The 71,791-nt window shown below is 42.4% G+C and overlaps 4 protein-coding genes across 8 annotated transcripts in view; 3 read left to right on the top strand and 1 right to left on the bottom strand.

Annotated features, from left to right (window-relative positions):
* lcat (lecithin-cholesterol acyltransferase) overlaps positions 1–4,035 on the bottom strand; it is a 12,465-nt gene extending 8,430 nt beyond the window's left edge. Inside the window, exon 1 of the mRNA XM_023985235.3 lies at positions 3,639–4,035. Within this exon, the coding sequence (XP_023841003.1) occupies positions 3,639–3,789 (151 nt within the window). The 5' untranslated portion in view covers positions 3,790–4,035. The remainder of the gene's footprint in view (positions 1–3,638) is intronic.
* A 3,911-nt stretch (positions 4,036–7,946) lies between these two features.
* Positions 7,947–14,602, top strand: ccdc135 (coiled-coil domain containing 135). 2 transcript variants are annotated; one of them, XM_023985233.2, is made up of 18 exons: positions 7,949–8,567; positions 9,239–9,384; positions 9,620–9,794; positions 9,954–10,079; positions 10,196–10,390; positions 10,567–10,725; positions 10,839–11,057; positions 11,188–11,310; positions 11,485–11,557; positions 11,718–11,846; positions 12,081–12,209; positions 12,433–12,662; positions 12,829–13,038; positions 13,260–13,370; positions 13,505–13,615; positions 13,703–13,894; positions 14,101–14,240; positions 14,389–14,602. In XM_023985233.2, the coding sequence occupies exons 2-18, from the start codon at positions 9,239–9,241 to the stop codon at positions 14,471–14,473; spliced, it is 2,553 nt and encodes an 850-aa protein (XP_023841001.1). In that variant the 5' UTR covers positions 7,949–8,567; the 3' UTR covers positions 14,474–14,602. The 2 variants fall into 2 exon arrangements, with proteins under 2 accessions (XP_023841002.1, XP_023841001.1); XM_023985234.2 differs by lacking the exon at positions 13,260–13,370 and having other exon boundaries at positions 7,947–8,567.
* A 3,168-nt stretch (positions 14,603–17,770) lies between these two features.
* Positions 17,771–31,639, top strand: LOC111960973 (SUMO-activating enzyme subunit 2). Of its 4 annotated transcripts, none has more exons than XM_070442991.1 (17): positions 17,771–17,922; positions 20,044–20,127; positions 20,610–20,680; positions 20,811–20,875; positions 21,682–21,782; positions 21,970–22,091; positions 22,279–22,346; positions 22,492–22,613; positions 22,767–22,866; positions 23,068–23,216; positions 23,392–23,485; positions 24,125–24,237; positions 26,797–26,952; positions 27,396–27,492; positions 29,807–29,912; positions 29,992–30,134; positions 30,347–31,639. In XM_070442991.1, the coding sequence occupies exons 3-17, from the start codon at positions 20,676–20,678 to the stop codon at positions 30,544–30,546; spliced, it is 1,641 nt and encodes a 546-aa protein (XP_070299092.1). In that variant the 5' UTR covers positions 17,771–17,922; positions 20,044–20,127; positions 20,610–20,675; the 3' UTR covers positions 30,547–31,639. The 4 variants fall into 4 exon arrangements, with proteins under 4 accessions (XP_070299092.1, XP_023838890.2, XP_070299093.1 ...); XM_023983122.2 differs by having other exon boundaries at positions 17,771–17,972; XM_070442992.1 differs by lacking the exons at positions 17,771–17,922; positions 20,044–20,127; positions 20,610–20,680 and adding an exon at positions 21,445–21,506.
* A 2,857-nt stretch (positions 31,640–34,496) lies between these two features.
* ca5a (carbonic anhydrase Va) lies at positions 34,497–58,920 on the top strand. The gene is made up of 8 exons (XM_023985232.2): positions 34,497–35,241; positions 49,296–49,493; positions 49,883–50,001; positions 50,998–51,093; positions 52,940–53,002; positions 53,484–53,642; positions 53,778–53,951; positions 58,480–58,920. Exons 1-7 carry the CDS (start codon positions 35,100–35,102, stop codon positions 53,946–53,948), a joined length of 948 nt encoding a protein of 315 aa, XP_023841000.1. The 5' UTR covers positions 34,497–35,099; the 3' UTR covers positions 53,949–53,951; positions 58,480–58,920.
* Positions 58,921–71,791: the final 12,871 nt, after the last annotated feature.

The following is a 71,791-nucleotide window of genomic DNA, read 5'->3' as shown; positions in this document are numbered from 1 at the left end:
AGCTAGCTAGTTTTCTAACCTTGACTAGCTAACTAGCTAACTAAAGCTGGCAAATATACTATGATTGCTACTCACTAGCTAACGTTAGCTAGGCTCGATGGTCTTATCTTCCCACTTGACTTTTTCCACATTTGGTTACGTTACAGCCTTATTCTAAAATGGATTAAATAGATATTTTTTCTCATCAATCTACACACAATAATACCTCATAATGACGAAGAAAAAAAATGCATTTTTGCAGATGTATATAACAAACTGAAATATCACATTTAGATAAGTATTCAGACCCTTTACTCAGTACTTTGTTGAAGCACCTTTGGCAGCGATTACAGCCTCGAGGCTTCTTGGGTATGACGCTACAAGCTTGGCACACCTGTATTTGGGGAGTTTCTCCCATTTTTCTCTGCAGAACCTCTCAAGCTCTGTCAGGTTGGATGGGGAGCGTCGCTGCACAGATATTTTCAGGTCTCTAGAGATGTTCAATAGAGTTCAAATCCGGGCTATGACTGGGACACTCAAGGACATTCATAGACTTTTCTCGAAGCCACACCTGCGTTGTCTTGGCTGTGTGCTTAGGGTCATTATCCTGTTTGAAGGTGAAGGTCCTGAGCATTCTGGAGCTGGTTTTCATCAAGGATCTCTCTGTACTTTGCTCCGTTCATCTTTCCCTCGATCCTGACTAATGTCCCAGTCCCTGTCGCTGAAAAATATCCCCACAGCATGATGCTGCCACCACCATGCTTCACCGTAGGGATGGTTCCAGGTTTCTTCCAGACGTGACACTCAGGCCAAAGAATTCAATCTTAGTTTCATTAGACCAGAAAATCTTGTTTCTCATGGTCTCAGTGTCTTTAGGTGCATTTTAGCAAACTCCAAGCGGGTTGTCATGTGCCTTTTACTAAGGAGTGGATTCTGTCTGGCCACTCTACAATAAAGGCCTAATTGGTGGAGTGCTGCAGAGATGGTTGTCCTTCTGGAAGGTTCTCCCATCCCCACAGAGGAACTCTGGAGCTCTGTCAGAGTGACCATCGTGTTCTTGGTCACCTCCCTGACCAAGGCCCTTCTCCCCTGATTGCTCAGTTTGGCTGGGCGGCCAGCTCTAGGAAGTGTCTTGGTGGTTCCAAACGTCTTCCATTTCAGAATGATGGAGGCCACTGTGTTCTTGAGGACCTTCAATGCTGCAGAAATGTTTTGGTACCCTTCCCCAGATCTGTGCCTCGACACATACCTGTCTTGGAGCTCTATGGACAATTCCTTCAAAATGCACTGTCAACTGTGGGACCTTATATAGACAGGTGTGTGCCTCTACAAATCATGTCCAATCAATTGAATTTACCACAGGTGGACTACCATAGGTGATGAGGAAAATGTTTTATTTAATCCATTTTAGAATAGGGCTGTAACGTAACAAAATGTGGAAAAAGTCAAGGGGTCTGAATACTTTACGAATGCACTGTATTACGTGAGACACCCAGCATGTTAACATTATCTAGCTAGTTAGCTACTTGTGTCAACACAAGCACATTATTGCTAGCTGGATAACACAACTAGCTAAGCTTAGCTGGCTATATGCCTAGAAATCATGATGATGAGAAATAGGGGTAATATATAGTGCCTATGCTAAGTTGTTATACATTATTCTTCTCTACCACTGATTCCCACAAGATCTCAGACTCCAGGATCGGAAAATGTTTACAAGAAATAAACGGATGAAGTCAGAGACAGAGTTGTCAATTTCCATTGTTACTTGTAATGTTAAAAAGGGTATAAAAAGACAATCCCATTTTTTGTATTAGCTAGATATCTAGGCTACTCACCACACTATAGGCTACAGATTTGAGTCACCACTAGAATAGTTATTTTTATGTTATTGAGTAGGTCTGTATATCTTAGATTAATAATTTGACTAATTAGATTAAACAAACAATACAAGTTATTATTTGTGTGAAATGTAATGTATTTTTGCAATAAAGTTGACTAAAGTAGAAGCTCATCTTTTGTTTGTAGGTATTTTCATTTGGTAAAAGTAATAAGTAATTATATAGAAATTGCTCATGGGTAACTATAAAGTTACACTTCACTCCCTTACGAAAATAGATTGCAGTTAGAGTGCAGTATAACTCCAGTATTCTGCAAATACTGCATCCCCCCCTAAAAAAAATTGTGCTGCAGTAATTTTGCAGTGTAACTAGCGACAACCGTGTCCTTATGCAGCTATTACAGATACTCTGTTGTGTACTAGTGTGTTTATTTTCCCACTTGGATGGTGCTTCCAGAAGCCTTGAAATAAGGGCCAGGTTGTCAGGATAAGTAATTTACTATATAAAAGTACACATTCATTACAAGTAAGTAACCCTCAAGTTACACTTCATTTTAACTATCTAAATTCTGTATTACACCTAGTAGTTACATTTTACTTATGCATATATTACATGTACTCTGTGGGTACTAGTGTGTTTAACCTCCCAATTGGATGGCGCTCTCGGAAGCCTTAAAATATGGGCCAGATTGTCAGGATAAGTAATTTACTAAATAAGTATACAATAATTACAATAAGTACCCCTCAGGATACACAAGCTATATCCTGTGTAACACCTAGTAATTACATTGTACTTATACAGATATGACATGTACTCTGTGGTGTACTTGTGGGTTTATCCTCTCACTTGGATGGCAAGGAGGTTCAGGTTGTCATCATGGATTATGTGCACATACATTACAAGTTATTTTTGTATTATAATGTGGAATGACACCCGTATGGTAGACTCCAGTCAGTGAGGTTGGCCTATATCTGATCTGTTATTGTAAAGTAAATAAAGTTAACCCAGATGCTACACTTTTGGGGGGCAAGCAGCAACTAGCAGCAACAACATTGAGTGGAAATTTTGAAGAGTGCACATTCACAGGAGGTAATTAGAGCCTATTGAGCCTCCAACCTTTGTAATCTCGGACACCCATTTGTCCACAAGAGACTACAACCCTGTGACAGTTATTACTGAATCAGATGCAACTCAGAAGAAACAAAACACTACATTTGGTGAATTTAGTGGAAACTTGCCCATTAGTAACAAGCATGGTAACAAGCATTTGTTGTTACACCTCTGTAATTACAGACTACAATTCCCACCAGTTACATTTTGTTATTACAGTGTAACTATGAGTTATTACAATTAACTACAAGACTTGTTACAGTGTAATTACACATATAATTACACTGTAATAATGACTCCTTAAAATGAAGTATTACCAGAACTATTCCTGAACCCCAAGGCCCCAAATTATTTAATCTCCAGACAGATATAGGCTGGCTGTCCTCCCATTATGCTGAATTAGGGTATGCTTCTTCACCCCAGCCAATGCCATTAGGAATCAAATATATATCCCTGGCCCAGGACCATAGGATTCACTTAGCATTCACACCAACACCTGCAGATACCATAGAAAACGGCCTGGAGCTGGCGTCAAGTTCCAGACAGAAAATCGACCAGTCTTGTGAAATACATTTTGGACTTTCAGTATGCAAGAAAGCCAACTGATATTACAATCACATAAAACATAAATCGAATTCCATGACAAATAACACGGTGCAATAGGCCTATCACATCACAGCAAACTAATCAAGAAATAAAAACGCTTACCTATAAGAACCGGCGGAGTGCTATTGTTTGCCATTTTGTTTTGAGGTTTGGCACTTGGTGGGAACACCACATCGAAGAGCCAAAATCCAGCAGATTGCTGTAGCGCAATGAATACTATAAGGAGCACGGTACAGCAGTGTGCATATCCCATTCTGTCCAAATCTTGACAGTGTTGTCTTGTCTCTCACTAGGTCAGGGGGAGGAGAACTGGCCTATTAATGCTGTGCGTGAAAGAGGTGGGGCGCGAAATCAGAGGGAAAATGTGAGGTCAGTTACTCGACCATCGTTAGACCGCACTTTCAAAGCGCTTCTCACAACAGGTATAAATAACATCAACATGATGCGCATCTGTCCTTCTATAAGAGCAGCTGTGTGCTTCTACCGTGTAGTAAACGTAAAAGGCCGACGGGTTATAGTTTAACTGAATTTATATGGAAATGTAAGCACACACACACACACACACACACACACACACACAACACACACACACACACACACACACACACACACACACACACAAGGACAAACACAACGTGTAGCCTACCACATACCCAATGCCCTATTGATTGTTGTACAAGTCCCATTCCGTCAAGGCTGTTTGCACTATGGTACCAAAGTAAATTATTAATTACAATCCGGCATTTAGAGATTTCTATTGATTATACCAAACGAAAAATGTAGAAGAAAAAAAAGTTAGATTGTTTTCTGAATATCATATTTTCATTATCATGCAATACATGTTTTGGCTTTTTACAATGTTATATCAAATATTGGCCTGTTGATATAGCCAATGCATTTTTATAGAGGCTACGTCTACAATTAGCCCTTATTATAACCTACACACAGAGGTTAAATTGGGACGGGTCCCCCTGGGCCCAAGACCTATATGACCCAAATGATAGCCATGTAGGCTGAGCTGAGACCCGGAATCTGCTTTGGTTCTTTGAATTATATATTGAAAAATTATTGTCCACATTAAACATTTCCACAGTCAAAAAAACGAGTAAACAACATCACAATTAGACAACCCCATGGTGGAATAGTTTAACTATTCAATTGTTCCGCCTGTCGCGTTCAATCCGAGAAAATAATATTAATCTCGAGGGGCATTCAAATTGCGAGTGCCGCACAGGGGAGAAATATGCATACCCAGTCATCATTGTACATTCTTAATGCAGTCGCAGGGAAACACACTTTTCAAAGCAGTTGTGAAGGCCACTGTTAAAAGAGGAGGATCACGGAGCTTTCTAGTGTTACTCGGCTACACTTATTTCTTAAATCCAATAAATTAGTTGGCTAAAATGCACCATTTTAGAACCTGAGTTTTCAGCAGCAGCATGGTTTATTCGCTCCCCGATGGCGTTGAATGCATATGGAAGACCAGGGCTAAATGTAACACGGGTCAGCTGTAACAGGTCGGCCTAAATGATATTCACAGTACATGATCCTTGGTTGGCTGAGTGCCAGTGGAACGTTATTTTTTGGGGGGACATTCAAGTAATCAATATGTTGCTAACTAGCAACAAGATAGCCTAAGGTTTAGACTTTAGAGTTCTTATCTAGCTAATGATTAGCCTAATAGGGTAAATGCAGATGGGAAACCCTCAAGTCTATTTATTTATAACCACGATGCTTCATCAGGTGACAATGAGTATTGTTAAATAGCACACCTGCCTGGTAATATGGACCAATATGTTAATGGCCTCATTTCTGGAGGTGAAATTATATTTTAGATGTCAGCATCATTTGTATTTTTATTCATTTTGGAGTAGAATGTCCTTCAGAAAAGTAACCTGAACTGATCTTCTCACAGTCATTCACCCCCCAAAANAAAATTGTAGTAAGGCTATGCCCTTTCTTGTGGAGATGAGTGGTTTGGTTACTTATTATTTTACTTTTTAAATTGTTGGCCCATTTTTTTGTTACATGTACATTCTACACACATTTTACATACATTGCATTTTTTGCACAGTAGTTCCATAGCAAGAATAGAGTTATTTGATATACATTACATCTGGATAGATAGTACTTAAACACATTGGGTAACTTGTGGTAAAACGCCACCCTCTTAAGGGAAATGTCTATTTTCTGACAGAAAAAAAGCAACATTTGGTAAGATTTACAGTGCATTCGGAATGTATTCAGACCCGTTGACTTTTTCCAAATTTTGTTACGTTACAGCCTTATTCTAAAATTGATTAAATAACTTTTTTCCCTCATCAATCTACACACAATGCCCCATCATGACGAAACATCATTATGGGGTATTTACATAAGTATTCAGACCCTGTTTCTATTGATCATCCTTGAGATGTTTCTACAACTTGATTGGAGTCCACCAGTGGTACATTCAATTGATTGGACATGATTTGGAAAGGCACACGCCTGTCTATATAAGGTTCCACAGTTGACAGAGCATGTCAGAGCAAAAACCAAGCCATGAGGTTGAAGGAATTGTTTGTAGAGCTCCGAGATAGGATTGTGTCGAGGCACAGATCTGGGGAAAGGTACAAAAAAATGTCTGCAGCATTGAAGGTCCCCAAGAACACAGTGGCCTCCATCATTTTTAAATGGAAGAAGTTTGGAACAACCAAGACTCTCCCTAGAACTGGCCGCCCAGCCAAACTGAGCAAACGGGGGAGAAGGGCCTTCATCAGGGAGGTGACCAAGAACCCGATGGTCACTGACAGAGCTCTAGTGTTCCTCTTTGGAGATGGGACAACCTTCCAGAAGGACAACCATCTTTGCAGCACTCCACCAATTAGGCCTTTATGTTAGAGTGGCCAGACGGAACCACTCTTCAGTAAAAGGCACGTCAGCCCGCTTGGAGTTTGCCAAAAGGCACCTAAAGGACTCTCAGACCATGAGAAACAGGATTCACTGGTCGGACGAAGCCTGAATGCCAAGCACCACGTTTTGAGGAAACCTGGCACCATCCCTACGTTAAAGCATGGTGGTGGCAGCATCATGCTGTGGGGATGTTTTTCAGCGGCAGGGACTGGGAGATTAGTCAGGATCAAGGGAAAGATGAACGAAACAAAGTACTGAGAAGATCCTTGATGAAAACCTAATCCAGAGCGCTCAGGACCTCAGACTGGGGCGAAGGTTGACCTTTCAACAGGACAACGCAGGAGTGGCTTCGGGACAAGTCTCAATGTCATTGAGTGGCCCAGCCAGAGCCTGGACTTGAACCTGATCGAACATCTCTGGAGAGACCTGAAAATAGCTGTGCATTGATGCTCCCCACCCAACCTGACAGAGCTTGAAATGATCTGCAGAGAAGAATGGGATGAACTCCCCAAATACAGGTGCACCAAGCTTGAAGCGTCATACCCAAGAAGCCTCAAGGCTGTAATCGCTGCCAAAGGTGTGTCACGTCTACTCCTGCTCCTCCCCTCCGGTGTTCGATGTCGCCGGTTTACTAACCACCAGTCCTGGCATTCATCATTACGCGCACCTGCGCTTCATCATTAGGCACACCTAAACTCCATCACTTCACTGATTACCTCCCCTATATCTGTCACTCCCTTAGTTCAAATCCCCAGGCAGGATTGACTCTGTCTTTCATGTCTGTACGCTACTCGTGTGTCTTGTTTTGTTGCATGTTCCGTTTATTATTAAACTCACCACCTGTACTTGCTTCCCGACTCCCAGCATCTATGTTACAAGATTCTTCAACAAAGTACTGGGTTAAATGGTCTGAATACTTATGTAAATATAATATTTCATTTTTTTAATTTTTTTATACATTTGCAAACATTTCTAGAAACCTGTTTTTGCATTGACATTATGGGGTATTGTGTGTAGATTGATGAGGGGGAAAAACAGTTTGATCCATTTTAGAATAAGGCTGTAACATAACATAATGTGGAACAAGTCAAAGGGTCTGAATACATAGGGGCAATACCAGAATAAGTTATCTAAATTATATGACCAAAAGTATGTGGACACCTGCTCGTTCGAACATCTAATTCCAAAATCATGGGCATTAATACGGAGTTGGTCCCCCTTTGCTGCTATAACAAACTCCACTCTTCTGGGAAGGATTTCCACTAGATGTTGGAACATTGTTGCGCAACTTCTTTCTATTCAGCATTAGTAAGGTCAGACACTGATGTTGGGTGATTAGGTCTGGCTCGCAGTCGGTGTTACAATTTGTCCCAAAGGTGTTCGATGGGATTGAGGTCAGGGCTCTGTACAGGCAAGTCAAGTTCTTCCACACCGATCTTGACAAATTCTGTATGGACCTTGCTTTGTGCACGGGGCAATTGTCATGCTGAAAGAGGAAAGGGCCTTCCCCAAACTGTTGCCACAAAGTTGGAAGCACAGAATTGTCTAGAATGTCATTGTATGCTGTAGCGTTAAGATTTCCCTTCACTGGAACTAAGAGGCCTAGCCCGAACCATGAAAAACAGCCCTAGACAATTATTCCTTATCCACCAAACTTTACAGTTGGCACTATGTATTGGGGCAGGTAACGTTCTCCTGGCATCTGCCAAACCCAGATTCTACCGTTGGACTGCGAGATGGTGAAAGCGTTGTTCATCACTCTAGAGAACGTGTTTCCACTGCTCCAGAGTACAATGGCAGCGAGCTTTACACCACTCCAGCCAACGCATTGTTGCTCCTAGACGTTTCCACTTCACAATAATAGCACTTACAGTTCACCGGGGCAGCTCTAGCAGGGCAGAAATGTGATATAACTCCACATTTCCTATTAATAATATCATTAACAAATATAATTAATTAAATGTTTGGCTACTTGGTTACTTTATTTCATCGACCATGATTCCGAGAATTACATCTCTAGCTGCGCGAAGTCTTGGGTAGGAACCCAGAATTGAACACGTCAAACAATTTCCGTTACTATGGAGATAGACAGTAAACTACAGGCAGACGACAACAAACATATTGTCTAATCCAAGCAAGGTAACCGGCATAAAGAAACGTTTATCGTTCTCAATAAACTGTTTAATCTTGTAATAGTTTCTATGTACAATATTTCTTCATAGAAGTTTGGAAATGTGTTATTCTCTGGATTGCGGATGTCTGTCACCTGTTTGGTAGCTAACGTTAAACGCTGCTAGCTTTGCAAGCTAGCTCTCGTTAGCTCACATGGATGTTGACGTCAACTAAACTTCAAAATAGGGTGCGTTCGTAAATTGCGTCCAGTGTGTCAGAGTGCGCTCTGGGCCGTTCGTAAATATAGAGCGTTTTCAGATTGTCGTTCATAAATTTCCCCCAGTTTCGCTCTCGGAGCGCACACTGGACCAAGGAGTAGGGTTGATCCAAGCGTTCAGAACTCTCTGACGTTTTATTTTTAATGTTATCTAGAGCGTTAGTGACTGTAACTGCTGCTAGCAACAATTTAATTAATTGTTTTTGCAAACCTTTACGAACACCTGTCATATTCAACGGCCGTTGCGTGTTCGTAAATTCATCAGTTATTCTGCGCTCTGGCACACTCAAACGAGTGCTCTGAAATCGGATTAGATAGCCAAAATTAATTTACGAACGCACCCATAAACAGCCCACTATATTAGTTATGAGAAAATGTGAATGTTAGTTATTGATATGCCTAAATAAATAGCTGTTTCTAGATGGAGGTATTGCCTAAAGTGGAGTCTGACAAAGAGGTTGCCATTGATGAAGCTGAAGAGGATCGACAGGATGAGGTTAACGAGGACCTGCTTAAACTAGAGGAGACCCTCTGCAACATACAAATCACCCCAACACCGTGTTCCCTGTGAGTTTACTTTTGTTACACTTTTGGTCATGTTTAACTAGGGCACATGGTTATTGATTCATATGGCTTTCTACCAAAATTTATAAACATACAGGATGTTTACGTTCAATGTCATGATTACTTGCACAATGACTTAGAGTGCTCTCACATACATACATCATTTTATTGTATTCACATACTTACTACATGCTTAGACAGCTGCATCAACACTCATGCTAAAATCCAATCCTAACAGGCCAGAACGGGCACAGGAGGTTGACCTGTCCCAATACCCAACCTCTTATAAAGAAAACTCCCCACAGGAAAAGCTGCTGCTTGCCATCGCTGACAACTTCTGCTGCCAGTATGTGCACCTTTACCCTGACCGAAAACCCCTTCTGCTGAGCCCATTCAATGAGTGTGGAGTCCAGGTAAACTCCACAGCATTCACAATTACACTCACCTTTGACTTTGTTTTCTCTGTGACATGTTTGTTGTGCACACTGACACCCATACTTCCTATGTTCCTCCAACATCCCATCTTTGAATGGGCATTTTTGTCACTCTTAACTTTCTAACGGCCAAAATAGAAATTTGTGAGTACAACCTTGAGGCCCACCTTGCTCTCATACCCGGAGCTGTACAGCTGGGAGGGATGTGCAAGCTTTGTGTCAGAGTTCTTGTCTTTAGAGCCACTGGATCCTCCCATTGACCCGGTAAGGGAGAGAGACATCTCTTCGCTTGTCCTAAAAATGATATAATACTAATAGAAGATTTGGTGCATTTACTTTTGTATATAAGAGACGCAAGGAGTAATGTTCTTTATCTCTAGCCAAGACACCTCTACTCTCCAACCTGGTTGGTGCAGACTCAGAGAGGCTCCTGCTTTGATTTCTCTACTCTGCTGTGTAGCCTGTTGTTGGGTGCAGGCTACAACGCCTACTGTGTTAGTGGATACGCTGTGAAGGAAATGTGTCTCCTCAACCAGTCCCTCCAGGAATGTCCCCTACTGGTTACACATGTTAAGGTGAGTGACCTATAGCAACCTGGCTACACGGCCTGTACATTGCCCTCCAGTACCACTGAACCGGTATATCTGCTTTCATTTCATGTTCAAATTACAGTATGTAATTTCACTGCATCCGTCCCTTCTAGCACAATTGCATCACTCTTGTGGTTTTCCTGCGGGTTTGTGTGTTTCAGGGAAAGGCTACTGAGCAGAAGCTGCAGGTGAAGAAGTACTCGGTGAAACCACCACGGGACCTTCGCAGTGGCTTTGAGCAGCGTCAGGAGGAACGCAGACAGGCTGATGCACAGGCTAACCTCCTGAAGAAACAGCAGGAGGCAGAGAGACTCCAAGAGGTATGGAGGCAACTCCAGAAACACTCTCTGAGAAACAAATTAATTGTCAATGTATTGTCCCTGTTTGAGCACAGGTTATATGTCTGTGACTGTCCCTTTTTTATGTGCCTAAGGAGCGAGAGCGCCTACCCCCAGATCCCCTCTTGGGCCTGCGGGTCCACTGCTGGGTTCTCATTCTGTCTGGCAACCGGGAGGTTCCAGAGAACTTCTTCATTAACCCACTCACAGGGAAGAGTTTATCCACCACAAACAAATGCTTCCTGGGCATAGAGAGCATCTGGAACCATCAGAACTACTGGGTCAACATGCAGGACTGCCGGTTCGGCTGTGCGGTTAGTAATGCCCTTTTGTCTGTGGCAATGTGATTTGTACTGTATGCATGTACTACATGTATTATATCTTGCTCACAGAGTTAGTGACAAGGTGTTTTTGAAATTGGGGAATGACTGGATGTTTTTGCAGGAGATGAATTTCGACCTGGGGGATGCAGTGAAGTGGGAGTATCTGCTCTATGGCACAACTGGCCAATCTCTGCTTCTCATCCCTGACATGAAAAAACAGCAGGAGGCAGAGGATGATGAAGAGGTGCATCCCAATCTCGCACTCTCTTGCTCAACTCTGCTCTGGTGCCCTTTACCCTTGATTCTGCACACCCTCTATGGCATTGACCGTGTGGGAATAAATAGTGAAATTCATGCATGGGTGTATATTTGTGCTATGATTTACTATGAGCATGTGTACTTTGTTGTTTTTCTGAAGGAAGAAGTGGATGAGCCCAAGTTGTTTGAAATGCCTCCATCCTGGGTGAAACAAATCAACATCTCACAACAAGGTAAGTCATTCATTGCTTTACTCAGCCTCATAATCTTACAGAACTAACTGGACCTTCTGGCATGGATTAACCAGCCTAACCCAATCTCATGTCTCCTATCCTTATCAAATGTTACATGCTCCATCTGTCTGGCCTGAGTGACCTTTGTGACTTTGTGCAGACATGGAGACACGCTGCCCTGGGGGCATGAAAGTTATCCAGTATCGGAAGGCCAAGCTGGAAAAGTTTGCACCCTACCTCCTCCCGGATGGTCTTGTGACACGCTTGACCTCTTACTCAGACCTCGACTGTGAGTTGCATATTATTGACATATTGAGTCATGGTGCTGTGATTGCCTAATATGTGTTATAGTAAAAGTCCTAAATGTGGACTGATAAAGCCAGCACACTGATAAATGATCAGCAATAATGTCTCCTCTCTCTGGTGTCTGAACTCTGACTTGAGTCTGTCTCTGATTAATCTATCTCCTACCTCAGACACTGACTCCCGTTCCCTCCTGTCCCCCTCTGGTGTATTTCTGTAGGTACCCAGCCCAGCACTGTGAAGGAGTGGTACCAACACAGGCATGACCACCTAGAGGAACGGGAACTGAAGAAGACTAGCAATGTCACTACTGAGCATTTCAGACCTGGACGGAGCTACGCTTTAAAATGTAACTGTTAGAAAATGGGACAAAGTGGAAAAACAGTAACTGTAACTTGAACCCACTCCCATAAGGGCTACATGACTCTGCCATAATCATGACATAACAGCTAGTGTCAGCTTATGACAACTGCCTTAACCGTGTTACAACATTTACATCAGATAATGTATCTAAACATGTAGACAAAAGTGACAAGAGTGCATACATGACAAATGTGTGTTTTGCTGTCAAGCCCACAGGTATATTACTATGACTACAGAGACGGAGCGTCAGATGGACTTCTACAGCCATGCCCGAGCAGACGGGCTGGCCAGACGGGTCGAGATGCCCTTTGAGATGACAGAGACCTTCGAGGATCGACCAGACTTCATGTACCATCGTCATGTCGTTTTTGGCAAACGTGTCAAAGTGTTCGGCCCCAGTAATACTGAGGCACCTGACCACGGGCAACGCCCTTTACAGGTAATACTGCTTACATTACATGATAATAATTGGTTGCACTACAATTCAAACATAACTCCGTTTGGGTAAACTTAACACCACCATTATGTGTCATATACATGTCTGTATCACTGGGAAATATATGGTTAAACATTTGAACATCTTTGATGATATGGTCTATGAGAAGAAGGTGGTGGAACGATTCAATCGAGACCGGTCCAAGCCAGCCGGGGAGGACGTAGCAGAGCGTATCTTTCTAGTGTCTGAGGACAGGATCCAAGTGACATACCACCGGGAGGACGACCGGATTATTCCTGCTTGGAGAAACTTCATAAAGCCCAGAGATTCAGGCGATTCCCAGAACCCACACTCCCCTCAAATGGCCTCCACTTTCCAGGTCAGACATCACTCGGGACAATAAACAGTATCTAAACAACAACCAATTCACATTCATTTACAACTGGCGCCACCATCAATTTGAGATAACATATTCTTCTGTTATTTGTTTTTTTATTTTTTTATTTCACCTTTATTTAACCAGGTAGGCAAGTTGAGAACAAGTTCTCATTTGAGTGAACTAGGGTGTTTTTCCAATTGTTTTTATGTATGTGCATTCAGGTAGATCCATTTGAGAAGCCCAGTAAGAATCTCTTTCTGTATGAAATGCTAGTCCATATGATGAAGGAGGAGGAAAGCGTTGCTCTCAGAGTCAAGGAGTCTGAAAAAGAGGTATGCATTTGTTGTGTAGGTACTCTGGCATGAATTGATAGACCTTTTCCAGTACGTCTTAAAATTAGAGAATTAGAAAAGTAATACCCAGTATGTAGTTGGTAGTGCTAATATGCATTTGTATTTTTGCTTAGGTGAGGGCGATACTGGGTGTTAGGGAACAAGAAGAGAGCAGTATTGAGCTCCACATCTCCATCTACAAAACAGTGAGAAATGAGAGAGCACGCTGCCACCGAGAGGCATTGGTGAGCATCACACTCTCTTATCATAGAAGACTGACTGACCCTCAGGAACCTCCTTAACCTAATTCCTCTCTAACTTATGTTCGGTAGCGGACGGCCAAAGAGGAGCGTCTCCGACAGGAGGAGAAGGAGCTGGACTTCTTAGCACCGCTTCTGGCCCAGCTGGGTGACCCAGAGAACCTGACCAGACAGGCTGCTCTACAGCTGAGGAATGACTGCCTGGCTGACCTGAAGCAGCGGCTCATTGATAAGGCCAACCTCATACAGGCTCGTTTTGAGAGGGTATGTCAAAGCACAGGATAAGTGGAATAAAAATAACAAATAGTTTTGTAAATATCTGTACAATAATGTTAAAATAAACAAAAGAAGCAAAGGTTCAAGGTTTGGGAATACTCCTGGTAGAAAAATAATGGTTTAATTTTGATGGGTATCTCTATATTTTGTAATGTTTCTCTATTCATGTATTGTAATGCATACTGTGTGTTTAGGAGACGCAGGAGCTTCAGCAGAAACAGCAGTGGTACCAGAAGAACCAGCTCACTATGACCAAGGAGGATGAAGATGAATACCTTGCCTACTGCTCTGATGCCATGTTCAGGATCCATATTCTCAAACTGCGTCTGAGCAGGTAAGCACTGAAAAGTTTCAGTTTCAAAGCCTTGATTTACGATTGATATAGAAATTATTTCACGACTGGGCTTTAGTATAGACGTTTACATACTTCAATAGTTCTTTTGATGGATTATTTGTGAAGGATGACTTGGGTTGTGTTTCAGGCATAAGGACAAAGCCCCCCAGAAATACCTGGCTCTGGATGAAAGACTGAGACGAGACCCCAGACTGGCCAATCACCTGTGGTGATAAACATGGTCACGTACAGCTCCCTAATCACATCCTTCCCCCACTCCATAATCTGACACTCCTCAATTTCTCTGTTTTGATTAGGTATACCACCACTCAAAGCAATAAACTAGTTTTATATTAGTGATATTCTGTCTCTTAATCATTTTCATCATGACTATTCGTTTGAGCTTGACAACGCGATTGACTGGATGTTTTTGTTAATCTGGATTGAGTTCATTTGCCATGGCTCTATCTTGAACTTTTCAATAAAAAATGGTATCCAGCAATATCTTCCCACCCACCTAGTGAGAAAGCCAACCAAGGCTGTTTTGGTCATGGTTTTGATGTGCAGTTGTGAACTGCACTATCGGAGACGTAAACAAAACCTCGCCTCTCCAGCAGGCGGCACTAGTTGGATCACGCTGTGTGCTTTTGTTAGAACACCCCCTATTGGAGTGAGGAGGTGGTGCCTGCTACCAGCCAGCTTGTCATCAACAACAGAGAGGAAGAAGAAGAGCGAGGCCCAACAGGTGGCGTCTTTTCGTTGTTTCGTCCACAAAGCAAGGACTTTTTGTAGGTCAATGAGTGTCAAATTTCGGTCTACAACAAAAATGTATGGCTTATTTGCTACGTGAGATTTATTTGATCGAATAGAAGATTCGTAATGCTTAAGTTGTTACGGGTGTACTGATATAAGTAGGACATGTGACATCCCGGTAACTTTAAGAAAATAACACTATATGACATGATGCTAGTAGCATAGCATCTCTTTCCATTGAATACAGGTGGTTGACGTCAACAACCTTTATTGAATATTCAAAACCTAATTTGAATAATGAAATGTATCCACCAATCCAAAGAAAGGATAGGCGGGAGCTATTCAGCCTGCCGGGCCGCTTTATGGACAACGACTCCCATTGTTAGGGTTGAGAGGCATGTAATCTTGTCAGTATATCCATAGTCTTTGGCCACTGCTACTCTGGGGGTCTGGTTTGACATGAATGACATGGGTGGAGTATATTAACAGAGTAGTTGTCAAAGGAAAGAAAATATTGAATGTGATGCGTTGCTTGTCAGGAATGAAGTGGGGGTCAGATAGAATGGCGTTGAAAATGATATACATAGCGGTGTTAAGGTCATCAATGGATTATGGAAGTATAGCATATGGATCAGCAGGATGTATTGTTTGATGTTTTGCAGTGTCTGTATAGGGTGAAGTAAGTAAGCATTTCACGGTAAGGTCTACACCTGTTGTATTCGGAGCATGTGACAAATACAATTTAATTTGAAACAGGTGGGGGTATTTGTAATGTTTCTCTGGGTACCAGCTCATGTGGGAGAAAAGTGGATATTATTGCTAAGCAGGCTCTTAAACATCCTAATGTTGAGATGGAATTGTCAATCAGTAAAGTAGAAGCCAATGGATTAATTACATTTACATTACATTTAAGTCATTTAGCAGACGCTCTTATCCAGAGCGACTTACAAATTGGTGCATTCACCTTATGATATCCAGTGGAACAACCACTTTACAATAGTGCATCTAACTCTTTTAAGGGGGAGGGGGGGGGTTAGGAGGATTACTTTATCCTATCCTAGGTATTCCTTAAAGAGGTGGGGTTTCAGGTGTCTCCGGAAGGTGGTGATTGACTCCCTGGACTGGCGTCGTGAGGGAGTTTGTTCCACCATTGGGGTGCCAGAGCAGCGAACAGTTTTGACTGGCTGAGCGGGAACTGTACTTCCTCAGAGGTAGGAGGCGAGCAGGCCAGAGTGTATGAACGCAGTGCCCTTGTTTGGGTGTAGGGCCTGATCAGAGCCTGAAGGTACGGAGGTGCCGTTCCCCTCACAGCTCCGTAGGCAAGCACCATGGTCTTGTAGCGGATGCGAGCTTCAACTGGAAGCCAGTGGAGAGAGCGGAGGAGCGGGGTGACGTGAGAGAACTTGGGAAGGTTGAACACCAGACGGGCTGCGGCGTTCTGGATGAGTTGTAGGGTTTAATGGCACAGGCAGGGAGCCCAGCCAACAGCGAGTTGCAGTAATCCAGACGGGAGATGACAAGTGCCTGGATTAGGACCTGCGCCGCTTCCTGTGTGAGGCAGGGTCGTACTCTGCGAATGTTGTAGAGCATGAACCTACAGGAACGGGTCACCGCCTTGATGTGAGTTGAGAACGACAGGGTGTTGTCCAGGATCACGCCAAGGTTCTTAGCGCTCTGGGAGGAGGGACACAATGGAGTTGTCAACCGTGATGGCGAGATCATGGAACGGGCAGTCCTTCCCCGGGAGGAAGAGCAGCTCCGTTCTTGCCGAGGTTCAGCTTGAGGTGGTGATCCGTCATCCACACTGATATGTCAGCCAGACATGCAGAGATGCGATTGCGCACCTGGTCATCAGAGGGGGGAAAGGAGAAGATTAATTGTGTGTCGTCTGCATAGCAATGATAGGAGAGGCCATGTGAGGATATGACAGAGCCAAGTGACTTGGTGTATAGCGAGAATAGGAGAGGGCCTAGAACAGAGCCCTGGGGGACACCAGTGGTGAGAGCACGTGGTGCGGAGACAGATTCTCGCCACGCCACCTGGTAGGAGCGACCTGTCAGGTAGACGCAATCCAAGCGTGGGCCGCGCCGGAGATGCCCAGCTCGGAGAGGGTGGAGAGGAGGATCTGATGGTTCACAGTATCAAAGGCAGCCGATAGGTCTAGAAGGATGAGAGCAGAGGAGAGAGAGTTAGCTTTAGCAGTGCGGAGCGCCTCCGTGACACAGAGAAGAGCAGTCTCAGTTGAATGACTAGTCTTGAAACCTGACTGATTTGGATCAAGAAGGTCATTCTGAGAGAGATAGCAGCAGAGCTGGCCAAGGACGGCACGTTCAAGAGTTTTGGAGAGAAAAGAAAGAAGGGATACTGGTCTGTAGTTGTTGACATCGGAGGGATCGAGTGTAGGTTTTTTCAGAAGGGGTGCAACTTTCGCTCTCTTGAAGACGGAAGGGACGTAGCCAGCGGTCAAGGATGAGTTGATGAGCGAGGTGAGGTAAGGGAGAAGGTCTCCGGAAATGGTCTGGAGAAGACAGGAGGGGATAGGGTCAAGCGGGCAGGTTGTTGGTTAAGAGCAGTGGTTAAAAATAAGTGGCAAGAGTTGTGGAACAGGGAGAGTAAGGGAAGAAACCTGTATAAAATCCAGGAAAAGGTGGGGGCAGGGAAGTCCTCAGGACGATATTGGGTAGGAGTTAGACCTTCACTGTCTCTGGTCCACACTCCTGTCCAGTTGGTGGCGGTAATTCACCCTAAAGTTGGTTGCCAACCGCCATATAAAATCCACAAAGGAAGAAGCTACTGTCTCGTCCTCTATAGTTTCTGTCTTGAAGCGGTCAACAATGGTACCGTTACAACTAGGGGTCTCTCCGAAAAGAGCTCGCTGACTCCTTATCCACTTGCCGGGTGCTGGTGGTCGGAGCTGGAGGAATTGGCTGTGAGCTCTTGAAAAATGTTGTTCTCACCGGTTTCAAAAATATAGAGGTGGTAAGTCGTGCAGGGGGCAGACACTTGCCGCTACAGCCAGGGTGATATGAAAGGCCTAGCTAGTTAAATTTAGCTAATCTGAAAATAATTATAGTCGAACATGTCCATATGGACCTGTCTATATTTAAGTGGTGAAGTTATCTCTTTACATAGTCATGAATGAACAGAAAACTACCTAGTTAACAGTTGTCACTTCATCCAAATTGTAAATTGCGCGCCATGTTCTGACTTCTTTGTGGTCTGCTAACGTTAGCTAGTCAATACTAAGGAGTCTCTAATCTTTCCCGGTGTTGTGCCGAAAATCTCCCCCCTGCTAGAATATTCCCCCCTTCGCGTTCTTCATTGCTGCGACTTGCTTGCTAGTTGAGATTTCTGCTCTTCAATCCGTTGTCAGTTTAGCCTACATTTCACTCATCTTAGTAGCAGAAATAATTTTGGTCTGCTGTTTTCCGTTTGGCAATTTGTTTCAATGTGGCGCCCCTCCGTGCGACACCTGTTTGCTTTTCGGCACGACACCAGTTTGTTGAAGGCTAGTTTTTATTTATATATACCATGCTCTTTCTAGAAAATGAAGTTATTGCCGAATATTTCGGCAAGTTAACGTTAGCTGCTTGTTTACACCTGGCAGCAGGGGTCAGAATACAATCATGGCTACGTAAATTATCTCCAGTGCGATCTGGGTCGTAAGCAAAGAATGCGTTACTAAATTCAATCTGGAGTGCCAGAGTGCCCTCGGGGCGTTTGTAAATTTAGAGCGTTTCGCTCTCTTAGCGTTCAGAGTGCACACTGGACTCTGGCCGAGGAGTAGGGTTGATCTGGGCGTTCTGGCCTCACAACTGTAGTCAAGCACCCAAGCTAACTGTCGAGTTGTCTAGCTAGACAACTGCTTCCAGGCACAAATGAGAGAACACTTCACCCTGACCATTTTTACAGAGGAAGAAAATTACAAAATTGTCAGACTCCAGTCACCCAAGTCATAGACTGTTCTCTCTGCTACTGCATGGCAAGCTGTACTGGAGCGTCAAGTCTATGTCCAAAAGGCTCCTTAACAGCTTCTACCCCCAAGCTATAAGACTGCTGAAGAATTCATCAAATGGCTGTTTTTACACTGCTGCTACTCGCTGTTTATTAGCTATGCGTAGTAACTTTACCCCTACCTAAATGTGCAAATTACCTCTAATGACCTGTTCTCCCGCACGTCGACTCGGTATCGGTACCCCCTGCATATAGCCTCGTTATTGTCATTTTATTGTTACTTTTTATTTTTTACTTTATTTAGTAAATATTTTCTTAACTATTTCTTGAACTGCATTGTTGGTTAAGTGCTTGTAAGTAAGCATTTCCGGTAAGGTCTACACCTGTTTTATTCAGGACGTTACAAATACATTTTGATTTGCCCTAGCAGAGCTGGTTAGGCTGTTTTCATGTTATATAGGTCGTTAGTGATTATCTGTGCTGTTGACAATTTAATTTAACATTTTTGCTGACGTTTATTGTCACCGGTCATATTCAACAGATGCTTTGTGTTTGTAAATTCATCAGTTATTCTGCACAGAGTATTTACGAATGCACCCGTAGACTCGGTGGAGATATGGGTGCGAGATATGGGTCTGAAAATGTACCTCAATGCAGGGATGGAATATACCACTGCACTCCAAATGTTATCTTTATCGACACTGCTCCATCGAAGATTGAGATACTGCTGCTTTTTCCTGGAAAACTGCCCTTTTCGTCCTCATACTAGCTGGCAGTAGCCACAACAGCCATTATGGCATGTCGCGTTGAACAACAAATGAGCTGATTGGCTGGCTGACACTGCCATTCCAAAATGTGTAGCTCAGTGTAAATCAGCTTAGCTGTAGGGTTGGTCAGTCATTGCTCTTGCTTTGTACTCTACCCCTCAGGTGTTTATAATGTGCAGTTCTGTTAGGTAGCTAGATGCATTGCTGCTTGTAGCAAATTCTTTCATACATTCACACTTTAGTGAACCTATCAAGATGTACTTTTTTTGTAGTTATTTGTAATTGTCTTGTTAACTTGAATTTTAATTTGCTGTATCTGTTCCTTATAGATTGATCTGGACATTATTGATGTGAGCAACCTGAACAGACAGTTCCTGTTCCAGAAGAAACATGTGGGGAAGTCCAAGGCTCAGGTAGGGAACTCAATGTTTCTTTTCACAAACATGCATCACCGCTTGATCCTCTTGGTCCAGTCTCACTTTTGCTGTAGGCTATGTAGCTATACAACCAGAATACTATGTCAGGGGAAGCCAACTAGAATTGTAGTTATTTTTCCCCAGTGCCGATAGTCACGATGCCGGAACATAATTATAACAATTTGCACATTGCAAATTACCACAATTCAAGCCCCAAAATAGATTGTATTTGAAAATAACAATTTCATTCCTTGATTACATTGAGACACAATCACATGTCTCTTTTTATTTATGGGAATACTTGGGAGCAGATTTCCTTAATCAAAATTGTTTTAAGCTGAACAACTGGTGATATTTAGGCTTTTTGACCCAAAGCTACGTTTATTTTATTTATTATATATTTTTTATTTTGTTACTTAACTCTTGGGGGCTGCCTGTTGCCAACCCCTACTATATATGAACGTGTGGCTGTCTTGCAGGTGGCCAAAGAGAGTGTGCTGCAATTTTGTCCTACTGCCAATATCACGGCCTACCATGACAGCATCATGAAGTAAGTCAACTAGCTACTGTAGTTATGTGCATGATTGTTCTTTGTGCATATGATATTTTATTGTGTGTGTTTGTCACCATGAGTTGCTGATGGGAAAACTGAGATGTCCTTGGTCCTTTGTCCTTCCCAGTCCAGATTACAATGTGGAATTCTTCAGGAACTTCATGCTTGTCATGAATGCCTTGGACAATCGAGGTATAGTGGGATCTCATGCCTTCCTAATGAAACCCTCAATACTGATCCCTAGTCAATTTGTCTATTTGTGGAGTATATTTGGTATCTTTTCGCAATTATTATGGTCCTTGTCTTACCGCCAGCCAATGTACTCTCTAAGCTGCGCACAGTAGCCCGAGACTGCCGTACAGCTCCTGTGGACTGCCACACAGAAGAAATATAAGCCCATGGAGAGAAGCACGAGATTGAACTTCACACAACTTTCTAGAGTTTTCCCTGTTAACACTCAACGTTTCCCATTACTCTGGCAATTGTGATTGAATCAACGCAATATTAGCCCCTTTCAATGCAACATACTGAAACAAATCGAACTATGCAAGACTAAGTATGCAAAACTAACTATGCAAGAGATTTTGTTGTATGCAGAACGCATCGGAGTAGGATTCTATTGCATTGACACACACTACTCAGACCGTACTCTACACAGACCGGTGCAGCATAACCAATCAGAGCTGTATTAGGCCTATATGCAAATAGATCAATGCCATATATGGATCTGTGGCATTTACTTTAAACTGAACTGTTTACAGCATGAGCGGTCCTGAGTAGATGCGTTTGTTTTGAGACCAAAGCAAGAGCTGCATGTAGCCAGGTGTGCACATTTTGTTCTTATCTTTTTTTTTTAGTAGTGAGTTATTAGCCCAGTTATAGATCATTTGTAGTCAGCAGTAGGGGAGTGATTGCTTCCTACAAGAGCATAAAACATGTATAAAAAAAATAATAATTTGTGGAACATTGCTGCCAGCTGAATCTTTTCTTCCTTGCAGCGGCTCGTAACCATGTGAACAGGATGTGTCTTGCAGCTGACATTCCCCTTATTGAGRGTGGCACAGCTGGCTACCTTGGGCAGGTGACCGTTATTAAGAAGGTAAGACACAGATTAAAAACATCTCAAAGGATGAGTGTCTCGGATGAGTTTAACAGTTTGATTGTGAATCACATGTGCGTAGTTGTCAACCACAACCGGTGGTACCATTCATCTAATTGTTAATATTGAGCACCAATATAACGCATAATAACAACCACCTCCCTCTTCTTGCTATTACACACTACAGGGTCTTACTGAGTGCTATGAGTGCCAGCCCAAACCCACACAGAAAACCTTCCCTGGCTGCACCATTCGTAACACCCCATCTGAGCCCATACATTGCATTGTGTGGGCCAAGTACCTCTTCAAGTAAGTCTAGTAAAAGTGCTTGTATCTCTCTGGTAGTAAACAATTGAGAAGTAGGTCATGATTTTTCATTTTACCCAATAGGGGGTTAATGATGGGATTCCTGGCGGAGATCTGTTATTGCTATCAGGTTGGTTGAGCTGACGTCCATGGTATTGACAATCCAGTTCTATCTTCATCTCCACCTCAGCCAGCTTTTTGGAGAGGAAGATGCAGATCAAGAGGTGTCCCCTGACACAGCTGACCCAGAGCTTTCATGTGAGTATAACAAAACACTTGAACATTCTCCAACTGCCACTCTCCCTGGCCTCCATGAACCAGAGGACTGAGACTGAGTCGTGTGTACTCTGGGCTTCATTGGGATAATAATATATGCCATTGGATATTTGTTGCCTATTCCCAGGGAACCCTGTAGACACTGAAGCCCGAGCCACAGCATCTGACCAGGATGGAGACATCAAACGTGTGTCCACTAAGGACTGGGCACGTTCCACTGGCTACGACCCAGTCAAACTCTTCAACAAGGTACTGTAGGCTAAAGGGTGACCAAGCATTTACTAGAGGACTGCTTGAATGTGGCCCCATGTCTTGTTGTCAAGTAGCTTATTACCCTAAGCTATGGTTATTAAAATGTATAGAAATAGTTACTAGTCCAGGACTATTTGTGTGGTCCTCCAGCTTTTTAAAGATGACATCCAGTACCTCTTGACCATGGACAAGCTGTGGAAGAAGAGGAAAGCCCCACTGCCTCTGGATTTGCTTGAGCATCAGAAACTTAGTAAGATATTAGCATCCTATATTATATTGCTCCAATTTGAATTAGACATATTTTTTTTCTCTCTGCTTCAAAGACAGTTAATTAGAAAATCTTCTACGAATTGAATTTGAAGATTTTCTGATTCGTTTTCTGGTCTTGTTATAGTTGCTTTGATGTTTAGGTTTGTCATTCTCTCCTTCTCTCTCTCTGGTTGTGTGATAGCGTGTCCCCAGAGGGTGACTGGGACGGGATTGAAGGACCAGCAGGTGTTTGGTGTGGCAGGCTACTGCCAGCTCTTCTCTCGCAGCGTGGAAACCCTGCGCTCCATGCTGGCTGACAAAGGGGATGGAGCAGAGCTTGTGTGGGACAAGGTGAGGACACACAGGGAATGGATTTGGATGGGTAACTGCAGGGTCTAAACTGGAACACAATATATTATCAAGGTACAACAGACCGGAGAAGATGATGCTCTCATAGTTTAAGCTTAAAGTTGCATTGCAAGTTTTTTGGCAGTCCATTTGATTGTCTTCCTTCTCTTGTTGTTAGGATGACCCTCCAGCGATGGACTTTGTGACAGCAGCCGCCAACCTGCGCATGTATATTTTCAGCATGAACATGAAGAGCCGTTTTGACATCAAGTGTGGGTATATTTGAGTGAAGTGCTGTCTAGCGTTTGTAAAATAAAGTTATTTTGATTTATTATTAATACAAGTGATTTTACTTTTGATTACAATTTTGCTAGGTCTGTTTCCTAGTAAGCTATTTTTTTATTAGAATTTTACCCCATTTTTTTTCTCCCCAATCTCGTGGTATCCAATTGTTAGTAATTACTATCTTGTCTCATCACAACTCCCGTACGGGCTCGGGAGAGACGAAGGTCGAAATCCATGCGTCCTCCGAAACACAACCCAACCAAGCCGCACTGCTTCTTAACACAGCGCGCCTCCAACCTGTAAGCCAGCCGCACCAATGTGTCGGAGGAAACACCGTGCACCTGGCTACGAGGCTAGCGCGCACTGCGCCCGGCCCGCCACAGGAGTCACTGGTGCGCGATGAGACAAGGATATCCCTACCGGCCAAACCCTCCTTAACCCGGACGACGCTAGGCCAGTTGTGCGTCGCCCCACGGACCTCCCGGTCGCGGCCGGCTGCGACAGAGCCTGGGCGTGAACCCAGTCTCTGGTGGCACAGCTAGCGCTGCGATGCAGTGCTCTAGACCACTGCGCCACCCGGGAGGCCCTAGTAAGCTTTTTGACGTGTTGTAAATTGTTCCTTGCAGCCATGGCAGGGAACATCATCCCAGCGATTGCCACGACCAATGCAGTCATTGCTGGCCTCATAGTGCTGGAGGCTCTGAAGATTCTTTCAGGAGATGTGGAGCAGTGTCGCACGGTGAGAAATCAGGAGTGATCCTTTCTGCTAAGGTTGGTTGTAAGCCTTCAAACATTTTGTAATATATATATTTTTAAAATTTTATCCCATTTTTCTCCCCAATTTTCGTGGTATCCAATCGCTAGTAATTACTATCTTGTCTCATCGCTACAACTCCCGTACGGGCTCGGGAGAGACGAAGGTCGAAAGCCATGCGTCCTCCGAAGCACAACCCAACCAAGCCGCACTGCTTCTTAACACAGCGCGCTTCCAACCCGGAAGCCAGCCGCACCAATGTGTCGGAGGAAACACCGTATACCTGGCCCCCTTGGTTAGCACGCACTGCGCCCGGCCCGCCACAGGAGTTGCTGGAGCGCGATGAGACAAGGATATCCCTACCGGCCAAACCCTCCCTAACCCGGACGACGCGATGCCAATTGTGCGTTGCCCCACGGACCTCCCGGTCGCGGCCGGCTGCGACAGAGCCTGGGCGCGAACCCAGAGACTCTGGTGGCGCAGCTAGCACTGCGATGCAGTGCCCTAGACCACTGCGCCACCCGGGAGGCCCTACATTTTGTCATATTAACTAGGAACCAAACAGGACAAACCTGAACTTGTCCAATAGAAACTCTTGTTTGTTGCAAACCGCTTTCCGTTTAGATCTAACCGCTTCCGTTGCTAAACGTTTTGCTATGGTGTGCGACTAATGAATACACCCCAGGGGAAGTTTGACAGTAGGTATGGGGAACTATTTTCAAAACTCATATAATTTTAAGTACACAACACAGCATTTATTTCAAAATACATTTGGGGAGGAAAGGTTTTGGTGTAGCCCTCTTACCTGCCTGTCATTTTGTATCATTCCCTGTAATAGTAGCCGTGATGGTTGCAGTGCAACTGTGGGTCCTTAAAAAGTCAAGGGCGCGTCAGGCCAGTTATCTTCTTCCACACCGATCCCGCCAAACCATTTCTGTATGAACCTCGCTTTGTACACATGGGCAATTTCATGAAACAGGAAAGGGCCTTCCCCAAACTGTTGCCACAAAGTTGGAAGCACAGAATTGTCTAGAATGTAATTGAATGCTGTAGCGTTAAGATTTCCATTCACTGAAACTAAGGGGCCTAGCCCAAACCATGGAAAACGGCCCCAGACCATTATTCCTCTTCCACCAAACTTTACAGTTGGCACAAAGCATTCGGCAGGTAGTGTTCTCCTGACATCCACCAAACACAGATTCGTCTGTCAGACTGCCGGAGCGTGGTTCATCATTCCCAGAGAATGTGTTTCCACTGCTCCAGAGTCCAATGGCGGTGAACTTTACACCAATCCAGCCGCGCTTGGCATTGATCATTCCTCTTGTTACTATTTTTATAATTTAACTCTGCATTGTTAAAGGGATTGTAAGCAAGCATTTCACTGTAAATTCTACACCTGTTGTATTTGGCACATGTGACCATAACATTAGATTTATGTAGCATATAGACATGGCCTAGGCCAATATGCACAAACAATGAAAAATTAATCTCTCTGGGCCAAAAATAAATGTAATTATTCTGGATCCTGTTTTGACATGCTGCACATAAAATAGCCATCATGCGTTCCCTGAACATGTTAGTTGAAATGTCTTACTTGGCAATGGAAAAAGTCAGTCTAGCGCTCTCCCGCTTAACTACCTTGCTTCGAAGTATAGCCATTTTATACCTGATTCACGGAATGAAGGAATTATTTATTCAACTTTTTGGTTGTAGGCTGTTATAGCATAATACCTCAGCTATTGAGTGTGTAGACTTTTGTTCCAGCTCTACTCTATCACACTGCTCAACAGGACCTTTTTAATCTGACTCCTGTGTGGCCTAGCTCTCCAGATGGAGAGTAATAGTGCAGGATATTTGACTTTAAGGCATTTTTTCACAGTGGTATCATTATGATATTGAGTATCATTATACTAGGCTGGTTTTGGTATCGAACCCAAAATTCTGAACACTTAGTTTGTGATCTAGACACTGCATCTGTGCTAGAGGCGTCACTACAGACCCTGGTTCAATTTCAGGCTGTATCGCAACCCGGCTGTGATTGGAGTCCCATAGGGCGGCACACAATTGGTCCAGCGTCGTTAGGGTTTGGCCGCGGTAGGCCGTCATTCTAAATAAGAATTTGTTCTTAACTGACTTGCCTAGATAAATAAAGGTGATAAAAATGATTAGCCCATCGGGGTAACCTAAACAAATGCAGATGGGCAACCCCATGCTTTACCCATCTATAGCCTAGCCACTATGCTACATCAGTAAGCCTAAAATGGCACACCTGCCTGATAATATAAGCCATGTAGGCTGTAGCCTTTTGGTGAAAGAGTCAGCCCCCAAAAATACAACTTTTTGCCAATATGTGCTCATTTCTGGAGAGGAATATTGGCGTGTGGTGCGTGCAGACACCAAGTTGGTATTAAATGGCATTCCAAGTGCCATTTTAAAAATGTCATTGAACTTGCAGATACCTTGTGAATAATTTTAATGGCAACTTATGGCTGTTTAGTGTATATCTAATGTGATCTGAAAACTATTCCTGTATTGTATTCCTAGATCTTCCTGAACAAGCAGCCCAACCCCAGGAAAAAGTTGCTGGTTCTGTGTGCTTTGGACCCACCCAGTGCCAACTGTTATGTGTGCGCCAGCAAGCCAGAAGTCACAGTCAAACTGAATGTGCACAAAACTCATGTGCTGGCCCTTCAAGACAAGGTAATGCATGGCTCTTTGGCTCCTTTTTGCATGTAACCATGCTTACAATCAGACTGATAAAGCCAGACAAATGCACAGACTGATAGACATTTTTGACCAGGGAGGCAGAGATAAAGCAATGTAGATATTGACTAGAGGGTTGCATGTAAAATCTAAACAAAACCAATCTTGTTTCATTGTTGCAAACGTGACATGTGATCAGCATCTATATTTTTTTAATACCGTTATTTAACTAGGCAAGTGAGTTAAGAACAAATTCTTATTTTCAATGACGGCCTAGGAACAACTGCCTTGTTCAGGGGTGGAACAACAGATTTTTACCTTGTCGGCTTGGGGATTCGATCTTGCAACATTTCGGTTACTAGTCCAACGCTCTATCCACTAGGCTACCTGCCGCCCCATAACCATGTGTTCAGGGAAAGATTCTTGTTTCTTTGTGTTAGATATTAAAGGAGAAGTTTGGGATGGTGGCGCCAGATGTGCAGATCGAGGATGGGAAAGGGACAATCCTTATCTCCTCTGAGGAGGGTGAAACAGAAGGTATGAGGCAATCACAGAATATTATCAGACTGTCCCAAAGGAGACCAGTAGAGGACTGCATATTGCACTCAACAGTTAAGGGTTTGCATTTGAAATGTGTGTACTGTTCGAATAATATCATGACATTCTGTTTTTTTTTGTAAAACATATTTTGTTTGCTGCGTGACAAGTGAGAGCTGCAGCAGTGTGGGGAAATGGCAGGGGCCGGAATATGTGAGATGGGATGGAGAGTGAAAGTAGCCATAGTCATGCTAGTTTGACAAACTTGCTGCTATAGGTTATCTATCATACCATCTGGTAGTGCCTGTTTTAACTACAGTGGCAAGAAAAAGTATGTGAACCCTTTGGAATTACCTGGACTTCTGCATATATTGGTCATAATTTGATCTGATCTTCATCTACGTCACAACAATGGACAAACGCAGTCTGCCTAAACTAATAACACACTATACGTTTTCATGTCTTTATTGAACACACCGTGTAAACAATCACAGAACAGGGTGGGGAAAGTATGTGAACCCTTGGTTTTAGTAACTGATTGACCCTACTTTGGCAACAATAACCTCAAGCAAATGTTTTCTGTAGTTGCGGATCAGACGGTCAGGAGGAATTTTTGACCATTCCTCTTTACAAAACTGTTTCAGTTCAGCAAAATTCTTGGGATGTCTGGTGTGAAGCGCTCTTGAGGTCATGCTACAGCATCTCAATCGGGTTGAGGTCAGGACTCCGACTGGGCCACTCCAGAAGGCGTATTTTCATCTGTCGAAGACATTCTGTTGTTGATTTACTTTTGTGTTTTGGGTTGTTGTCCTGTTACATCACCTAACTTCTGTTTAGCTTCAATTGGTGGACAGATAGCCTTCCATTCTCCTGCAAAATGTCTTGATAAACTTGAATTCATTTTTCTGTCATTGATAGCAAGGTGTCCAGGCCCTGAGGCAGCAAAGCAGCCCCGAACCATGATGCTCCCTCCACCATAATTTACAGTTGGGATGAGGTTTTGATGTTGGTGTGCTGTGCCTCTTTTTCTCCACACAGTGTTGTGTGTTTCTTCCAAACAACTCAACTTTAGACAATGTGTGTTACTGTGGACTGATGAACATCAAGGCTTTTAGAGATACTTTTGTAACCCTTTCCAGCTTTATGCAAGTCAACAATTCTTAATCTTGGGTCTTCTGAGATCTCTTTTGTTCGAGGCATGGTTCACATCAGGCAATGCTTCTTGTGAATAGCAAACTCAAATTGAGAGCTTTTTTGGGGGGGGCAGGGCAGCTCTAACCAATATCTCCAATCTGGTCTCAATGATTGTACTCCAGGTTAGCTGACTCCAATTAGCTTTTGGAGAAGTCATTAGCCTAGGGGTTCACATACTTTTTCCAACCTACACTGTGAATGTTTAAATTATGTATTCAGTATAGACAAGAGAAATACAATAATTTGTGTGATTAGTTTAAGCAGACTGTCTGTGATTTCGATGAAGATCAGATCAAATTTTGTTAACAATTTACGCAGAAGTCCAGAATTCCAAAGCGTTCACATACTTTTTCTTGCCACTGTACATCAAATCGACATAAAGTAGCTAGCCAACTAAGCCAGCTAGCAAGGCTAATTGAGGCACTCCCCGAACTGCTTACCCCTCCAAGAGGGAGGCAAGCTTACATGAGAGATGAGATTCTTAGCTCTACTCCCTTAAAGCATTAACACAAACAAAAACCGGTTCTTACCAGTTTTCACAGCCTATGTGTCTTTTAAAATAGGTGAGTGATATGATCTTTAGAGCCTAAACAGACTGAATAACAAGGAGACCGGTTAAATAGTATTTTCTTTTAAAGCCTTGAAACAGTTGACATGGCTTGTGTATGTATGCCATTCAGAGGGTGAATTGGCAAGACAAAATATTTAAGTGCCTTTTGAACGGGGTATGGTAGCAGGTGCCAGCCCAGGCGCACTGGTTTGTGTCAAGAAATGCAACGCTGCTGGGTTTTTCACGCTCAATAGTTTCCCATGTGTATCAAGAATGGTCAACCACCCAAAAGACATCCAGCCAACTTGACACAACTGTGGGAGGCTTTGGGAGTCAACATGGGCCAGCATCCCACACCTTGTAGAGGGCTATTGCAGCAGACCACACCGGGTTGCACTTCTATCAGCTATAAACAAGCGGCTTCAGTGGGCACATGATCACCAACATGAATACTCTTGCAAATAATCCAATACTAACGTCTGGGATATTTGATTAACTGTGCCCACCCCTAAACGGTATACTCTTATCATCAGTATACAAATCTTTTCACGCACCATTCTCTTCTCATAGCAAACAACTGCAAGTTCCTGTCTGACTTTGGGATTCGAAATGGCAGCCGTCTGCAAGTGGATGACTTTCTGCAGGATTACACACTCCTGGTTAATGTGATTCACTGGTAAGAGAAGGATATATTTCTCTGTGTGCTGTATTTGCCTTTGTATTTCCCTAATGTAAATGTATTTCTGTTGAAAAAGTGAAGACTTGGAGAAGGATGTGGAATTTGAGGTGGTGGGTGACGCCCCTGACAAGGCCCCAACCCCAACCAGGTCACAAGAAGAGGGAAAGAACGTTGCCAATGGCAACAAAGAATCTGCAGAACCGTCCACCTCTTCCAAAGGTGAGCAAAACTGACATTGTCTACAGAAATTGACTATTTTAGACTACATCTGATAATTCAAATCCTGGTCATAAGTAATCAGTCCGGTCCTTAAACCATCTGTTTATAGTGCTAAGAATGAGGCGATGTTTCTTCTGTAGCTGAATGTAAACTCTAAAGGGGTACAGGTAAATCTGACTTGGTTTTCCTCTTGCTTTCCTTTCACCTCTTAGCCCCTGCTGAACAGAATGACATTCTGCTAGTTGATTCAGACGAGGAGGCGCCGTCCTCTAGCACTATGGCTGTCAGCATGGAGTCAGGAAGCCACAAGAGGAAGCTCCATGATGCTGAGACAGGCGAGGCCTCAGCTAAGCGCCAACACCTGAGCCAACCCTCAGCTGATGATGATAATGACATCATTGCGCTGGACTAGCATGTCTCTCTACACCTCCCCCCGTTAGAAGAAGGGAACTGTTTTCATACGCCGTTCCTCTTACCAAACGTTTGTAAATAATAATGTACAAAACTTAAGTTTTCTGGTTATTATTTGGGGTCAACAGAGTACTGTTTACAGTGGAAAGTTTGATACATTTCATCTATTTGTGATAAAATATTTTAGATTTTTTTAAATATATAATGTATTGTCACAAGTCGGGTATGTTTTTTTGGGGAGGCTGAAAGAAACATTTTAAGGTGATACAGCTAGAATTTCTCCACTGTGGAAGCAGGTGAATTGCAACTGCAATAGGCATTCAAAGCAAATCTCCCCCTCCCATGCATCCCATTTCCCCGTAGCATTAGTAATGTGCTTTTTTATTTTTTTCACCTTTATTTAACCAGGTAGGCTAGTTGAGAACAAGTTCTCATTTACAACTGCAACCTGGCCAAGATAAAGCAAAGCAGTTTGACACACAACAACACAGAGTTACACATGGAATCAACAAACATATAGTAGAAAAAGTTGATACAGTGTGTGCAAATGAGGTAGGATAAGGGAGGTAAAGGCAATAAATAGGCCATGGTGGTGAAGTAATTGCAATATAGCAATTGAACACTGGAGTGATAGATATGCAGAAGATGAATGTGCAAGTACAGATACTGGGGTGCAAAGGAGCAAGATAAATACAGTATGGGGATGAGGTAGTTGGGTGGGCTATGTGCAGTGATCTGTGAGCTGCTCTGACAGCTGGTGAGGGAGATATGAGTCCAGCTTCAGGAAAAATGACTTGTCATGCACAAAGTAGATGTCCTAATTCACTTGCCAAAACTATAGTTTGTTAACAAGAAATTTGTGGAGTGGTTGAAAAACGAGTTTCAATGACTTCAACCTAAGTGTATGTAAACTTCCGACTTCAACTGTATGTGCTGCATGTACTGTAGCGCATGAAACTGTCAGATGTATTGTGCTGTTATACGCTTTGCAAGTCCCGCCTAATATCTGGATCATGTCCAATACTGTTTTATTTGGGATTCAAGATTATACACTGCTCAAAAAAATAAAGGGAACACTAAAATAACACATCCTAGATCTGAATGAATGAAATATTCTTATTAAATACTTTTTTCTTTACGTAGTTGAATGTGCTGACAACAAAATCACACAAATGATCAATGTAAATCAAATTTATCAACCCATGGAGGTCTGGATTTGGAGTCACACTCAAAATTAAAGTGGAAAACCACACTACAGGCTGATCCAACTTTGATGTAATGTCCTTAAAACAAGTCTAAATTAGGCTCAGTAGTGTGTGTGGCCTCCACGTGCCTGTATGACCTCCCTACAACGCCTGGGCATGCTCCTGATGAGGTAGCGGATGGTCTCCTGAGGGATTCCCCCAGACACTGGACTAAAGCATCCGCAACTCCTGGACAGTCTGTGGTGCAATGTGGGTTGGTGAGTGGAGCGAGACATGATGTCCCAGATGTGCTCAATTGGATTCAGGTCTGGGGACGGGCGGGCCAGTCATAGCATCAATGCCTTCCTCTTGCAGGAACTGCTGACCACCCTCAGCCACATGAGGTCTAGCATTGTCTTGCATTAGGAGGAACCCAGGGCCAACCGCACCAGCATATGGTCTCACAAGGGGTCTGAGGATCTCATCTCGGCTACCTCTGGCGAGCACATGAGGGCTGTGCGGCCCCCAAGAAATGCCACCCCACAATGACTGACCCACTGCCAACCGTCTGCTGGAGGATGTTTGCAGGCAGCAGAACGTTCTCCACGGCGTCTCCAGACTCTGTCACGTCTGTCACATGTGCTCAGTGTGAACCTGCTTTCATCTGTGAAGAGCACAGGGAGCCAGTGGCGAATTTGCCAATCTTGGTGTTCTCTGGCAAATGCCAAACGTCCTGCACGGTGTTGGGCTGTAAGCACAACCCCACCTGTGGACGTCGGGCCCTCATACCACCCTCATGGAGTCTGTTTCTGACCGTTTGAGCAGACGCATGCACTTTGTGGCTGCTGGAGGTCATTTTGCAGGGCTCTGGCAGTGCTCCACCTACTCTTGCACAAAGGCGGAGGTAGCGGTCCTGCTGCTGGGTTGTTGCCCTCCTACGCCTCCTCCACATCTCCTGATGTACTGGCCTGTCTCCTGGTAGCGCCTCCATGCTCTGGACACTAGCTGACAGACACAGCAAACCTTCTTGCACAGCTCGCATGTGATGTGCCATCCTGGATGAGCTGCACTACCTGAGCCACTTGTGTGGGTTGTAGACTCCGTCTCATGCTACCACTAGAGTGAAAGCACCGCCAGCATTCAAAAGTGACCAAACATCAGCCAGGAAGCATAGGAATGAGAAGTGGTCTTGGTCACCACCTGCAGAACACTCCTTTATTGGGGGTGTCTTGCTAATTGCCTATCATTTCACTGTTGTCTATTTCATTTGCACAACAGCATGTGACATTTATTGTCAATCAATGTTGCTTCCTAAGTGGACAGTTTGATTTCACAGGGTGTGATTGACTTGGAGTTACATTGTGTTAAGTGTTCCCTTTATTTTTTTGAGCAGTGTATATATATATATATATATATATATATATATATATATCCATAAAAATGATGCCAGCTGATTCATGAATTCAACTGGCTGAGAAAAGCTGCAAGCCTGCCTGCCTGTCTGTCTGTCTGATCCCAACACTTTATTACTATGGGACAGCTGGAGATTGCAACATTGTTTCAATATTGAAATTCAAATGTCAGAGACAGACCGCAAGGTTTATATTAATCTCCGCTGTTAAATCAAATGCTAGTCTAAAAGAAAAAGAAATCGGAGATAATATCTAGATGCTTTTTATAGTGGAGATCAAGTTTATAAATTGCCTGGTTGGGCTGATGAGACAGTGGATTGCGCAGTGAGATGGAACAGAGTAAATAGGCATTTCAATGTCATATCTTTAGCCGGTGGTAACTTGTGGAATAGACACCAGTTGGAATGTGGTTTTAACCAATCAGCATCCAGGATTAGACCTGCCTGTTGTATACTTAAGCAATAAGGCCTGAGGAGGTGTGGTATATGGCCAATATACTAAGGGCTGTTCTTAAGCATGACAACAGAGTGCCTGGACACAGCCTGTAGCTGTGGTATATTGGCCATATACCACAAACCCCGAGGTGCCTTATTGCTATTATAAACTGTTAACCAACTTAATTAGAGCAGTAAAAATAAGTGTTTTGTCATACCCATGGTATAACACAGTTGTCAGCCAATCAGCATTCTTGGCTCGAACACCCAGTTTATGATGTCTGATATACCACGGTTTTCAGCCAATCAGCATTCAGGTCTCAAACCACCCGGTTTATAATATAGTATGAAGATATGCTAAAACACTTGTAGACAATGGCATGGCGATATTGGCTAGCTAAACTCATGTGTAGTCCGATGACGTGTTTCTAACGGTCGTGTGTTTCTAACGGTCGTCTCGCGCCAAACTGCGCATGTGCAGGCCAAAGCCACTCCTTCGATAAAGTTGTTTTTGACGAAAATGAAAACGTGTCAGTTTGTCACTTTCACGAGGTTGGAGCAATAACATGTTGAACTACCAAAAACATTGTCTCGAATCGAGGTTGTGCCTTTAGATTTAGAGAAAATGAACAACTAAGGAAGACCTTTTCACTTCTCAAACCCTGGCCTGTTTTGCAAGCGTTCCCGGAAGTCTCGCGATGTTGCGCCTCGGTTTAGAAACTGTGCGACAGCGTTCCAACTGGTCGTTCAGTACAGCACCATTTCCGTTAAATTGAACGTTCCAGAACGAAAAAACATAGCCGAACGCAGCCATGTTGTTTGCTAAGCATGTGACAAATATAATTTGATTAGGTGACGTCAGAGTATATATGGAAGAAGTCGGAGCTCAAGGGTGATAGACGAGTTTCCCTCAAATTATTACGAGTTGGAGAGGCGTTCAAGTGGATTTTTCAGTCATATGCTCGTATTTACAAGATGCTATGAACGCAGCATCGTCTCGCGCATGTGGATTGAAACGCCCCTCAGACGATAAAGCTGATAGGTCGGGATGGGAATTTTGCGACCCCCACTCAGCAAACTCTTCGTAATAACATTGTTTTGTCAAGACATTTACAATCTGTTATTTTCGTTGATGCGGCGTGTGAAATATCTGTAGGAAGCTAAATTCGATGGGCGCGGTGTTCAAGTAAGGGCACGCATCAACAGGACTAGTGAAAAGCTGTAAAACCGGATGGAATTTACTGTCAATTCGTCAACGTTTTAATCATGTGACAGCCTGCCCATTTCGTTGCTACCAGTCAAGCGAGAGGTAGCGAGAGAGACCAGCCATCCAGCCGACAATGTGGAAGACGAGGGGCCATAAAAAGCAAATCCCCTTAAGTGGAAACCGCTATGAAACCAACCCGTAACACCTGGGGACAAGATGAGCAGTTGACTTGACGTTTCGCCTTACCTGAAAGGATAAATAACAACTAACTTTGACTCTCGCAACCCTCGAGAAGCGTAATCGAAGAATCCGAGATAATGGTGGCTCTTTCATCGGTTTTAACCCCACTTGCTCGGTATCTGCACAGACATCTCATAAAGCAAACCAAAGGTCAACGTTTGATCCCTGTGAGAAGATGCAACCTCACCGCATGTTCAAGCAAATATGTGCTTTCTGCCTGTAAGTGTCGAAACTTTTTAAATAGCTTGTATCATTATATTAAGTACAGTTGCATTTGCTAGTTGTAGTCAATATATTTAAGACTAGAACAGTCAGTGCTATAATCACTACTAGTCACTTAGTCCAGCTGGCAGCAAAGCTGCCAAATTCCACACACGACATGATAAATAACTGTTAAATCTCTCAAGCAGCGGTAACGTTTTAATCAACATCACTATGGCTACCAATTATGTATATAAATCCTTGGTGGCTACATTACTGAAGGGATAATGACATTGTGAACGCATTGCGATGAAAACAAAGAATACATGGAAACCAGGGAGTGGATTTCTGCATGAGTGAATCTGGTTCATTATGCCAGCAGCATACCACCCTGCATCTCACTGCTGGCATACCTCTGAAGTTAGCAGGGTTGGTCCTGGTTAGGCCCTGGACCATATGCAGCTGGAAGGGGTGTTGGAGGGCCAGTAGTAGGCACTGTTCCCTAAGGTCTAAAAAATTATCCCAATTCCCCAAGGCAGTGATTGGGGTCATTGCCCTGTCTTTCTAATGGGTCGTTAAACTAATCTAATGTGTTGTACTCCAACTACGACTCGGCAAAGCATGCAGTTTATTATTAGAGGTCGACCGATTATGATTTTTCAATGCCGATACCGATTATTGGAGGACAAAAAAAGCCGATACCGATTAATCGGCCGATTTGTTAAAAAAATTAAAAAAACATTTTATATATATATATCATACACACACACGCACACACACACATTTTTGTAATAATGACAATTGCAACAATACCTGAAATAATGAACAATGAACACTTTTATTTTTAACTTATATAATACATAAATACACACACACGCACACAGCTCTGAAGTGACAATGATACTGAAGAGTCTGCTTAGGAGACAAATACTCTCAACTGTTTGAATAAAAATAGAGTTTAAGTTACCTGTGATGAATGTTGAAAACAAAAAATTTAATCTATATGCAGGGAATGCTATTTTAATAATGGGCATGGTAAGAATTGACAACCAAAGTGCGAGTCATAATTCCCATGACACCTTCTAGCAAAATCTGAAAAGCGGTTCCTTCATTTATTCCATAGGATATTTTTAGATTCACTTAAAATAAGGTCTGTGTTTCGTGTAGGCTTACATCACCGTGCCAATTTTTATAACTGTGTAGATATCCATAGGACAAGTTACTCTGATCAATATTGGCTAAATATAAGCGAGATACATTTTTTTGTAGAGTGGATTTATGAAAATATAGTTGACAAACGTTACCTTATCCTAGTGAGATTTACACGGGTATCAAAACGTCGAGGCGGTTTAAGCCTGCACGAACACGACCTTATTTGAAGTAGATCAAGACATTCTCTATGGAAGACATGAACGGTAAAATAACGAAGGAACCCTTTCAAATTCAGCCGCAAGTTATCACAGGAATTATAACGCGTCGACTATTTCTCTCTCTAAACCATATACCTTTGACTAATCTGGAAACTATCACCTCGAAAACAAAACGTTTATTCCGTTCCGTATTTTATCTAACGGGTGGCATCCATGAGTCTAAATATTCCTGTTACATTGCACAACCTTCAATGTTGTCATAATTACGTAAAATTCAGGCAAATTAGTTCGCAAAGAGCCCAAACTGTTGCATATAACCTGACTCTGCGTGCAATGAACGCAAGAGAAATGACACAATTTCACCTGGTATATATTGCCTGCTAACCTGGATTTCTTTTAGCTAAATATGCAGGTTTAATATATACTTGTGTATTGATTTTAAGAAAGGCATTGATGTTTATGGTTAAGTACACATTAGAGCAATGACAGTCATTGATTGATTGTTTTTTATAAGATAAGTTTAATGCTAGCTAGCAACTTAGCTTACTGCATTCGCTAACAGGCAGGCTCCTCGTGGAGTGCAATGTAATCAGGTGTTAGAGCATTGGACTAGTTAACTGTAAGGTTGCAAGATTGGATCCCCTGAGCTGACAAGGTTAAAAATCTGTCGTTCTGCCTCGTCATTGGAAATAAAAATGTGTTCTTAACTGACTTGCCTAGTTAAATAAAGGTGTAAAAAAATAAAAAATAAATTGGCGCCCAAAAATACAGATTTCCGATTGTTATGAAAACTTGAAATCGGCCCAGATTTAATCGGCCATTCCGATTAATCGGTCGACCTCTATTTATTATGCTACAGATGAAAAATGATGAACTTCACAGGGTGGTGAAAGTGCTCAGCCTTTAGCTTTATCCTCCATTCCAATGAATATCGAGGGTCTTATTCTGGTGACATGATGATAGATGCTTGGCTGCTGTTTGACAAATAAAAAGAATCTTGCTATTTTGTCCAAAATAATCTCATCATATAGGCTATACCCGCACTGTATCTGCAAACTGTTTTCTGGTGAGAAAATTCTCATTTTTAATGCAGATTGTAGAATATTTGCATGAATCTCTCACATATTGGCCACAGATCTTTATGCTAATATAATCAAATCTGCATGGGAAAAAATTTATATTTTCTCACCAGTGGTGTAATTCCAACAAATGGACTTGTTGCAGATGAAAGGCTGTGAGTGACGACGTAGTGCACATAAAAATAGCTTTTACGGTTAAATTCCTATGTACCGAAATAAAAAATACAAGTTTAGGGGGTGCTTTACAAGTAGGCTGTCATTGTAAATAAGAATTTGTTCTTAACTGACTTGCCTAGATTAAAGGTTAAATAAATTTGATTCCATCACATTTTCAACTCTACTGATGGTTTTGTCACAAATGCAGCGTTATATAGGTAATGTGGCCACTCTGGTATTGGCACGTGTGGTTTAGCCAACAGCTTGCAGATACAGTGCGGGTACAGTTTACGTGAAGAGATTATCATGGACAAAAGAGCAAGATAAAAAAATATATATATTTTGTTAAACAGCAGCTAAGTATCGACCATCGTGTCACCAGAATAAGACCCTCAATATTTATTGGCATGAAGCACCACGCTAAAGACCGTTCACTTTCACCACCCTGTGAAGTTAATCATCATTTATTTAATCTGTATCATAATAAACTGCATTGTTTCTCAAGTCATAGTGGGAGGACCACACACCATTGCGTGGCTCCAAGTTTACTTCAATATAATGGTTATTGTATAAATATGTGCGCATAAAGCTGTTTCCGCCACCATTTTTCGCATTATAGACACAAAAAGATACCACCATGTCAAACAAACAAATAATGTCGCCATTTATAAAATTCTACCGAAATTACCTGTTTCCATCACAGCTGTTTTTTTTAATATGGTATGACTTTACACTCATAAACTGTGGATGGAAACTGTTACTGATAAACAAACCATAGTAAACAATATATAATAATCTTAAATGTATACTCTGGGATTTTGGCAATAAGGCCCATTATGTACTTCCACAGAGTCAGATTAACTCGTGGATACCATTTTTATGTCTGTGTCAAATAAGGAAGTTTAAGGTAGTGTAATGAAACAGGCAGGGAGCAGGTCTCGAACCCTCGACCTTCTAGCCCGAGGTCCGGCGCGCTATCGACTGTGCCACAAAAGCATGCTCGTGCGGCAGAGACGATTTCCGCGCTTATAAACCCAGGGTCGTTACACTACTCCCTCCTTTCAAAGAGCGCGTCCTCGCGCTAGCTTGCGACTCTACGTCTTACAGGAACGCACTCACTGGCCAAGCACACAGACCATACTCTTTGTTTATCTACTATAGCACTGCCTAACCCTTTCAATTAGGTTTGGCAGCTGTGCACTACATTTTTTGCTTTCTGTCTTCTATAGAAACAAAGATTTGTAAATCGTACTGCCACTGATATTGGTACTGTAGTTCACTTTGTACACGGACATGAAGCCTTCTGTCTTGTGTGCAACCACCTGGTTGCCTTGCTTTTCCAAACAATACAATGACAGCATGATGAGCATGAAGACTGTGCCACCACATGTACCATGCACAAGTTTCCTGCGAACATGGCACAGGCCAAGGACTCTGGTAATACACTTTGTAGAGCTAGGCCTAGATGTTGTTTCTGATATAATTTTGGATTGGTAAATGGAATCTGCCCAAGTGTTCTTGTTTTCAGGGGATCCGCTCAGAACCAACGACGTCTGGCAAAAGTGGCTTAAAATCTACACTTTAGCAAGCGTACATCAATTTTCTGTGATGAGATAGATTTTTTTAAATTTTCAATCACGCTCTTAGTAACATATTTTGCAAGGAATACAAATACTTTATCTCAAACACATCACAATAGTTTTAGTTATCACTCTCTCAAACCTAAATGCATCGTTTTTGTTTCATGGCCCCTTCCTGACCAGGCAGTGCGTTCTGCTGGAGAGGCTTTGAGGAGCATTACACTCCAATTACTGATTTCCTCTGTCCTGCATGGCTTAGCTGAACTGTCTCTATTTGATTCCAGTTTTGGATCTCTGCCCCATGGTTCTGTGCTGTCTTACACATGTCCCCCTGTTATGACAAGAAAGCTTGACAAACCCAGATGATCCAGTCTTTCCTTAACTCCATATAGATGGGAAGTTAGAGCAAATTACACTTTGTCCCAAGCTGCCACCAGTTCTACCATTTTAGAGAGCTTAAAGGTCACGAGTTGTCAGCTGTGATTGAGGAAGGTACTGAAGAGCAATCAAGAGTGCCCACTATGGAGCCAAATGCATTGGCCAAGAGTAACAGCTAGCAGGTTTCGTGGAGTATGTCACATGATAGTGGAGTCCTCTGGCCAGGCACTGGCAAGCCCTACTGGGTAAGGCAAACCAGTCAAATGAAAAGGGGCTTGGCTCTAGAGCCAGATGAGTTAAAACAGTACTCTGAAATGTGTAATTTTCTCCAGGCCAGATGGTGTGACTGATCTTTAGCCACCCAGCACATGGCTGAGAACAGCAGCTTTACACTTACTGCTGGAACTGTGTGTCCAAGACACCTTGTTCTAGTAAAAAAAAATCAACAAAAGTGTGGTGTCACTTGGAAATGTCCTTGTTTTTGAAAGAAAAGCACTTTTTTTCCCTTTGTCCATTAAAATAACATAATTGATCAGAAATAGTGTATACATTGTTAATGTTGTAAATGACATGACTATTGTAGCTGGAAACTGCAGATTTTTAAGGGCATATCTTCATAGGCATACAGAGGCCCATTATCAGCAACCATCACTCCTGTGTTCCAATGGCACGTTGTGTTAGCTAATCCAAGTTTATCATTTTGAAAGGCTAATTGATCATTAGAAAACCCTTTTGCAATTATGTTAGCACAGCTAAAAACTGTCGTGCTGATTTAAAGAAGCAATAAAACTGTCCTTCTTTAGACTAGTTGAGTACTGGAGCGTCAGCATTACTGGATTCGATTACAGGCTCAAAATGCCCAGAAACAAAGAACTTTCTTCTGAAACTTGTCAGTCTATTCTTGTTCTGAGAAATGAAGGCTATTCCATGTGAGAAATTGCCAAGAAACTGAAGATCTGGTACAACACTGTGTACTACTCCCTTCACAGAACAGCGCAAACTGGCTCTAACCAGAATAGAAAGAGTGGGAGGCCGCGGTGCACAACTGAGCAAGAGGACAAGTACATTAGTGTGTCTAGTTTGAAAAACGGATGCCTCACAAGTCATCTGGCAGCTTCATTAAATGGTCCCTGCAAAACACCAGTCTCAACGTCAACAGTGAAGAGGTGACTCTGGGATGCTTGCCTTCTATGCAGAGTTGCAAAGAAAAAGCCATAATGCTGTTAATGAGAAGTGGAAATGTCTAGAAGCAACAACGGCTCGGCCGCAACGTGGTAGGCCACACAAGCTCACAGAACAAGACTGCTGAGTGCTGAAGCACAACGCATAAAAATCGTCTGTCCTCGGTTGCAACAATCACTACCGAGTTCCAAACTGCCTCTGGAAACAACGTCAGCACAAGAACTGTTCGTCGGGAGTGTCATGAAATGGGTTTCCATGGCCAAGCCAGCCACACACAAGCCTAATATCACCATGCAAAATGCCAAACATCAGCTGGAGTGGTGTAAAGCTCGGCACCATTGGACTCTGGAGCAGTGGAAACACGTTCTCTGGAGTGATGAATCAGTCTTCACCATCTGGAAGTCCGATGGACGGAGCTGGGTTTGGCGGATGCCAGGAGAATGCTTCCTGCCCGACTGCGCAGTGCCTACTGTAACATTTGGTGGAGGAAGAATAATGGTCTGGGGCTGTTTTTCATGATTCGGGCTAGGCCCCTTAGTTCCAGTGAAGGGAAATCTTAACGCTACAGCATACAATGACATTCTAGACAATTCTGTACTTCCAACTTTGTGGCAACAGTTTGGGGAAGGCCCTTTCTTGTTTCAGCATGACAATGCCCTTGTGCACAATGCGAGGTCCATACAGAAATTGTTTGTCGAGATCGGTGTGGAAGAACTTGACTGGCTTGCACAGAGCCCTGACATCATCCCCATCGAACACCTTTGGGATGAATTGGAACACCGATTGCGAGCCAGGCCTAATCGCCCAACATCAGTGCCTGACCTCACTAATGCTCTTGTGACTAAATGAAAGCAAGTTCCCACAGAAATATTCCAACATCTAGTGGAAAGCCTTCTCAGAAGAGTGGAGGCTGTTATAGCAGCAATGGGGGGGACCAACTCCATGTTGATGCCCATGATTTTGGAATGAGATGTTCGACGAGCAGATGTCCACATAACTTTGGTCATGTATTATTTTTGCAATGTTTGTGCGCTACTGATAGAGCTCTGCGTCTACAATACACTTTTGTGTTTTATTGGCTCTTTTAATCAACGTTTGACCATTTTGTAGAGTGTTGTGTTCTATAATTTTCACAGTTGTTGACATCTAATTGAAGGGATGTGAAGCGTCCAAAGCTCTATTCACCAAGATGTGCCCTCCTTCGTGCGACGTGAAACATTACTTTGAAAGTTAAATGGAAGTATTTCTGCACCTTATTTTCTGTCATGTGGATTTTTATTCTAGCTATGATCTTATTATACATCCTACAAGGTGTAAGGGCAAGGATTCCGCAGGAGGCAAGTGGGTGAATATGCAAATATGTGTTTTTATTTATTTCCACAGAGCTGGTGAGTTTCCAAAGGTGACGATTATATTCACAAATAAAGGGATATATTAACAAAGTTTTCGGGTCATTATTTTAAAGTATTCAGATAAACCGCTCCCAGCAGTGTAGTCTGTGTGGTTGAAATGTAGGCTACATTCCAAGGTGCTGCTGCAGAGTATCTTAAACGTAGCGCCTTCCAACTCTTTTTACAGCATGAAAACTTAAGTACGGCTGCATTTGTTTGTTATTACTACAGAGGTACGCTACAAAAACACTGACTTTGCTTCTGCCATTGTTTACACTTGGTAAGCAAGAAAATGACCGGAACTTGTCATCCAGCAAACTACACTTCCAAAAGTATTTATATTTTTTATTTTACCGTTATTTTACCAGGTAAGTTGACTGAGAACACGTTCTCATTTGCAGCAACGACCTGGGGAATAGTTACAGGGGAGAGGAGGGGGATGAATGAGCCAATTGTAAACTGGGGATTATTAGGTGACCGTGATGGTTGAGGGCCAGATTGGGAATTTAGCCAGGACACCGGGGTTAACACCCCTACTCTTACGATAAGTGCCATGGGATCTTTAATGACCTCAGAGAGTCAGGACACCCGTTTAACGTCCCATCCGAAAGACGGCACCCTACACAGAGCAGTGTCCCCAATCACTGCCCTGGGGCATTGGGATCTTTGTTTAGACCAGAGGAAAGAGTGCCTCCTACTGGCCCTCCAACACCACTTCCAGCAGCACCTGGTCTCCCATCCAGGGACTGACCAGGACCAACCCTGCTTAGCTTCAGAAGCAAGCCAGCAGTGGTATGCTGCTGGCATGATAAAAGCCTATACAAATATTAATGACACGTAAACAGCTGATTGGTCAGCTTTACACATTCATAAGGCCCTGCAAGACTGTGCCTGCCATTTATATACAGTTGAAGTCGGAAGTTTACATACGCCTTAGCCAAATACATTTAAACTCAGTTTTTCACAATTCCTGACATTTAATCCTAGTAAAAATGCCCTGTCTTAGGTCAGTTAAGATCACCACTTTATTTTAAGAATGTGAAATGTCAGAATAATAGTAGAAAATTATTTTATTTCAGCTTTTATTTCTTTCACCACATTCCCAGTGGGTCAGAAGTTTACATGCATTGCCTTTAAATTGTTTAACTTGGGTCATATGTTTCGGGTAGCCTTCCACAAGCTTCCCACAATAAGTTGGGTGAATTTTGGCCCATTCCTCCTGACAGCTGGTGTAACTGAGTCAGGTTTGTAGGCCTCCTTGCCCGCACACGCTTTTTCAGTTCTGCCCACACATTTTCTATAGGATTGAGGTGAGGGCTTTGTGATGGCCACTCCAATACCTTGACTTTGTTGTCCTTAAGCCATTTTGCCACGACTTTGGAAGTATGCTTGGGGTCATTGCCCATTTGGAAGACCCATTTGCGACAAGCTTTAACTTCCTGACTGATGTCTTGAGATGTTGCTTCAATATATCCTCATAATTTCCCTTCATGATGCCATCTACTTTGTGAAGTGCACCAGTCCCTCATGCAGCAAAGGACCCCCACAACATGATGCTGCCACCCCCTCTGCTTCATGGTTGGGATGGTGTTCTTTGGCTTGCAAGCCTCCCCCTTTTTCCTCCAAACATAACGATGGTCAGTTCTATTTTTGTTTCATCAGACCAGAGGACATTTCTCCAAAAAGTACGATCTTTGTCCTTATGTGCAGTTGCAAACCGTAGTCTGGCCTTTTTATGGCGGTTTTGGAGCAGTGGCTTCTCCCTTGCTGAGCGGCTTTTCAGGTCGATATAGGACTCGTTTTACTGTGGATATAGATACTTTTGTACCTGTTTCCTCCAGCATCTTCACAAGGTCCTTTGCTATTCTGGAATTGATTTGCACTTTTCGCACCAAAGTATGTTCATCTCTAGGACACAGAACCCGTCTCCTTCCTGAGCGGTATGGCGGCTGCGTGGTCCCATGGTGTTTATACTTGCGTACTATTGTTTGTACAGATGAACATGGTACCTTCAGGCGTTTGGAAATTGCTCCCAAGGATGAACCAGACTTGTGGAAGTCTTTTTTTTTTTTTTTTTGTGAGGTCTTGGCTGATTTCTGTAGATTTTTTTTTTTTTTTTGATTTTTTTCCCATGATGTCAAGCAAAGAAGCACTGAGTTTGAAGGTAGGCCTTGAAATACATCCACAGGTACACCTCCAATTGACTCAAATGATGTCAATTAGCCTATCAGAAGCTTCTAAAGCCATGACATAATTTTCTGGAATTTTCCAAGCTGTTTAAAGGCACAGTCAACTTAGTGTATATAAACTTCTGACCCACTGGAATTGTGATACAGTGAAATCAAGTTTATTTTATATAGCCCTTCGTACATCAGCTAATATCTCGAAGTGCTGTACAGAAACCCAGCCTAAAACCCCAAACAGCAAGCAATGCAGGTGTAGAAGCACGGTGGCTTGGAAAAACTCCCTAGAAAGGCCAAAACCTAGGAAGAAACCTAGAGAGGAACCAGGCTATGAGGGGTGGCCAGTCCTCTTCTGGCTGTGCCGGGTGGAGATTATAACAGAACATGGCCAAGATGTTCAAATGTTCATAAATGACCAGCATGGTCAAATAATAATCACGAGTAAATGTCAGTGGGCTTTTCATAGCCGATCATTAAGAGTATCTCTACCGCTCCTGCGGTCTCTAGAGAGTTGAAAACAGCAGGTCTGGGACAGGTAGCACGTCCGGTGGACAGGTCAGGGTTCCATAGCCGCGGGCAGAAATAATCTGTCTGTAAACAATTGCTGGAAAAATGACTAGTCATGCACGAAGTAGATGTCCTAACCGACTTGTCAAAACTATAGTTTGTTAACAAGAAATTTGTGAAGTGGTTGAAAAATGAGTTTTAATGACTCCAACCTAAGTGTGTGTAAACTTCTGACTTCAACTGTAAAATCATGTTTGTCAAGAACTACTGCCCCACCGAGTTGCATTTTATGTTTTCATTTCTTCAGTCCCAGGCAAACCCAATCATTTTTTGGGGGTGTATCCATTGGGAGTGGAAAATAACGTGCAAGTAAAAACGTTTGCCTTCGAGGGAAGCTAGGCTTGGGCTCTCAAAGAAGTGATTCCTCACGAAACCAGGACAAAAAAACACCATGATTTAGGACGTTTTGACAACATTTAATCCATACAGTGGTCCTTTTTGGAGGAAGGATTGTTGACATATTTTACATTTTGTATCTAAAAGCATTATTCATTGTGAAATAAGGAATCAAAGTTGGCATAAGTTTGGCCTCACTCAGTCCTTTAAAACTCCATAGTGTTTCATATGTAGGTGCTACAAAGCAAAAATCAGTGTCATATGAAGCTTTACCACTTGCTCTGAAATATGAGTGGTATTTTGATTTCTTTAACAATTTTCTTACATTCATTGAATTTAGAAAAATATTAAAATGAATATAGAAAATGTTTCATATTCATATTTTTCTATATATTGTTGAACCATTATATACTCTACTGGCATAACAAAGTTCCAGAGTGGGGTCTCTGGTAGTTCTGAAGTGATGGCCCATTTCATAGTGAAATTGGTATAGTAGGCAATGTAACCATTCACAGCCGTTATTTTACTGGTCATTGGACATCCTGCAAATCACCAGCAGAGGGAAATCCTTTTTTTTATCCATTTTCACATTCACTCTGTTGAACTTGCTTTCAAATATGATCATAACTCTAAAAGTAGCAAAGATCCCTCTCTGGAACTTTGATATGGCCATAGAGCAAGTTTCCCTAACTGGGAATTTGTCTTTCGGGTGATTTATTATTATAGTTATTTTTTTTTTTAAATCTCCCCCTTGTATAAACGTAAACAACTAAAATGGCAGCAAACCGGCTCCAAGTGATAACATATTGTACTTTTTAATCTGTTCCAAAGTATTCCCATGCATAATAGAGAGGTGTGATCGTATACAAATGTATGCATGGTTTTAAATTGTTTTAGTCAAATAAATCTGTTTGGGCTTCTTGCGGTCAATTTGCATTCTACAAATGATTTGTAATTACGTTCCGTCCCCCTGACCATCCGCTCAAGAATAAAATCGTCCCATGGCTGAATCTAGTTGATCCCTGCCATGAAGTATATTATCAACAATGTATTGAAACATTTGCTGAATCAAAAATGTTATATTTTCAATATTCATGTGTTATATTTTTCAGTCTTCCTAAATGAATGTAAGAATTGTTACTGAAAAATACTACTCATATTACAGAGCAATTGGTAAAGCTTAATTTGACATCAAAGTTAGCTTTGTAGCACCTACAGATCAAACATTAAGCAGGCCTTAAGACTCCATAAGGCCAAAATGTCCTCAATATGCCAACTTTGATTAAATTGTTTACCCCTGGGTGCACGTTTTTGTTTTTGCCCTAGCACTACACAGCTGATTCACGATGACCCAGGACCGAGTTTGGGAAACCTTGCTCCAAAGGACCATTCTATGGATTAAATGGTGTAAAAATCCCCCAAATTAGGATATTTATTTTGTCCTGGTTTTGTGATGAATCACCAAAAGCAGTTTTTCTAGAGCAAATGAGTCAGTTAGGGCACAGAAAAAGCAGTCATGTTTCTTTTGAGAAACACATGGAGGTCCTGTAATCGGTATAATGCCTCAAATCCTGTTGAAGATAATGAACATGGTTGGTTGTTTTTATGGTGAGAACCACAATGTTAATGTCTGCTATGAGAGTCCTACTGGTGTTCAACCTATTTTTACTACCCATGACCCTGCATACCTCACTGAGAAACCTGTGTCAGATGTATCTCCCTGCGATCCACTGGGCCACAGAATTAGAAACATTGTCTATGCATGAGCTATAGAGGATTATGAAGAGTGGATTATACAAAAATCCATAGCTCATTTCAGTACATGAAGTAAACTTTTAAAAAATTCAGACGTATTTTATGATCTTCATTGTCACAATTTATATTACACATGATGGGAAACTAGGCTGCATTCCAAAAAAAATTGTAAGAGTATGCTTTTTATTTTAATCCGGTAGTCAGGGCTCTAAAAGTAAATGCATTGTTAGCACTGGTGCTCACTTTAAAAAGTAAGGAGCACAACATAGCATTTATTGAGATATAGCAGCCCTATATGAATTCTAGCTAAATCTGGAACATGTTATGCCCTAGAAAAATGTATATACTGGTAATGTTACCAGGTTGTTAGCTAGCTAGTTAGTCAGGTAACAAACATGACTAAACAAGGTTTAAAACGAATGGTAAACGGCTGGTGACAGTTTTTAGGAATGTAAAATGCGGCTTCCAATCCTCGACAGGAAGAAAAATAAACGTTGCCCTGGTTAATGAGTCCGATCTTTTGAACTGTGTGCTAGTAGGAAACATCCGTGTTCGCTGTAGTAAGGGTGCAAGCATGAAGCTAACAAATCTGCGCTCGGGAAACAACGGTACAGCGAAGCCTTGTTACAACAATTATAATATAAATACATTTTTGTTGTTGCATTGGTGTTCCCAAATTAAAACTGCAGGTTACACAGCAGCGACACACATTTTCGTCGCACATTAGAGCCATGGGTACAGTAGCAAAAAGGTTCATTTAAAAATAATTGTTCCCATTGAAAATACCTTTTCCAACGGACCATTGTACAGATATAGGAGGTCCTAGTAGATTTATTGTAATGCCAGAAAATGCAGATTTTAATACACTTTCCGTTCAGAACTGAACTACTGTCTCTCCTTCTGTGGAGAAGACCTGTTGGGCTGCCAATACATTCTGTGTGTCAGTTTCTGTAACCTACCCACATTTGACTTATTCTGCAATTTCCTTTGAATTCGAGTTAGAGGAAGGAACTGGGTGATTCCTCACGAAACCAGGACACCCCCCCCCCCCCCCCCCCCCACACACACAATTATTATTTAATCCATAGAATGGTCCTGTGGAGGAAGGATTTTTGCCATACATTTGACATTGGTATCTAAAAGCATAATTGAGAAATAACTAATCAAAGTTAGCATATTTATGAGATTTTTTCCTAACCCAGGCCTCTTAAGACTCCATAATGTTTCATATGTAGGTGCTACAAAGCAAAAATTGGTGTCATATGAAGCTTTGCGGCTTGCTCTGAAATATGAGTGGTATTTTGATTTCTATAACAATTTTCTTACATCAATTTATGAATATTTTTGATATTCCTGTAGAGAATATTTTGTTTAACACTATATTGAAAATGTGCCAAGTCTTAACTGGTATATTGTCTATATTCCTTTTTAGATTTTTCAATATTTGTAAATTTAATGTAAGACTTTTATTGAAATCAAAATACTACTGCTATTACTGAGCAAGCGGGGAAAACAATCATATGATACCAGTGTTTGCTTTGTAGCACCTACATATACATTATGGAGTCTTAAAGGAGGCCTGGGTAAGGACAAAATGTTATAAATATGCAAACTTTCAATAATTATTTCTCAATTATGCTTTGTTACAAACGTCAAATATATGTCAACAAACCTTCCTCCAAAGTACTGTTCTGTATATTAAATGTTGTGAAAATCTGCCAAATCATGGTCTTTTTTTGTGCTAGTTTCATGAGGAATAACCCAAGTGTCTCATTCCTCCTCTGCTTTACTCATTTCTTTAAATGGAATGTAGGGAGGAGGCTTACTGGTCTAACTCGGAAGTCTGTTGAATTGCTTGTCTACTGTGAGACATTTTAATCATATTTTATTTTTGGCATTTTGCCAAATAATAATGCAGGAAGCTGGAGAGTACACAATGAAAAGTAAGTGTCAGCATTTGTCTTTGTTTTAGTGGGCTAAGCAATAGGACCAAATGTGATTTACACATGTGCCCTGTAATTCCTTGTTGGGCTTTATTCATCACAAATTTTACTGTCAGCCTAGATTGAAGTCCTCTCTCATCCTTTGACTCCAGTGCATCCAATGTGGCAGGGACCACTCGTTGCTCCAGGGGGTAACAGACAATCTCCTATCGATATTCGGGTGCGTAAGAGCGTTTTTGATCCTCACCTCAAGCCGCTGACCCCGGATTACGACCCCGGGACGTGCTCACAGATATGGAACAACGGGTACTCATTTCTGGTTGAGTACGACGACACCACCGACAAATCCAGTAAGGCCTCTCTGCTCTGCAATGTGCCTCACTAAAACCGCAATGCCCACCACGTGGAATGTGACTTTGATTAACTTTTTAAGTATCCCTGCCCTAGGCTTATTTCTCAACATCACTCTGTCTTGAAATGTATTGTTTAGACATTTCTCATTTTCAATTGAATGTTATTTCAGAAATGTCTATTTTGTTTAGGCTTATTATTCTGTAAAAAAAAAAAATCTGCTTTTGTGTGTGTGGAGAGAGGATACTTATGTTTTAGCATGTATGTTTATATAATCATGTTTTTAACCCCCACTCAGCTGTTATTTATGTACTAGTTACTGTTTCCCATTCTTGGGTCTCTAATATAACACAGAGGATCTATTTATTCTTACCCATCCCTCACTCAGTACTTAAAGGGGGTCCTCTGGAGGATAACTTCCGGCTGTGTCAGTTCCACTTCCATTGGGGGGAGAACAACGCGTGGGGCTCCGAGCACACAGTGGACCGCCGCCTCTTCCCTGCTGAGGTAGCTACCGCACATCCTCTTCCTTAAGAGTTAGTGTTTTGTATTTTAAATGTCAATTTTGTGGAATGCCTCTATGCAGTTTGAAAAACCTCCTAACATGTCAAGTCTAGTAGAGCTGTAGTCTTCAGGAGACTATGGCATGGAACGGTGGAAGGACTGCTTTTAGACATCAGGGCATAGTGCTGTCCTAGCCAATCCATGACTATATTGGCATGGAATTTTCGTGACAGAGGGGTATTGTGCTGTTGGAAACCTCTACATATAGAAGCAGAATGCTTTGCGTGAAATGCATTCTGGTCAATCCTCATGACCCACCTTTGACGTTATCTATTTTCATATTATTCCACTCACCTAAAGCACACTTACCCAATAGAGGGAGTACTACTGTACTACTGTCTGTCTGGGGGAGGGTGCCATGCCAAGCTGTCGTTAATGGCTGTGAGAATCTGACTGTCAGGGTTTTCAACACTCTCTAGGTGCAGAGTGTGTACAGAGGCTGAAGTTACGATTACAACACAACTCCCTCTGTGCCTAATAGGAGCACACCACAGTCTGAGTATTTATTGGGTTGTAACTCCTTTTTTCTTTATGTAAACCTCCCCTGATTCCAGTGTGACTATGGGCCATTGTTGGGAGCTGAAATAGAGTGAAACAAAGAGGAGCTACGTGTGACCTCTGGGTCAGACAATGCTCAGTTTGGTTTAATCGATACTGATACCTGTCAGTTAAGGATGGGTATTTTGGGGTGTATTTTAAAGTTCAGAATATAATCCCAAATTTGTTTTACTTCTGCTTTTTGACTGTCGTTTATCTTGAGAATGATATTAAACATGAATTAGGTTAATCATTATTCAGCAACAGATATAATTTGTGACACATTGCATTTGAATGCAGTCAGTGTATTATGACATATGTCAACAAAAGTCTACAACCTGACTCTGGGTGTGTGGATAAACACATTTTGATTTACATATGCTCTGTCTTTTCTGTTGCTAGCTCCACATGGTCCACTGGAACTCTGATAAGTACAGCCGGTTTGAGGAGGCGGTGATGGAGGAGAATGGACTGGCTGTTATCGGGGTCTTCCTCAAGGTAATTTATTGCTCCTCGTTAACATAGCTATTGATGCATCCCTACAATATGCAACCCACCACCACTACTGTCACATACATACATACATACATACATACATACATACATACATACATACATACATACATACATACATACATACATACATAGCAGTGGGGAGAACAAGTATTTGATACACCTGCCTTTGCAGGTTTTCCTACTTACAAAGCATGTAGAGGTCTGTAATTTTTATCATAGGTATACTTCAACTGTGAGAGACGGAATCGTAAACAAAAGTCCAGAAATCAATTGTATGATTTTTAGTATTCATTTGCATTTATTGCATGACATAAGTATTGATACATCAGAAAAGCAGAACTAAATTTTGGTACAGAAACCTTTGTTTGCAATTACAGAGGATCATACGTTTCCTGTAGTTCTTGACCAGGTTTGCACACACTGCAGCAGGGGACTTTGGCCCACTCCTCCATACAGACCTTCTCCAGATCTTCAGGTTTCGGGCTGTCACTGGCAATACGGACTTTCAGCTCCCTCCAGAGATTTTCTATTGGGTTCAGGTCTGGAGACTGGCTAGGCCACTCCAGGACCTTGAGATGTTCTTACGGAGCCACTCCTTAGTTGCCCTGGCTGGTGTGTTTCGGGTCGTTGTCATGCTGGAAGACCCAGCACTCCCATCTTCAATGCTCTTACTGAGGGAAGGAGGTTGTTGGCCAAGATCTCCGCGATACATGGCCCCATCCATCCTTCCCTCAATACGGGCAGTCATCCGTTCCCCTTTGCAGAAAAGCATCCCCAAAGAATGAGTTTTCCACCTCCATGTTTCACGGTTGGGATGGTGTTCTTGGGTTGTACTCATTCTTCTTCCTCCAAACACGGCGAGTGGAGTTTAGACCAAAAAGCTCTATTTTTGTCTCATCAGACCACATGACCTTCCCCATTTCTCCTCTGGATCATCCAGATGGTCATTGGCAAACTTCAGACGGGCCTGGACATGCGCTGGCTTGAGCAGGGGACCTGCGCGCGCTGCAGGATTTTAATCCATGACGGCGTAGTGTGTTACTAATGGTTTTCTTTGAGACTGTGGTCCCAGCTCTCTTCGGTCATTGACCAGGTCCTGCCGTGTAGTTTCTGGGCTGATCCCTCACCTCCTCATGATCATTGATGCCCCACGAGGTGAGATCTTGCATGGAGCCCGAGACCGAGGGTGATTGACCGTCATTGAACTTCTTCCATTTCTTAATAATTGCGCCGACAGGTGTTGACTTCTCACCAAGCTGCTTGCCTATTGTCCTGTAGCCCAACCCAGCCTTGTGCAGGTCTACACTTTTATCCCTGATGTCCTTACACACGCTCTCTGGTCTTGGCCATGTGGAGAGGTTGGAGTCTGTTTGATTGAGTGTGTGGACATGTGTCTTTTAAACGGGTGCAGTTAATACAGGTAGAATGAGTGAGAAAAGGAGGCTTCTTAAAGAAAAACGAACAGGTCTGTGAGAGCCGGAATTCTTACTGGTTGGTAGGTGATCAAATACTTATGTCATGCAATAAAATGCAAATTAATTACTTAAAAATCTACAATGTGATTTTCTGGATTTTTGTTTTAGATTCCGTCTCTCACAGTTGAAGTGTACCTATGATAAAAAATTACAGATCTACATGCTTTGTAAGTAGGAAACACTGCCGATTTCGCAGGTTATCAAATACTTCTTCTCCCCACTGTACATACATGCATACCATTTCAAGATTTACTGGCATTGAAATGTAAACACCCCGTGCAGTGAATGTAGACACACAGCACATGCCTGACAGATGGACTCAGTGCTCAGACACAGATTATTTTACTCCTCAGATAGGGAAGAGACACGAGGGACTGCAGAAACTAGTGGATGCTCTACCTGCTGTCAGACACAAGGTGAGTTCAATGATTGACCACTTAAATCATGAAGGTGATTTTTCTTTTTTTAAACCAAGGTTTCAAAGAGTGCATTTCAAGCAGGTGGTATATGCCTCTGCGTTTCTGAGAAAGCCGCCCAAGCGTAAGAACAAAAATAGTCAATGTACTGTACGACTCAGTTGGGCAATCTGGACAAGTCTCAGGTGGAGCACACGTGACATTTGTATGGCAATAGTATGTGAGGGGGAGAGTGACGACAGTGTAGGAGCTATACAGGAGTGGTAGAGGGTAGAACACCATTTGTTACCTCCCACAGAATTATTATGCAAAGGAACAATTCTGAAATATGATCAGAGATGGGAAGATGGTCAACTTTAACTGCCATCTAGTGGCCATGAGTCAAATGACATGCCACTACTATCAGTAAGGTTATTATGGATGGGGAATGCCAATTGGCAGCACCATGTAACCCTTTCCTCTTTCCGTTTTCACTCTCTAGGACAGTGTTGTTGAGTTCACTAGGTTTGACCCAGCCTGCCTACTGCCTGCTAACATTGACGATTACTGGACGTATGCAGGGTCTCTTACCACTCCTCCTCTGACTGAGGCAGTGACCTGGATTATCATGAAGCAGCACATCGAAGTCAGCCATGACCAGGTTAGTGTGGATTTGTATGTGTTTGTTTGCTAGTGGAGAACAGGGAGAGAACATCAATGGCATTACCAGCGGTTTACACCTTGGTGTTTTAACTCCATAGTTTCAGGTCTGCGTAACACATTGTCCCTTACTCAGCTGGCAGTGTTCCGGAGCCTTCTCTTCACCTCAGCAGAGGAGGAGGTGCAGAAGAGCATGGTCAACAACTTCCGCGTGCAGCAGCCCCTGAGGGGCCGCACTGTGCGGTCCTCGTTCACCCCCTTCCTGCAGCAGGAGCCACCTGCAAAAGGTCCACACACAGGCCACTGACCGGTACACACAAACTCACTCTGACCCTTCAAAGCAAAATTATGCAATTACCCTAGGAAGCCTTTTTATTTATTTTTTACTCTACAGAAGTCATACTGCTGGCATCTTCTTTCCAAATGTCTTATGCATTCAGAAAGCACTCAATGATTTCGCTTAAATGACAGGGATTTTATAATTCCAATGTCACCATCTAAAGCTGTGGTATTCAAAGTCAGGGTCGCGACCTCTAGTTAGTTGGGTTGTGTGGGAACTGCTGTGGGTTCGCCCCCCAAAAATTAGAAGTAAGCAAATTAAGAGTACAGATAATTTTGTTTGACAATATACAAATGTTTTTGAGAAAGAATTTGAAAAATACTATTTTGAGTAAATGTATTTAATGGTTTCTTTTCATTTTAATAAGAGATAAAAATGTAATGAATTTTAAGTTTATTTGTTGATGTAAAAATCGAAATGTTTCCTTTTAAGGTCGTGTCATTAGATCTGGGGTGGGGGGGTCTCGAGAAAGGATTATGAAAAAAAGGGTTGGTCCCCCCCTGAAAAAGTTTGAATACCAATGATCTAAAGGCTTTTTTGTTGATGTTGACATCTGTCTCACTGTCTGCTGTCCTGTCAATAACTGAAAGTCATCAACACATAGCAGACGCTAACATATTTTTGAAACTCCTGTGTCTTAGGTGAATCTGGTTGAAGATTTTTATGAATGCTCTTTATTTTTTAAAGTTGTAAACCTTATTTATTCACTCCTTATTAACAGTCAAACTTTACATGCTTCCAGAAACCAATGATTGATGCTGCTGGAATAATTTGACGTACTATCAACACTTATTATGTAAACTAAAGCTTATGAATATCACCCTCTTGTGGAAAGAGTACTTCTACAGTCATTTTTCTTCCTTGACAAAGTATTTGAGGTGAAGGGGCATCATATATGAATGGGGGTTTAGTTTGAAGGTTTAAGCTCTAAATTTGTTTACAGCATATAGCCGAAAAGATTTAGTTCATTGTATTAAGGCCTAGCTAAGGCTCCAAACTGCACAAATGATTGTTGCTCAATATGTTTTTAGGTGATTTGATGGATTTTAATACATAGTCTTGAGTAGACTAGAATGTACATCTCAGTATCTTTAACTTAGATGTAAAAGTAATATGTGTAGGATGTACAGCTTCATTATGCCTTATAAGCACAGAGAGACCAGGGCATTTGTTACAACTAATATGTTGAATTCTATAGCAAACATTGACCTTTTTTTACATGAGTGTCTAAGATGATTTTGCTCTTGTAATCAAATTCTTCTGTTGTACTGAAAAGGACTCTACCATAGTGCCTTCCATGTTATTCATAATACTGACACACACGGTGACATCTGTTTTCATAGATCAATAGCTCACTGCAGTGTCTTTTCTGTTGGAGCCTGCTGGTTTAATGAATATTGACAATATTATGCCCCTCGCAGGCTTTTAACAGGCAGTCGGTAGATTGTTTGCTAATTTCTGGTCCAGGAGCTGTGGGAGAGTTTAGAGAGGGAGTCACATGTACATCATTAGCCTGTTCATCTTGTTGGTTCTGTATTTATTTATTGGTGGAGGTCAGAAGGATTTGACTTGCCTTTTAGAAGCACTAGCAGCACACCGACAGGAATCATTCTCCTGATAGTTGTATGTCATTTATTGAGACTGTTTAGCTTTGACTGTACTCTGAAAATTGCTATTTGTTCAGACCTTGATATTGCAATAATTTGGAGAGGATTTTTAAGTTCACAGCAGGACCATCCATAAATGCAAAATATCTAGGTAGCTAGACAGGGATTACAGTGGGACCAACTACATGTATCAACTTGAAAACATACCTGAACTTAATGTTATGCTTTAATAGCATTCCAAAAGGTTGTTTACAGTAAAATAAGCATGGCTATTCCCTATGTTGACACACAACCATGATAAGTGATATAGCACATTTTATAGCAATTGTAATACATACACTATATGACCAAAGGTATGTGGACACCTGCTTGTCGAACATCTCATTCCAAACTCATGGGCATTAATATGGAGGTAGTCCCCCCCCCTTTGCTGCTATAACAGCCTCCACTCTTCTGGAAAGGCTTTCCACAAGATGTTGAGACATTGCTGCGGGGAATTGAGCAACAAGAGCATTAGTTAGGCCTGGCTCGCAGTCGGCGTTCCAATTCATCCCAAAGGTGTTCGATGGGGTTGAGGTCAGGGCCCTGTGCAGGCCAGTCAAGTTCTTACACACTGAAACAGGAAAGGGCCTTCCCCAAACTGTTACCACAAAGTTGGAACCACAGAATCGTCTAGAATGTCATTGTATACTGTAGCGTTAAGATTTCCGATCACTAGAACTAAGAGGCCTAGCCGGAACCATGAAAAACAGCCCCAGACCATTATTCCTCCTCCACCAAACTTTACAGTTGGCACTATGCAGTCAGGCAGGTAGCGTTCTCCTGGCGTCCACCAAACCCACCTTCGTCCGTCGGTCTGCCAGATGGTGAAGCTTGATTCATCACTCCAGAGAACGCGTTTCCACTGTTCCAGAGTCCAATGGCGGCGAGCTGTAGACCACTCCAGCCGACGCTTGGCATGGCGCATGGTGATCTTAGTCTTGTGTGCGGCTGCTTGGCCATGGAAACCCATTTCATGAAGCTCCTTACAGTTATTGTGCTGACATTGCTTCCAGAGGCAGTTTGGAACTCGGTAGTAATTGTTGCAACCGAGGACAGACTATTTATGACCTACGGCGGTCCCGTTCTGTGAGCTTGTGTGGCCTACCACTTCGCGACTTGTTGCTCCTAGACGTTTCCACTTCACAATAACAGCACTTACAGTTGACCGGGACAGCTCTAGCAGGGCAGACATTTGATGAACTGACTTGTTGGGGGCTCCCAAGTGGCTCAGTGGTGTAAAGCACGGTCTCTCAGTGCTAGAGGCGTCACTACAGACCCTGGTTCGATTCCAGGTTGTATCACAATTGTCGTGATTGGGAGTCCCATAGGGTGGTGCACAATTTGGGAAGGACCTGCCTAGTTAAATAAATAAAAAATGTTGGAAAGGTGGCATCCAATGTCGGTGCCCTGTTGAAAGTTACTGAGCTCTTCAGTAAGGCCATTCTACTGCCAATGTTTGTCTATGCAGTTTGCATGGCTGTGTGCTCATGGCTGTGTGCTCATAGCTTGACAATAACCTGTTCTGAAAACTGAAAAGCACTGTCCAAGACTCCAGCCCTCCATACCCACTTGACACTTATGCCTGTTTCACTGCGTTACCTATGAAATTGAAGGTGACACTTTTTCACACCAGGGGTTAGGGGAACAATGTTGGGGTACAGGGAGGATTTGAATGGGGGTTATGAAACAGTTGTACATTTTAGGTCTTGGTTTGATGTGGGCATTTTTATGGGTAAGTGATGGTAGGACAGATTCACTTTTTTTGCTGTAACTGTGGTAATTTTCTGCCTCCTATTTGTCTTGATCTGTTTAGTTATGTTCTGCCTTTTTAATCTCCAGTGGGATGTTTCATTTCACTTAACTGTATTTTTGTTTTCAAATTATAAATACTAAACGGAAACTGAACTGTAATGACTGTACTTTAATCAAGACTAGTGATCATGATTTAATTCGTCATCAATGGTGAACTGCTGTATTTTCATGTATATGCCATCAATGACTGTTTTAAATGTGTCAAACTTAGTATGCACAATGATCTAGATTGATGTACATGTTTTACATAAATGGGACTTATGCGGAACTTCCACTTAACTTGCCCTACACCATTGTGTTGCCAGTGTTTTTATGTTGATGTCAGCTCTAGTGTCATTGTTTCCATCAGGAGTGTGACACTAAAGACTTGGGGTGAGCAGGATCAACAACCTCTGCATCAAGACCATTGCTTTGTGAGGTGTTCACAGTTAGCCATTGTTATGTGTGCCGAACAAAAATCTAAACGCAACATTTTCAACTATTTTACTGAGTTTACAGTTCATATAAGGAAATCGGTCAATTGAAATAACAGACCGAAATACTCCTCAGCACCCCCTCAGATGATCCCGCAGGTGAAGAAGCCGGATGTGGAGGCTGGTTGGGCATATTGCCAAATTTTCAAAAATGGTTGGAGGTGGCTCACGGTAGAGAAATGAACATTCAATTCTCTGGTAACAGCGCTGCTGGACATTCCTGCAGTCAGCATGCCAATTGCATGCTCCCTCAACTTGAGACATCTGTGGCATTGTGTTGTGACAACTGCACATTTTAGAGTGACCTTTTATTGTCCCCAGCACAAGGTGCACCTTTGTAATGATCATGCTGTTTAATCAGCTTCTTGATATGCCACACCTGTCAGGTGGATGGATTATCTTGGCAAATGAGAAATGCTCACTAACAGGAATATAAACTAATTTGTGCTCAAAATATGAGAGAAATATGCTTTTTGTGCGTATGGAACATTTCTGGGATCTTTTATTTCAGCTCATGAAACATGGAACTAACACTTTACATGTTGTGTTTATATTTTTGTTCAGTATAAATGCCAGCTGAAAAGTTCCCGTGGCCTGGTATTGGGCCCAAGCCAGAGCAGGTCCGCCGGAGCCATGGCCCACAAGTCTGAGCCTTTTGGGTAAAACACCTCAGATGGAAACTCGACAGTGCTTCCCCTTGCTTTGTTTGCTACTTAGCAGGTGTTTTCCTGGAGCTAGAGGAGTGTTCTATGTTTGTTGTGCTGTAGTACATGTTGTATTTGTTTAATCAATGGGTGGCCACATTCCTGCCCCATGGGCCGGAATGAAAACTGCTATTGAGGGGCTGTGGTTCAAGGGCTAAATTGGGGCCCCTCTCCCAACAGGCCTGTTGTTGTACCAGGTGCCTGATTGGCCTAGTCCAGCCGTACAACTAGGAAGCCACTGCTGACAAATGTTTATATAGAAGATTTTAAAGATGAATATAATAAAGAAATGAGTACACTATGCCTGTGTTTTAGTATTTTGACTTGCTGGTGGTATTAAAATGCTTCTATGGATGGGGTGTTCATCTGGGTAAAGTGATGTAGTTAACAGTCTGTTATGGGACATGCTGGTTTCCACTTGAGTAATGCTCAGCAGCCAGAACCCAGTAAAATCTGCAATAGCAACAACAATGATGTCACAATGATCTGGGTTGGTAGAAAGGTTCCTATTGTCCCCTATAAATAAATGGTTGTGCTGTGCTCCATTGTTCCCCATTAGACAGGAGCCTGGGCAGGCAATAAGGACCTGGTTCCAGGACCCATAACGCCACACCAGACCTAGTCGGCACCGTTTGAAGACCAACAGAATGGGGCCAGGGTGTGGATGTTTAGATATGTTAGGAAACATGGTTAGACATGGTTAAACATTAGAAACTTCAGAGTGTTTTCTATACATTATCTACTAACAATATGCATATCTTATCTTCTGGGGATGAGTAGCTGGCAGTTGAATTTGGATATGCTTTTCAAGTGTGAAAATGCTGCCCCCTATCCTAGAGAAGTTAATTAGACCTTTTCCTTTCATTTTCTAACCACCATTTTGAATTGTATGGTCAGAGGAAAGAGGTCCACAGGCCTTCATAAGAATGACATTTTACATTGACATTTTAGTAATTTAGTAGACACCTTGAAAGGTGATTTACAGTAAGTGTATTAACCTGAAGATAGCTAGGTGAGAACCACATCACAGTACATTGTTCCTCAATACAGAAGTTATAGAGCAGATTCAGTGCTAATCGGAAAAGACAAGTGTACGCCTTTTAAAGGGAAAGGGGGGATACCTAGTCAGTTGTCCAACTGAAATGTGTCTTCCGCATTTATGAGGATAAAACTGAGATGTCTTTAAGATACTCTTTGAAGAGGTAGGGTTTCAGTTGTTTTCGGAAGATGGGCACGGATTCTGCTGTCCTAGTTTCAGTGGGTGGATTCTCATGCTCTGAATGCAGAGTTGATAGCTATGTGGTCACGAACATATTCAGACTCTAATCGCATGTTCGTTTAATTCCCCCATTTGTTATACACAGTTCAAAGAGCAGGTTCTCAAACTCTCCCACACAATAATGGGAAACCTGCAGACAACTCTCATCCCATTTTTATATCCCCTTCCTACCGCTTCCACTGGATGTCAACAGTCTTTAGAAATTGGTTGAGGTTTTTTCCTTTGTGTAATGAAGAAGTACGGCCATTTTGAATGAGGGTCACTTGTTGTGTACTATTTGTTAGAGGCGCGTGACCAGAAAGCTAGCTACAGTTTGTTTTAATCCTGTATTGAACACAGATCATCCCGTCTTCAATTTTATCGATTATTTACGTTAAAAAATACCTAAAGTTGTATTACAAAAGTAGTTTGCCAAAATATTTCAAAGTTTACAGGTAACTTTTGAGATATTTTGTAGTTACGTTTCAAAAGTTGGAACCGGTGTTTTTCTGGATCAAATGCGCCAAATAAATGGACATTTTGGATATATATCGACGGAATTAATCGAACAAAGGGACCATTTGTGATGTTTATGGGACATATTGGAGTGCCAACAACAGAAGCTCGTCAAAGGTAAGGCATGAATTATATTTTTATTTCTGCGTTTTGTGTCGTGCCTGCAGGGTTGAAATATGCTTCTCTCTCTTTGTTTACTATGGTGCTACCCTCAGATAGGCTTTTCGGCGAAAGCAAACGATGCTACTATTTGAATTCTGACATGTTGGCTGGATTCACAACCAGTGTAGCTTTAATTTGGTATMTTTCATGTGTGATTTAATGAAAGTTTGATTTTTATAGTAATTTTTTTTGAAATTGGCGCTCTGCATTTTCTCTGGCTTTTGGCCAAGTGAGACAGTAGCGTCCCGCCTAAACCCAGATTTTTGGATATAAATATGAACTTTACCGAACAAAACATACATGTATTGTGTAACATGAAGTCCTATGAGTGTCATCTGATGAAGATCATTAAAGGTTAGTGATTAATTATATCTCTATTTCTGCTTTTTGTTACTCCTCTCTTTGGCTTGAAAAATGGCTGTGTTTTTCTGTGACTTGGCTCTGACCTAACATAATCGTTTGGTGTACTTTCGTCGTAAAGCTTATTTGATTTCTGACATGTTGGCTGGATTCACAACACGTGTAGCTTTAATTTGGTATATTTCATGTGTGATTTAATGAAAGTTTGATTTTTATAGTAATTTATTTGAATTTGGCGCTCTGCATTTTTACTGGCTTTTGGCCAAGTGGGACGTTGGCGTCCCACATATCCCAGAGAAGTTAAAGATCATTTCTTCATCTCTTGGTTTTGTTCTTTGTTTTAACAGTATATTTTTTAGACCAAAAGACAAAAAAAGACAAGATACTGAGTGTCAACAGGAACTTGCAGCTTGAGGATATTCTCTCAGAACTCTCATCCAGCTGCTCTTCCTCGCCCTCAACTCTTTTTGTTTATGTTTGGTTTATCAGATGTTTCAATCAGCTTCTCATAGATAGGGTTTTAGAACTAGGAAGTCCTCTCTGTGATGTGAATGGAAGATCTTGGCTTTAACAGTAATTAGCTCCTTGAAACATGAAATTAGGATAGTCCAGGCTCTTTGTTATGAGTATGGTTGGCAGTATATTGGGCGCTCCTTATGCCAGTATGTTTTGTTCATAGGATATTCACACATTGTTTTGAACTGAAGAAAATAACTTGTTTGTTCATTGTTTTCAGTCAATCTGAAAGTGAAATGGCATTAACGTCATTTCGCTCAATACGGAACTGGTCAGATGACCCATATGCTACACTACAGGACTGTTTTGCTAGCACAGACTGGAATATGTTCCGGGATTCATCCAATGGCATTGAGGAATACACCACCTCAGTCACTGGCTTCATCAATAAGTGCATAGACGACTTCGTCCCCACAGTGACTGTACGTTCACATCTCAACCAGAAGCCATGGGTTACAGGCAACATCCGCATCCAGCTAAAGGCTAAAGCTGCCGATTTTCAAGGAGCGGGAGACTAATCTGGATGCTTATAAGAAATCCTGCTATGCCCTCAGACGAACCATCAAACAAGAAAAGCGTGAATACAGGATTAAGATTGAATCCTACTACACCGGCTCACGGATGTGGCAGGGCTTGAAAACTATTACGGACTACAAAGGGAAAACCAGACGAGAGCTGCCCAGTGACGCGAGCCTACCAGACGAGCTAAATGCCTTTGATGCTCGCTTCGAGGCAAGCAACACTGAAGCATGCATGAGAGCACCAGCTGTTCTGGATGACTGTGTGATAACGCTCTCGGTAGCCGATGTGAGCAAGACCTTTAAACAGGTCAACATTCACAAAGCCGCTGGGCCAGACGGATTACCAGGACGTGTACTCAAAGCATGCGCGGACCAACTGTCAAGTGTCTTCACTGACATTTTCAACCTCTCCCTGACCGAGTCTGTAATACCTACATGTTTCAAGCAGACCAGCATAGTCCCTGTGCCCAAGGAAGCGAAGGTAACCTGCCTAAATGATTACCGCCCCGTAGCACTCACGTCGGTAGCCCTGAAGTGCTTTGAAAGGCTGGTCATGGCTCACATCAACAGCATCCTCCCGGATACCATAGACCCACTCCAATTCGCATACCGCTCCAATTCGCATACCGTACCTAGTCCCCTCTTGTATTTCCTGTTCACCCACGACTGCGTGGCCAAAAACGAATACAACACCATCATTAAGTTTGCTGACGACATAACAGTGGTAGGCCCGATCACCGACAACGATGAGACGGCCAATAGGGAGGAGGTCAGAGAACTGGCAGTGTGGTGCCAGGACAACCTCTCTCCCTCAATGTGAGCAAGAAAAAGGAGCTGATCGTGGATTACAGGAAAAGGCGGGCCGAACAGGCCCCCATTAACATCGACGGGGCTGTAGTGGAGCGGGTCGAGAGTTTCAAGTTCCTTAGTGTCCACATCACCAACGAACTATCATGGTCCAAACATACCAAGACAGTCGTGAAGAGGTCACGACAAAACCTTTTCCCCCTCAGTAGACTGAAAAGATTTGGCATGGGCCACCAGATCCTCAAAAAGTTCTACAGCTGCACCATCGAGAGCATCCTGACCGGTTGCATCACCGCCTGGTATGGCAACTGCTCGGCATCTGACCGTAAGGCGCTACAGAGGGTAGTGCGAATGGCCCTGTACATCACTGGGGCCAAGCTTCCTGCCATCCAGCACCTATATACTAGGCGGTGTCAGAGGAAGGCCCATAAAATTGTCAGAGACTCCAGTCAGCCAATAGACTGTTTTCTCTGCTACAGTACGGCAAGCGTACCGGAGCGCCAGGTCTAGGACCAAAAGGCTCCTCAACAGCTTCTACCCCCAAGCCATTAGACTGCTATAAAAATCGCCACCGGACAATTTACATTGACACCCCCCCCTCTAGTACACTGCTGCTACTTGCTGTTTGTTTGTTACCTTTGCATAGTCACTTCACCCCCACCTACATGTACAGATTACCTCAACTAGCCTGTACCCCTGCACACTGACTCGGTACCGGTGCCCCCTGTATATAGCCTCGTTAGTCTTACTGTGTTACTTTTTATTATTACTTTTTATTTTAGCCTACTTGGTATATATTTTCTTCTTTAACTGCACTGTTGGTTAAGGGCTTGTAAGTAAGCATTTCACGGTAAAGTCTACACTTGTATTTGGCGCATGTGACAAATTAAGTTTGATATGATTTGATTTTGATTTGATTATTGATTTATCAGTCCAAATCACATTACACACAGAGACCATGGGAATGGGGACTGTCGTTCTCTTGATTTTTCAATAGACTTGCTGAAATGTTCAAATACTGCATGCAGTGAATGTTAGGCTACTTCCAGGTAACTTTGCCTTCATCTCAGATAATGTGAGCTTCCAACACAGTAGAGCTTGTATAACATTCATTCAGTTGTGTCATTGTTTTCACCTATCCTCACTGCTTTGAGGATCACTGTTTATGGGACTCCTTATCCTAATAACAACACTCTCAACAAATAAAAGTGTTCCATGCCTCAGATCCTCTCTGTGCCCCTGCTGACAGGCCTACTATGGGCTCCATTCAGAGGATGGAATGATTATTTTCTCTTCTTGATGTAGACCAGCCCTGAAATTGAGGTCAGTCCCACCCTTAGATTACCTGCCAGGAGAAAAAGCAGAACCTCCACATCTGGAGGCAGCAGCACCTTCATCAAAGAATCCTGACGTGACCCTGCCCTCCACAAACATCAAAACAGTGACTCGCTCCTGCAGATTCATGCTCTACAACCCTCAAACTCAACTCTGGACCTCGAAGCCAGTTCCACTGCTTTTTAAAGTGGTTCTCCTTTAATCAGGGACTGATTCATTATCAGATAGAACTGGTGCAATTAATTATCAGGTAGAACAGAAACCACAGAACAGGACCTCGTAGGAAGAGCTGAATACCCCTACTCTACAACATCCCTAGAGTACGACCTTTCCTCACACAGGAAGTGGCGCAGGTCCTAATCTAGGCACTTGTCATATCCCATCTGGACAACTGCAACTCTCTGTGGGCTGGGCTCACCGCTTGTGCCATCAAACTCAACCTGCAACCTATCCAGAATGCCGCAGCCCGTCTGGTGTTCAACCTTCCCAAGTTCTCCCATGTTCTCCCATCGAAGCTCGCGTCCACGACAAGACCATGGTGCTTGCCTACGGAGCAACAAGGGGAACTGCGCCTCCCTACCTTCAGGCAATGCTCAAACCCTACATCCCAACCTGAGCACTCCGTTCTGCCATCTCTGATCTTTTGGCTGTCCCATCGCTATGGGAGATCAGCTTCCGCTCAGCCCAGTCAAAACTCTTCTCTGTCCTGGCACCCCAAAGGTGGAACCAGCTTCCCCCTGATGCTAGAACAGAAGAGTCCCTGCATATCTTCCAAAAACATCTGAAGCCCTACCTCTTCAAAGAGTATGTTAAATAAGATGTATCAGTCCCCCCCCAAAAAAACAACAACCTTGCACTTGTCTTTTTGTAGATAGCTAATGGTCATCTGGAGACTGAAGAGCCTAACAATTAGCGAGCTGAATTAAACTAACGTTACTGTACTGTAGCTGCCTAATCTCTTGTATCTACACAGACCTTGTGTGGACGGTGTGGGAAGGTCTAAGACAGGGATCATCAACTAGATTCAGCCGTGGGCCGATTTTTTTTTGTTTGTTTGTTGAGCGGATGTTTAGGGGGCCCGGAACACAATTACAAATAATTTGTAGACTGCAAATTGACCGCAAGAAGCCCAAACAGAATGTTTGACGAAAACATAATCATATCAAACCTTGCTTACATTTGTATATTATCACATGTCTCTCTATTATACTTGAGAACAGATTTCTTAAATTAAAGTCACTGATTTCCTGTTGTTTTTACTGTCTTTTATGTCCAACAATGAAAATAAAAATAAATACTTTTTTGCTCAGAAAACATGGAGGGCCAAATAAAACGCGGGCCGGCAGTTGGGGAACCCTGGTCTATGACAACCTTATATCTTGTTTTAGGATGTTTATTGCAGTCAATCGCATTTAGTTACTGTTGAGCTTCAGCACAGATCACACAGGACAGTGTCTCCATACTGGGGCCATACAACAAAACTGAAGGCAAACTGTCAGTTACATAGTATGGCAATGTGGGGCTGATAGATGATTGGCCAACACTACTTCCAATCAATCCACCCAGTAGGCGGGGCATAAAAGAGCATAACTGCATTCACAACACTATCCCCTCCAGAGGGCTCTACACTGACTTTCATATGTGCTCCTAAGTAAAATAAATGAGTAGCACACAAAGACATTTAAGAGCAGAATGAAAGTATTTGAGGAAGAGTATTTTTATGATAAATGACTAAAAGTTAATGAAAAGGTTTTTGGAGTGTTCCATGATCAATATAGTGAACTTAGGTGACACAACAATGTTCAGCTGCCCTTTTAAGGGTCTGGCTGTTACCATGGTAATGGTGGGCCTCAGATGTCTGTCTTTGAGAGATGATGTAGAGCTAACCAGCTTCTAGTCCTAAAACCCGGAAATTAGTTACCGCTGGTTCGTTCAGCCATTCCTATGAGGGAAATTAATGGAGAAAGAATAGGGTTTTGGGATAAACGCCGAAAATAAGGTCCGAGGTTAACACAGGCTTAGGAGATCTTATACGTTTTGTTCTATGACATATCAGTCAGTTAACATGACCTTWATGAATTATGAAGCCTTGTGCTTTTTTTTCCTTCTTTTTTTACATAAATGCTTCAAAATTCACAAAAAATGAAAGCTGATGAAAAATATCTCATAGAACAAAACGTATAAGATCTCCTATGCCTGTGTTTACCAGAGAGCTTATTTTCGGCATTTATCTTAAAATGCTACAAAAACCCCATAGGCTTTGTCCAATGAACCATGGCGTAGTTGGGTGGGCACAGCGCCCCAAGCACTATTGCTGCATGAGACTGTGAGATGTATAGGACTCTGTAGTTTTTTGTGTGATTAGCTACCAGCTATGAAACAAAATGGCAATCACAACTCGCAAGTGCTCATACTTGATTTTTTTCAGTTCGCAAACATCTATTTTTAGGCGCATATGCAAGTAAATCGGTCGCACTGTAGCCCTGCTCCAGCAGTGCCGAAAAAGGCAGGAACAATAAAACATTTTCTAAAAACACTTTGTAGAGTAAACAGTTAAAGCTATAAAGAACAATAGGTAAGTAAACATTACTAGTGAATCCTGAATGTCCTGTTCAAATATTCAACATATGCAAGGCAACAATACAACAGTTCTTAGTTTAGGGTCCTGAGTTCACTAATCTGTCTTCTTTCATGTCCAGTCATTTATTTAAAATAGCCTCTCAGCCCGGCTGAGCTGAAAAGAGCATGACAAAACCACTTTAAGTTTGGTGGGTGGGGTGTGTCATGGAAGTCTTTGTCAGGGTGCAGCCGGTATCTGGTTGGCGCTTTCCTGACACTATGGACTGGGGGTTCTCCACTGTAGTGCCTGAGATGTCAGGAAGAATGTTCAGGAACACACAAGGTTCAGTGAGGGCACACTACTTCTCTTCACCTTTGGCTGACTGAAGCACAGGTCTGGTGGTGCCTGTGTCGAGGCCCTTGGTACCAGAAGAGGAGTGGCGGCTCTGACCAGTGTTGAGGGTGAGGACCTTGGCGCAGGCAGCAGGGTGGTGGCCTTGCCCTGTGTCGAGACCCACGCTGCTGGGCTCAGCGCAGCTAGGGTCACTGCCACTGGGGTCACCATCACTGGGGTCATCGTCTCTGTGGACACCGCCACTGGGGTCACCATTGTTGGGCTGGTCACCGCCGCTGGGATCACTGCCGCTGTGGTCACCATTGTTGGGGTCACCGCTACTGGGGTCACAGTCGCTGGGCTGGTCACCGTTGCAGGAGGGCTCACCGTTGCCGGGGTGCGCTTTTGCTAGGGAGCTCACCGTCGCTGGGGACACCGTTGCCTCCCTCTCTCCTCTGGTTTTGCTGCTGGGACTGGGAAGCTGATAGAAAAGCAGTACTGCACCTTCCTCAGGGCTCGACATGAACCCTTGTCCTCTTGTCTGGGACAAGTACAAAAAAACTAAAATCAGACAAGAAGAATATACATTCAAGTAAAAAAACAAAAATCACAATATCAAACAATTACTCAGAATTGGATCAGAGACCAACATTGGAATAATATTAAAATCTATTTTTCATAAATGTACATAAATAAAAAAGCCTTGGCTACATGACAAAGTGTAGGTGATATGCATAGGCCTATTGGCTACAGCCTAATGTCCGTCCAAACCGATGCTGAAAAGTTAGCCAAACTTTAATGAGCCTTTTAATTACATAAATATAGGCTAAACGCCTGACATGTTTTACAAATATAATGAATGATGATTAACATTAATGTCTAAAGGCTTGATTTTGTCGACACAGGCCTACTCAAGGCACAGCTTGTTCAGATCAAATGGCCAAACGGCTGGAGAGTGAAGGACAGTGCATGCCCTGTTGCTCACTAAACATCACCCACCTTGAATCTGAGGGGAGGCGGTCAGCATTTTTTTACTTTTTAACTATAAACTTAATTGTTTAAAACCCGGACGTTCTATTTCATTTCATGCAGCATGTTTTACCTTATTTCAAAGCAGCGTAAACACAATACAACCATAGAAATGTTGAGGGAATTATTTTATAAACACTTAATATGCCATTGAAACCAGCATTTTTCTCATGTTCTATTGGTTTTCAAATCAAGGTTATTTTATTGTCCAGCAGCCAATGGCATAATCCTAGTGATATTAGTAACCAGTGGATCTGGGCCGATTCCGGCTGAGAGTCGAGGCACACCGCTGAGAGTCAGACTCGGCCGACGTCATGTGGCCCGAGTCTGGGCCGTCTTCGGCAGTTTTACTTATGCTAGGCTGCGGGGATTGAGCTCGGGCAGATTCCGGTGTGAGTTATCTGGCCCAAATGTATTTCTTGGGGCTCGGGCTGATTGAGGCTACTCTCTGGCAGATGATTACACGGGCTGCTTTATATAATTAACATTTCATTATTTATTTTTCCATATTTTCTAATTGTTTCTGTGATCAAAAATACAATGAACAATGAAATTAAATTCTTTAGGAGTCCTGTGTAGTATTTTGATACTTTGTGCAAGGCAATTGATAAGCATTAAACACTTGTGGCGCAGCGGTCTAAAACACTGCATTGCAGTGCAAGCTGTGTTGCTACAGATGCTGGTTTGAGACCCGTGCCGGTTGTGACCGGGACACTCATGAGGTGACGCACAATTGGCCCAGCGTCGTCTGAGTTAAGGGAGGGTTTGGCCGGCCGCGATGTCCTTGTCCCATCGCGCTGTGGCGGGACAGGCGCATGCACGCTGACACGGTCAACAGGTGTATTTTTTTTTTGTGGATCGGTATTGTAATATTTGTGTTGTGGAGAAATGACTAGGCAGGAGACGGGAGTACAATTCGTTTTCGATTAGTCAAAACCTCTCGTGCTCTACAGCCCCCGGCACAATAGTGCGCATGTGCATTTCCTATTAGGTGTAGTAACGTAACACTGCCGTAATACATTACTGCTTAGTAACAGCATAGTAACTAATATAAACAGATGTAGATCCCAGATACTACAGGTATAATTTGTATGTATACTAGTAATATTTAAAATGACTAAATCGGGTAATTGTGTATACATGTATTTAAATTAGCATCGGGACGATTCTGGGGTGATTCTGGTAAAATGTTGGCAAAGTTGCCTGAATTCCGGTAGASAGAAACGGCCCGATTCTAGGCAGTCATTAATTTTGATTCCGGCCGAGTCCGACACCCGATTCTGGGCCGATTCAATCAGTTCCAGGGCCGCTTCTGGGCCGATTCCTCATTGCTAGCTGGGAACCCATGCTAGTTGATGCATCTTAAAATCTCCTATCTTTCTTAATTTCTAACATATATTTTAATCTGTCACATGAAACAGTTTGCGCATGAGGTGCAATTTTGAGAAAACAAGTTTTTCCAACTAATTGCATTTTGGAAAATTCACAGGTAGCCTACAGCCATGTGCACATTATTGAGTTTATAACATATATTGCTAAGGTTATAATATGAAGAAATACAACTTTATCAACATTTTAAGCTAAATGGTCTGATCTGTTGCATCAGCCTCATTGCTTTATTATATTTTTGTTGTCTCAGAATGGTTCCAGAGACTGTTTTGAACCGTAGACATTTTTCGACAGGAAGACATAAATTTCGAGCCCTTCTCAAAATTGGAAAGATGTTTTGACTTTGTGGCGGAGTTATCTAGTGGAAATCGGGTCACGCGGCAAATGTAGAAATCTCTCTGTTTTTTCCTGGCTGCTGAAATTCTACACTGTTCGCTTAATTTCAATGTTAATATTGTAGGGAATCATTGTACCATCTAAGTCGCTGTGAAATATATTTTCAATTACAAAAAATCTCGTTTTTACAGCTGTGTGAAGCTGGTGGACCAAAACTGAAAGTAAAAGGCTCAAGCACGTTACTAATGTTACAGGGAAATGGGATGCAGCAGATGGGGATATTTGTTTTGAATGCATCCTAGTGCTGTTGCAATTCACCTGCTTCCACATAGGGCAGAAATTATATTTGTATTTATTTAACTAGGCAAGTCAGTTAAGAACAAATTCTTATTTACAATGACAGTCAAACCCTACCCCGGACGACACTGGGTCAATTGTGCCCTATTGGACTCCCAATCACAGCTGGTTGTGATACAGCCTGGAATTGAACCAGAGTCTGTAGTGATGCCTCTAGCACTAAGATGTAGTGCCTTAGACTGCTGCGCTACTCGGGATCCAGGTCAGATTTGTGCTTTTTTATCTGTACATGATCAGACAGAGCAGATTTTAAGGTTTCTAAAGCACATACAAGTACCCACAAAATCTCAAAATATCACTTTTGTTTTAAATGACACCGGTTCCACACATTCCTGTGACATTCAAGTTGCGTTGGAAAATATGATTTATATTTTATTCTGTTATATACCATTATATTCCTGCTATAAAATATGTGGGTGTTGACTTTGATCAGGGCAGGGGAATGTAAGTGTGTCTTGTCTGTTGAATTTCATTTGCATGGTGCTGCCATGTAGCTCTATGCTAGTAACACAACTAAACTCAAAATAAATGTGATTAGTCGTATAAGGTTTCTTAGGACCTGCCTAAACAAATTAATATTGAATTTATTTGTGATGGTGTACAGTGCATTCAGAAAGTATTCAGACCCCTTAACTTTTTGTAACATTAAAGCCTTATTCTAAAATGGATTAAATATTTGTTTTCCCTCATCAATCTACACACAATACTACCATATGACAAAGAGAAAACCGGGTTAGACATTTTTTGCAAATGTATTAAAAAAAAAAAAAAAAAAAAAAAACACTTATATATATAAGTATTCAGACCCTTTGCTATGAGATGCAAAATTGAGCTCTTATTATTGGTGTCCTTTAGTAGTGGTTTCTTTGCAGCAATTCGACCATGAAGCCTGATTCACACAGTCCTCTAAACAGTTGATGTTGAGATGTGTCTGTTACTTGAACTCTGTGAAGCATTTATTTGTGCTGCAATTTCTGAGGCTGAATAACTCTTGAACTTATCCTCTGCGGCCGAGGTAACTCTGGGTCTTCCTTTCCTGTGACGGTCCTCATGAGAGACAGTTTCATCATAGCGCTTGATGGTTTTGTGACTGCACTTGAAAAAACTTGAAATGTTCTTGAAATTTTCAATTTTTACTGAACCTTCATGTCTTAAAATAATGATGGCTGTCGTTTCTCTTTGCTTATTTGAGCTGTTCTTTACCTTAATATGGATTTGGTATTTTCCATATAGGGCTATCTTCTGTATACCACCCTACCTTGTCACAACACAACTGATTGGCTCAAACACATTAAGAAGGAAAGAAATTCCACAAATTAACTTTTAACAAGGCACACCTGTTAATTGAAATGCATTCCAGGTGACTACCTCATGAAGCTGGTTGGGAGAATGCCATATGTCTTATTTCATAGTTTGATGTTTTAATTATTCTACTATGTAGAAAATTGTACAAATAAGAAAAAACATTGAATGAGGTGTGTCCAAACCTTTGACTGGAACTGTATAAAAAAATAAGAAACAGAAATACCTTATATACATAAGTATTCAGACCTTTACTATGAGACTCGAAATTGAGCTCAGGTACATCCTGTTTCCATTGATCATCCATGAGATGTTTCTACACTTCATTGGAGTCCACCTGTGGTAAAGTCAATTGATTTGACATGATTTGGAAAGGCACACACCTGTCTAT

This window comes from Salvelinus sp. IW2-2015, linkage group LG4q.1:29 (assembly GCF_002910315.2).
Source record: "Salvelinus sp. IW2-2015 linkage group LG4q.1:29, ASM291031v2, whole genome shotgun sequence".
Taxonomy (NCBI): domain Eukaryota; kingdom Metazoa; phylum Chordata; class Actinopteri; order Salmoniformes; family Salmonidae; genus Salvelinus; species Salvelinus sp. IW2-2015.
Note: the sequence above shows the minus strand (reverse complement) of the source record. Positions and strands in the feature narration are given on the sequence as shown.

Excerpts from the sequence above, each read along its gene's own strand:
- ccdc135 (XM_023985233.2), top strand. The coding sequence starts at position 9,239 with ATGGAGGTATTGCCTAAAGTGGAGTCTGACAAAGAGGTTGCCATTGAT. Across the intron at positions 11,058-11,187 it reads ACTGCCGGTTCGGCTGTGCG|GAGATGAATTTCGACCTGGG; the intron begins GTTAGTAATGCC and ends ATGTTTTTGCAG. Across the intron at positions 11,847-12,080 it reads CTCTTACTCAGACCTCGACT|GTACCCAGCCCAGCACTGTG; the intron begins GTGAGTTGCATA and ends GTATTTCTGTAG.
- ca5a (XM_023985232.2), top strand. The coding sequence starts at position 35,100 with ATGGTGGCTCTTTCATCGGTTTTAACCCCACTTGCTCGGTATCTGCAC. Across the intron at positions 49,494-49,882 it reads CGACACCACCGACAAATCCA|TACTTAAAGGGGGTCCTCTG; the intron begins GTAAGGCCTCTC and ends TCCCTCACTCAG. Across the intron at positions 53,003-53,483 it reads TACCTGCTGTCAGACACAAG|GACAGTGTTGTTGAGTTCAC; the intron begins GTGAGTTCAATG and ends TTCACTCTCTAG.